This window comes from Pyrgilauda ruficollis, unplaced genomic scaffold (genome assembly GCF_017590135.1).
Source record: "Pyrgilauda ruficollis isolate IOZ18807 unplaced genomic scaffold, ASM1759013v1 scaffold43, whole genome shotgun sequence".
Taxonomy (NCBI): domain Eukaryota; kingdom Metazoa; phylum Chordata; class Aves; order Passeriformes; family Passeridae; genus Pyrgilauda; species Pyrgilauda ruficollis.
The window spans coordinates 1762098-1834186 of record NW_024525823.1 but is presented as its reverse complement, the minus strand read 5'-3'; the positions used below and the strand labels follow the sequence as shown (position 1 = coordinate 1834186).

Below are 72089 nucleotides of genomic sequence, written 5' to 3'. Positions count from 1 at the left end.
CTAAGACTGAAAAAATAGAGCTTAATGTCTCCCATAAATGTTAGCCTTAATGCTGCTTGTTTCTAGAGTTAGTAATTCTTTTGAAAGAACACTGGTGCTGTTTTTTGTAATATCTAATTTATGGGGTTTTTGTAATATCTAATTTGTATCTACTATTTCTTGCCCCCCTAGCAATCCATTTGTAAATACTCCTGCTAACAGTATAGAATTTTAAAGTGAGGCCATGAAAAGTCTTTCTACATTAAACTGAAAGATAGGAATTAAATCAGCCTCATTCAAAACTATTGATGTCGTTCTCAAGGCTACCCCTGCAGTTAAGATGATTCAGTTATTAAATCTGCTGTAAGATTTCTGCCCATAAAATATCAGGTAAAATTCTATCATACCGATTAATTGTTATTTTTTTTTCCTCTCAATTCACAGCACTGCAAAGCCAGACTGTTTTTAGAACTCCAATATTTAAAAGTGCATAAATGCACTTTTAAAACAATGATAAGTTTTAAATGCTGCTAAAGCAAAAATCATTCATGTTAGAAGCAGCTATAACTACTTCCTTTCAACCAAAAGAATTAAATAGGGATTATAGTATTATTTATTTTAATGTAGTTGGAATTATCTTTCCCCACATACAGTCTTTCCCTACTGATTACCTTTATTTTAAGTTAAAGACGAACAAGAAGAAAAAATGAAAGTCAAGTGTCCATCAGGCAGCTTTGCTTTGCATAGACTTCAGAGCACAGAGAATGAAATAGAAATCATCTCTGCAAGAGAAGTGCTTTATAATTTTAGACTGAAGTACACAAAAATCAACTGCTCTGTGTTTATTGCCTCATATGCCATATGAAGAATATTGCCACTCAAACTTTTTAAATAGCTCTTCAAAATGGGATTGTTCTGTATAGCTTGCAGCTGTCTGCAGTTTTATAAGTCTGGAGGAAATGTGCAAATTATGGACAGATTTGCAACCATTCAGTTTTGTATCTCAAAGATGTTTTAGAGATCAAACCAACGTTAAAAAAAATCAGCAAGGAAGAATAAACTTGGAAAGGCTTGACTTTGCCTTAACAAAAATGGTACAGTACATCAGCTAGGTTTCATTTTCATCATCATTAATTTATTTGGATGTAAATTCTGAAAACTCAGTGGTTTTTGGTAAGAATTTAAACACAGAACCTGGATAACAATGTTAGGTGACCTTTTATCACTGATTATATAGCAATGGCAAAAGTTAGTTCTCTAAAACTCAGTTCAGGTCCTGGAAAAGATACTTGAATGATTTCAGCCACCAGAAGTAGAGTTTTTGGTTATCACAATGTCTTCCTGCAGCTTTTCTAGTATCCCTAGTAATAGTACACATTAGCTTTCAAATCCCATGCTGTGTTTGTCTGAGCTCCAAAGCAAAACTCCAACCCCATTTCATTTAGAGTATGTGATTTAGTATCAAGGTGAAACACAAAAATGTTTCATTTTGTAATAACTTCTTTCAGCTTAGTCTGAAACTTTACAACTGTAATTGTGGTTTCTCCTAGTTTCCAAACAGCCCTGAGGTATAACTAGACATTTCATGTTTACCCTTCAAAACTAACAAGCAGAAAGCTGTTTGCATCTGGATTCTAGCCCTTGCTCCAGAAAATTAACATTCCCACAGAAAATCTTCCTCTACAATTTACTCTATGTTTTACACACACCATAATCCTTTCCCCTCCCTTTACACTCATTAATGCTCTCAGCACACTAAAATAGTTCTTTGATCACTCAAGACTGAAAAGTCTGTGCAAATCAAAATGATGTTATTTCATACTGGACTTCTAAGGTAGTATATGCTTCATCCAATATATCTGCCCAGGATTTAGATATTTATATAAATAAATTATTTATATGTTTATATTTTATACTTTCAGCCATTTACCTAAACTTCATTTACAGTTAGTGGAGAGAGACAGGCATCTTCAAGAATATATTGATCTTAAATATCTAAAATACATATCTTATTAGTCATTCCATGGAGATATTTGAAAGGAGAAAGCCTATGTATCAAGATTTAGGTGTTAAACTATACACCCAGCCTTAAGACAGCTGAATGCAGGTGATATAAAATGACTTTACCATAGATCTATTTTGTTCCTTTGTGCTCATTCCAGCAGTGACCCTACTGGTCCCTGTACATTACCAAATTATTTCCTGCTATTTATTTTTTCTTTTCTTCCAAGCTAAATCAGTTTGTGTAAACATATATCCAGTCAATCTTTGGCTGGATATTGAGATAGGAGGCAGTCAAATTCACATCAGATGATATAACTGAGGATGTGCTAGAATAGTTAACTTGCTGTGAAATAACATGGAAAAGTGGTAATGGTTTTAAAAAAGTGATCTCTTCAGGACTGCTTACATTTACCCGGCTGTTTCACATTGCTTATGAATTAGACTTTTTTTTTGATATCTTTGATTTCAGAAATAGTTGATGTCCCTAGTTGATACCCTTAGAAATTTTGTGTGCAAACCAAATGTGTGGAATATCATAACAGACACTGGACTGCCCCTCTATTATTTTTTCCTTGAAAATAAATGGAAATAGATTAATAAAAATGCAAGAGTGTGGACAGCACATACAAACCAGTAGAAGTATTCCTTTTTTTCCCCCCCTCTCTTGAAGTATTTCTTTCATTTACTTTTTTTTTTTTTTTCCCCCTAGTTGAATCCATAAATTGACCACAACCATTGTGGATTGTGAATTGTAATTTCTAAGAAATGTCTTATTTGCTTTACACTTCCCTGACAGTTGCTTCTTTTTGAACCTCTCAGGCTTTCAACCATTTTCACTCCCACCTTTAATGTAATAAAACTCAACTTCCCAGTGTTGCTTCCTTCTGCCAATCTTCTAGAACAGCAGTGAAATTCTGTCCCATTTCCTGCTTTTCTTTTATAACACTGAAATTGTTGTGTTTCCAGCCCAAAGCAATGCCTTTTTTTGCCATGCAAGCTACAGCCATGCACCACAACCCCACACATGTGCGGGAGGATGTGGCAGGTAGAAGTGCTCCCTCACCGCTTGGTGGGACATTAGGAGAGAAAATTCTATGTACCTTACATAGTTGCAGCCATTTCACCTTATCCACATTTCTGCTACAGGTACACTTTTGAAAAATTCCTGGGCTTTGAGTTTGGGCTCATGAGCTTTCCTGGAGCAAACTGATGGCGGGTGACAATTCTGTTTTGCTCCTCCCACCACACAATATTGGTCACCTCAATGGATAAATCCTTTGATCAATGCATGTGATGTACAGCAATCCAGTCCAGCTCACCATATTATCAGCCAAATAACTTCAAAGAGAAATTGGAAAGATCAGAATACAATGGTTCTTTGTAAATGGAAGAAATAATCTAAAATTAAAAAGGCAAAATTCGCTAAATACAGGTTCAGCAATCAGGAAGGCAAAATCAAAGGTGTAAGTACAAAATGAGTAATAACTGAGCTGTCAGAGATACTGCAGTGAAGGCTGTGAGAGTTACAGCAGACACAAATGAAATATGATTCCCTGCTGGGATATTATAATGAAAGAAAAAGTATCTCTCATTCTCTGTTGTATTAGCAAGAATGGTGTATAAAGGAACAAATTACTTCCTCTGTTAAGGACTGCTGAGAAACTAGAACTTGGGCAACAAATTTAAAGAAGAATCTATAAAAACCTAGAGAAAGACCACTGAAATTAAAAAAAAAAGCACTTGGGAAACAGTTTGGTTAATTTGATCTAGAAAACAGAACAGATGGGAAGATGGCAGCAGGCTGTGGCTACCAAAATGTAAGTATAAGGATATTCTCCTTAGTGATCAGAGGTAAGAGAAACGTTACTTTGCAGCAAGAATGATTCAAGGCAACTACTCAGAGGAAAAACACTTTTATTCCTCCTTTATAGTATGAGAAGGTCCTTCCTGGGAAGTTTCTGGCACTTCATTGGCCAGAGATATTGTAGTTAAAACCAGTTTACCTCCAGATACCGTGTTCAGTTCTTAAGTTCTCTATAACATAATCTCTGCAACCAGCCAGCCTTTAAGAACAGTGGCTGTTTTATTCATTTACTGTGAAAATGTTTTAAAAGAGATAAATATGAATTGTCCTAACTTGAGAAACAATGCAAGTGTAAACAGAAATACATGGAAGCTTATTTATTTCATTCATAATTTACTGTGGAATCTTGCCAAGGTGAATTACTTCCTTCCAAAATATTTAGTTGAAGGATGAAACAGATGGGCAGGGATTTTTTTCTTCGTATGTGTCTATTAAATTATAATTTATGCCTACCAGCCTATGAGCTTTGTCCAGCTGGGAACCCATACATATGCAGATTCAGTACTAGTAACAGATTATAGGCTTAGTAGGTAAGTCAGTGGGTATCAATTGAAAACCAACACAAAAGAACTTAGAAAACAGAGTAAAATCAAATGATATGCTGATATAATTTTAGAACAAATTCCAGTGAAATTAGTTTTATGTAATTTTGAAGCTAAAATAGATTTTTTTTCTCCACTAGACTCTTTGTGGAGCCTCATGGATCTAGCATTGCTGCAGAATAATCTAGTGTGTGTTAATTGTGTGCTCTATTTGTGATGTTCCTCAGTGAACAAACCAGACATTCACCTAAAAAGGCTGCTGGGCCACAATATTTTGATAAAGAATTCTGTTTGTAGGTATTACCAGTAAGTTCAGACACAAACTAAGCCTGGAAACTGAACATGGAAAAATACAAAAGAAGGATAGAGTATTTTCCTTGATAATTCAAGAGATATTAAAAAGTAAACAAGCTTTATTACAATAATCAGTCTTGCCTGCAGTTGCATGAGGGTTTAATATTGTGAAGAGGTATAATCCTGTTGCAGTCAATAAGGTCCACTCAGGGAAAAAGGTAAGTGAATGTATCCCTACAGTCAAAGTTTATGAGTAACATGGGAACAATTGAGTGTTGCCATCCCAAGAATGAAATAGAAGAGTCTTGTCATCTTATTGACATTTCTGCCAGAAACAGGAGGAAGAAAAAGAGGATCTGAGGCAGAAACAAAAAGAATAAATGACATTGCAAAGTATACACCTTTCATTCACATTCAGCCAAGATATCTGATGGTATCATCTTGCTGCCATGAGGTTACTTAAGAATAGCTTGGGATATTGGACATAAATTCAGCCTAGCATAACCTGATTTTTTTGTTTTGGTAACAAATGTTGTTCATTCAGCTAGTTCTAACCATCTCTCATGTTTATGTGTAAGCTGTGTGTTATGCAAATTTGTTTTACTGAGTTTTGATGATGAGGTCATAAACTATTGCTTTAGGGAAAAATGCTGTGCCAGTCAAGAGTTGTGGATGGAGAATGTTATTTTCTTGTATTGTGGTGAAAATTAGAACACAAGAAAATAGTGGCGGGGTTGTAAATAGGCTAGGACTGCTTTATCTTGTCTGTATGACTTTTAGATCTTAAATTTTAGATCTACTAGGTTCCACATTCCTTACTCAAAACCTCAAAAAACACAAACCAAAACAATGTATATAAATTTTTTATGCTTTGTGATTTTTATATGAACGGTATGGAATTTTTGAAGCATGTTGACCTAAGTAATAAATTAATATCCTAATTTCCTTTTGAAAAGTGAAATGCAATATGTGTGAAATAAGTGAATTTGGAACATCTATTTAGTTGTGTTTATAAACATACAAATACTCATTTGATTCATTAAAACTCTTCCATGCTGGGCATCTGATTTGCCATGGTGAATTTCTTTTACATTTCTACCAATATATTCAGTCCCAGTTTGGTAAAATATGTGTCCTGAAATTCAAGGAATTTCAGCAGATGCTTTTCAGAAGAGCCAAATTTCTTCTGCTTGCTTTGTTATTTCTCTTGGTCACCAGTTCCTGTTCTGTGCAGCTCGTATTTGGAAATATGTACAGAATCTTGCCTTCTATTTCAATTATATGGAAGGTATCCTTTTTGCCTGTGTGCTGTGGTTTAATGAATGGACTATTTAATCAAGAGCTATCAATTCTCCAAATACCTGAAAAAGATTGAGTTCACTCTTACACATTTGAACTCTGCAGGAGGGCTTTCATGGTAATTAAGGGGAGGGAGGTCATCAAAGATCACAAAATTTAGACATAGATTAGGTTCACATTTATGTCATACCAGTTGTAAAAAATTTTGATTTCATTAAGGAGAAATTTTCACTAAAAAGGGGTAAAATCATGTTAAATACAGGAGAGTAAATTGTTAGAACTCTGCCAAACTGATCATGCATTGAACTGTAACAGAAAAAGATTTTTCCTAAATTGAGTTTATGGCTCTTTTAGCATAATGTGATTACCATTCCCAGAGAATATGACAATGCCTGTTGCAGGTGGTGGGATGTGATACTGTTTTAGTTCATGAGAAAGACTGTTCATGAATTTAAATAGGTACCTAGTACTAAATGCTTAAATCTATACTTGAAATTTAGCTGCATTTTACTAGTGAAATATGTCTATGATCATTCTCTGGGACTAGCTACAGTAGCCACACGTGTCCACACCAGTCAAATCTATCCTCCAGAACAGAATAGTCACATATTAAGCGCTTCTTGGCATGAGATGACCCCTGAAATATGCTGGGGAGGTACTGGGAGGGCAGCAGGTGGTCTGAAGCATAAGTGGGAGCAGAGCTCACTCTAATAATGTAGATATCTAGATCCCTTTAGCAATGCAACATACCACATCAGATAACAAAACCTGGGATATGATGGAAAAAGTGACCTTGAATATCTGATTCCCGCTGTCTGTATCTGCATTTGAATATTTGGCCCATAGGTTCACCAAAAGCATATTTAAGAGAGAGTTGTGCATTCCTCAGTCACTTTAGGGACAGGTTGGGAAAGAAATTCTATGGGGTCAAAAGTTGTGGAAATCTGTAAAGCCAAGCAAGGATGAGCCTTCTGACAATAATGAGAGGACTGAGAGAATGGCATCTTTCACTTGTCTGTGACTCCAGGAGGCCAATGCTGCCTCTGGAATTAGTTAACAGAAACAGGTCTATATTTTGCAGAAAGAGAATAAGAATTCTGCTAGTGATTCCACCAACAATGTCATGGTGCTGACAGCAGTAGTAGAGACACTGCTGTCTCTAAGGTGTGCAGCTGGCTTGTCCCTGGCAGCACGTTGCTTACCACTCCAGGAGGTGCAGACAGGTAAGCTTTCAATTGACTCACTCAAGAGACATACTTTGAGATAAATGATGCTGTTACACAGGTCTGCCACCTGCTGCCATGTCTGAGGCTGACCAAAAGAGGTGCTGCTGGGATTGCCTGGGGAGTGCACACTGTTAAATATCTAAGACAGGGATTTTAGAAGTTGTCCAGTGAATGTGGTGCTGACATTGGTCTCCAGAATGAAAAGCACTGGCCACATGTGGGCAGTGCTTAGATGCTCTCACGGAAAGCACACCATGGCACTTTTATGTGAGGGCATAAGGAGGATCAAACTGGGTAGACTAGGAGTCTCTCCAGCCGGGTGGTCTGTCTCCAAGAACAGACACAAGCAGATGTCCAAATGTGCAATAGCGTAGGCTGCCGGAGAATAATTTTTTAATGGCTGTTTGGCTGAGTGCTTATTTGTGAGCAGCTTGTGTTTGAGTGAACAGTTGGGAAATGGCTGTCCTTTAGCAAAAATTCTTAGCTGTCATTCTCATGTTTAAAACATTTTATCTGGACATTTGAGAAACAGAGTTTTTGTATGTGAGGCGAGAAAAATATTGCATGAAAAGAGCTTTAAGCGAAACTTACAAATTCAAGACAGTCTGAAGAAGGAGGAAAAGGTTCGAAATTGGGTTAAAAGTGAAGCAGCAGTTGTTTCAGCACAGAGCCTGGCTTTGTCTTTCATATTGCATGGAAGGTGAATGATGGAACCTGCATTTCTCTAAGTGTGTGAAAATGGCACATATTTATACTGATGTATGGTAGAAGGAGATATGTCTCAGAATTAGACATATTAGATATCCCCTAAGGATATGAGGCTTAACTGATTAGTTTCTCTCCTTCTCTTATTTTATCTACCTGTTTCCCTTTCTGCACCCTCTTTCACACTTCCTAATCTATCAGCATATCAGCTGATTTCACAGTGTTAGTAGGTGCAAAGATAATATATTCACATGATGTTCATCAAAATGGACAATGGAATAGCCCAAGCAGACCTGTAAATTCCCCTTTCGAAAGAGAGCCTGATTTATGAATGCAACCCCCCAGAGACATGAGGGAATCCACAACTGAGAACTATTATGAGTGCCCTAATTGTGAGTAAAGCTTTAATCAGTTATTATGCCTAATTATATGCTAGAGAATCCAACTACAAGACTTGAATTCATAAACTAGGCTTCACTGCTTCCTCTGCTAGAGGATCTTAAAAGGAATATATGTCTGTTAAGAGAATGGGGCTGCTGATAAGCTTTGCTGAAAGACTGCTGTGGAGGTACATTGTTGTTTTTGGTAAACAGAGTGAGGAAGAGCACCATATTGTCTGGGTTAAAAAAATGATGGTGAAGTGGGATGTTTTGAGAAACTTTTAAAAGCCAGAACACATTGTGAATGAAAACCCACAGAAGCAATTAGCTTCAGAGGAGATAACAGAGCTTACTAAACATGTATTCTTCTGTCCATGGGGTGTAGTGTCATACAGTGGAGATATTAGAATAATGAAATCAACAATGCCCTGAAATTAATGTTTCTGGACTTCACAAGCAATTTCAATTATATTATGCTAATATGTTAAATTGGGGAAACAAAAGCTATATAAGACTTTTAGATAATGTTGGGGTGTTGAGCTGATAAATGAATGAAAGGAATTCTCCTGTAGTGGGAATAAGTGACTGAGAAACTCTTAAAGGAATGTAATTGGGAAATGCCCCCAAACTAGGCAATCAGCTACTGGGAGAACAATAAGAAACCACTACAAGACCCAAGACACCACCAATAAGGGTCTCTCTTGGGGAGGAAGATGGAGAAGTTATCAACTACTTTTGAAATTTTGAAGCTGGTATGACCAAGCATCTCAAGCACTGTGTAGATGTCTAGTCACTCAGATTCAGAAAGGATAAATTCCTCCTGGCAGCTAAGAATATCAGGGGATGCCAAACCCATGATGTGGAAAGCATATGGAGGAACCAACTAAAAATGGAGATGGGTTGCAACACTGTGGAAGCACATCATGAGCCTAAACTTAAGGGAGGAGAAAAGTATTTTCCTTCCTATGATAAAGGGCAGTGCTCTCACAATATGAGATGGACTTTCACCAGAAGGAATGTTCTGACTTAAGGAACTGAGATTTCAGAGCAGGAAAACACCTTCAAAAGTAATTTTTGCCTTAAGTATGAATTGTACACTCAGATTTGCTGATAGTTGCTAGTTCTGGGTATCCTTTCCAGTCAAGTCTTAAGTCTTCTTATCATGTTGCCAGCAACTGCATGAAAAAGACAAAAGGCTACTAGAAAACCGGAAATTGGTAGGAAATTGGTAGGAAAAAGACAGCTCTCTCTTCAGTAAGAGTTTTCCAAAACCTTAAATGTTTCACTGATGACAGGTTAGAGTTATCTTAAAAGGATTGTGCTGAGAGTTTAAGAGAAGAATTCTTGAAACATCTTTATTAAAGTTGTGGTGAACTGTAAAAGTATTCATTAATATCCACCCCAAGGAGGTGCTCCCAGATGACTTAGTCACACCTTTCACTATGGATTAAGAAATTTAGAAAAGTGCCTAAGGCCTGTTTTGTGACTAACTTTCCTGGAGGATTCTAGAGATTTTCTGAGTTGAAAGGTTTAGCAGATCCCCTGCAGAACTGCAATGGTTTGAAGTGAGCTTGCCCAGCTGCTGGGCCAGTGCAGACAGGGGTTTGTATTTTTGTACAGCCGTGCTGTACAACAGCTGAGCTCCTTCACCCTGCCCATGACTGCAGTGGGCTCTGCAGACAACCCAGCTAGCTCAAATGTAATGTCAGTCATCAAGTCTGCCTCAGTTCCTTAATGCAAGGGTGAAAACATGATATTTATATAACATTTTTTATATAAAAAAATATATATATATATTTATAAAATAAAATAAAATATTTATGCAAGGCACCAGTTTTTCTGGAAAGTAAAGGCCATAATTCTGAAAATGCTTGTGCAGATGCTTTACATAAGTGTGGAAAGAACCTGAAAATCATTTAAGCCTACAATTTGCAACATCAAAGGAAAACATTTTTATAGATGCTGAAAGATCAGATCTATTACACCAACTCTTTGATCTCCTTGGTTGAATGGGACTGGTGGCTGTGAGAATTATTATCATTTTGGTGCACATTCCTGAATATTTTTGCTGATAAGATAAAGCTCATAAGCTATATTTTGATTTACAAATGCATATTTGATCTTTAGAAAAAAGGTAAATGAGCTCTGCCTTGCTACACAATATGTTTATCTGTAGATGCATTCATCTTGAACACAAACTTAAATCTAATGCATCAGAGTCATGTAAAGATTAAGGGTTTGATTCTGTAATTTTTGTAAGAGGTTTTGAGTGTTCATATTAAGTGCCGCTGCTTACAGAGCTTTTATTAATATCAAACAAATAGAAGATAAAAGAATTTTTCAGACATACAACATGAAAGACTGAAAAATAATGGAAACAAAGAAAGCTGCACTTTTGAACACATTCTCTTGTGGACCTAGCTCTCATATGGCTAGTAGGTGGCCTACAGGATTAATCCTGCACACCAGGCAGTGCTATCCAGCTCATAGGAATGCTTGGAGATGCATCTGCACTTTATTATTTCTGGGAAGCTTGTCCAGGGTGCTGGAGAGTTCCATGGATTCAAAGAAGCCAGAAGTGCCAGACAGATCCTAGGCTGAGACTCAGGGGCTGTGCTGAGACAGAGCTGATAAACTCTGCTGTACACAAACTGAGCCTGTGCAGGATGATATGACTGTAGTTTGCTATGTCTAGATGTATTTTGGTTGCTTTTTCTTCTATTAACCAGGTACTATTGGATAACTGCCTAAATTATTCTCCTGTGGTATTGGTCTGTCCTCTCAGCATCGCTTGCTGTCTTTGAGCTCAGGACTGGGACTGGTGTGGTATAATCACATGACATCCTGGATTTACATTTCAGTAAAAGGCTTCAAGGGTAAAGTCACCACTCTGGATGTAATTGTTACATCCAGCAGATTGCAGTGCAATATATTTGTTTGACAAGCAGAACAGATTAAAAATCACCCGATTGCCCATGTACCTCATTACATTTCATTTCAGTGTGTTAAACTTTATGTGAATTAAATCTAATTCAGTGACAAGGAAGGGGCAGTGGCATGAGGGTGTTAGGCTCACTACTTCAAGGTTACAGAGCCTTGTATTTGTAGCTGGAAATAGATTTTTTTAAAATGTCAAAATGCAGACAGATAATGTAAAGATATACAGTCAGTGTAGAAGGACAGGGCATGATATGTCTAAGGAAACCACATGGATATAAGATGAACAGAATGTCAACAAATATCAGAAACTGTGGTAACAGGATTGGGCAGCTTAAAAAGCAGAGTGAAGTTCATAACTTGTCAGTGTGTATGTCTGAAAGCTGGAAATCAGCCATTAAATGATTGCTTCTGTTGCAGGAATAACATAATTGTGGTACGGCAACAGTCTGTGACTATATAGAAATTATTTTGAAACCATTTGCAACTCTTTCTTATTGATTAACCATCTCCCACTGAGTATGTGTTCTTCACACATGAGAGAATTCAGATGACAGAAGCCAAGAGAAGAAAGTGCAGTTAGTGACATTTTCCTCATTCAAGAATCATGTCATAGAAAAACAGACTCCTTTAGGAGAAAAGAACCATTTCAGAAAAAAGTGTTAAAATTAATGTGAAATTTCTCAAATTAATTTAATTTAGCAATTACTGAAATCTTAGGATTTGTTTAATGACAGGAATTTTGACAGTAATTTTGATCATTCATAAACCCATCAATCATAACATCATAAACAACTAATTTTGATTGGAAAATGAAACCTGATAATTTTTCACATTTCAACACAAGCAGTTTTATTTTCATTCCTTCTGATTCATTGTACATCAAAATCAATTGTAATAACAATTGTTATTGAACTGCAAGTCGTTAAATGGTTTTTTAATGTGATCTTAGATAGGATTAAAATGAAAACACTCTGAGTAGGTGAGCTGAGTTACTCTCAGACTCCATTTACTTTTTCAAACTTGTGACTACCTTACGTATACTGGAAATTTAGGAATTCAATGTTCCTCTGACCACTTGCCTGCAGAAACCTGTTCTGAAGTATCTTAAACTACCGCCAGGTTTTTGGTCTAAAGACTTGTTATTCCATCCAAAGGGTTTATCAGAATGAAAATATATGTTGAGATGATATATTTCTTGAAAGGAAGCTTCTGTTTTAGTCTGTGTGAGAATTGACATGGAGTATTTTGTATTTTGAGTGGTGGTAGCTCACTGGCAGCACACTTATTTCAATGAAGTGCTTAATATCAGCCTGTGTAGAGCTTATGAAGAGATTACTGCTTGTTTCACTGCATGAAGAAGTTGAGCCAACAGCAGCCTTATCACCCAGAGATGTGGTTTTGGCATCTGTAATAGCACACTATTGCTGGCAGGGTTAGAAACCTGCACACCTTCTGTGCCTGACCCGTTTCTCTTTCAGGTTTCACTTCAGTGCTGTGCTTTCAGAAGCATATCATTAAGCTGACTGCTTCTGACATTCAGGGCAGGGACCTGGCTTTCCAAACACACATGGCTTTGTTGGCATATCCAGGGGAAGTTTGTGAGAGGAAGTGGAAGTGGATAATTTAAGAAAAAGGCCTGTTTTAAAGACAGAAAATTGTATGTTCTGCCCTAGATTGAATTTTCAAAGTGGACTTTGAATGCAAGAGAGTGAAATAGTTGTAAGTGTGTGTGTGTGAGTGAAATGTGACAGGGACTACTGTCACACATACTATTGAAAAGTCAGTCTGTCTCTGTACTTGTCAAGAATGAGTTCAAGATGATGATAAGTTTGCTTTAAGTAAATGGCAAGAGTTAAATAAACTTTTAAATAATGTATCCAAATTAACAAAGGTTTGTTAGCTCAGAAGTAAATTTTCATGTCTGATAGAAAGGAAAAGGATCTTTGAACACCCCTACCTATTCTTCAAGCTGCACAGCAGTCGGACGTAATATTATGCCTTGGATAACCTGCAATTGCTGTGACCAGATGATCTTTTCTACTTGAAATATTTTCATTGTTTGCATACCTATTTAGAAATAAATATGACACCATTCTTTTAACCATTTGCTATTTTAGATACAGTTAATCTCTGCAAATGTAGGTTATTAGTACAGTAGATAGAACAATGAAATATGACCATGTAAATTACTATTCCACTCCTCGGAAAAAAATGTAAAGATCATTGTTAAAAACAAGGCAAAGTAACCTCAATTACAATATCATATTAATTCATCTGTGCTGGTTGCTGTACATAGTAAACTCATGTGACAGTCTGTATGAATTCAGTCTGACCTTGAGCACTTACAGGAATTTCATGTACAACAGCTTAAAAAGAACCAAAATTTTTTTTGTGAGATCTCTGCCAGAAGTTATGGTTATGAGTAGCAGCAATCTTCAGATTTGGCTCTTAATGAGAAGTATCACAAGAAGAAAAAGTGTGACATCAGACCTATAAAATAATGATCAGAGACTCTAGTAGACTTGGAATGTTCTCTTTTTATTTTAAATATACTTATTACAATATTTTGTTAGGCTTATATAGAGCACTATTATTTACATGATTCAGTGTTTATCCTTTAGGGAGAATTCCAGTGCTCAATAAATAAGAGTCAATGAGCTACACATTAACCATCTCGGAATCAGTGTTCTGAAATATTAATTTCACATAAATGGTGAAAGTCTTTGAAATAATTATGGTTACCTGTAGTTTCATTCAGTAGGTATCTTCAGCCTGCAGTTAAATTATGTTGAAAACTCTGAACATAGCTATAGGTAATCAGAAGAAAGTTCAACAACAACATCATACTAAAAAAATACCACAAAACATCAGTGGTTGACCTCTACATTTTCCAGATGCATCTCAGGGTGATGGTAGTGTTCAAAGGGAAGAAAAAAATGTTTTTTGGTAGACTCCCTGATATAAAATGTCTAGATCATGGGGCAAAATATACAATTACCAATAAATAAAAATTACAGCTTTTTACAAGGTCTTTCAACATGGCATCTTAAAATGTACCTGCAGGTAAGAATGGTTTCCATTATTTTTATTAAGATTCAATTTGCCGTGGTTACTATTTCTTACACATTAATTTATGCATTATATATATATATATATTACGTAAAACACATAAAAGTTGTCAGTACAAGGAATATCATTAGCTGAGAACATGAAGAAAGGGTTCCTGTCAGATCTCACTCAATGTTATTGCGTGGAAGTTCAAATATAAAAGAAAGGGACTTTGGTCCTGATCTTGCACCAGCACAATAAATGTAGTCCCCCACATGTCTCTATGCACAGAACTTACCCTCCCTGCTGAGATTGTCCCAGTCCTGCCTTGACAACCACCCCATTTTCATGTGACCCATCACAGAAACTGAGTTTGAATCAGGACAAACAGCTTGTTTTTTCCTCTTAATCCTCATTAATGTACCTCAGAGGTAAAATCCATGGCACATTTTTTAAGTGACTGAATATCTATGATGTTCAGCTATGGCACACAGTTTTGTTTCCTCAACATACACAAAGACAGCAGGGAAATGCAGCTCGTAACTACCAGGCATTTATCCTAGAAAATGTGACATTGTCATCATTATTGGACTAGAAACTTATGTTTATTGACAGTGTGCCTATTTTTCAACAAAACATCATTGATTTTAGTAGCATTACAGTTTGGCAAAGAATCATTTCTGAATTATCTCTGTTACAGATTTGAATCTCTGGCACATTTAAGACGCTCACCCACCTATTCAAATAATATTTTAAAGCAAAATTAATGTTTGATATAAAATAACAGTTGTGTTGCAAATGTGGAAAAATAGTCTACAAAAAATAAGTATAAAAGTGATCTCAGATTTATGAATATGTTTCATATAAACAAGTCCAGGTGAATAATCTGTGTTAGAAATGGCCCTTCGTGGGCTGTGTCACAACAGAACATCACATTTTTCACAGTTTACAATAACACAGTTAGATTCACAATGTAATGACACCTTATATCAGAAAAATAGTATTTTACAAACTATACATTTGGCATCTATTTTTAAATTTTTTCTGTTTCTTTTTCAGTTCCTTTTTTATTTTTTCCTTTTTTAAAATTTTCTTACAAAATAGTGCAAAATTACGGTGCGTTATTAGAAGATTTTGTAAATCCTAATAAAAAGACAGTATACTTAACTTTACTGATCATTCACTGGAAACAGTTTGGCACATTAGGATTTTGTAGAGATGGAAAAGCTTCTCACTTCTTTTCAGTGTGTCCACAAATTCTTTAAAACATTAAATTACACCAAGGGAGTTAACTTTCCAAACTTTTTAATCTCAGCTCTTATATGTATTACAAAGCAGCAAAGAAAATGTAGGTTTTGTAATTAACTTATTTGCCAAACATCATATATCAGGCTGGCTTTTCTTATGATGTTATAAAGAAATGGATTGATGGGAACATTTTCCGTCTGGTGACTGCTAAAGTGCTTATTTATAGTTTCAGGTTCTATAGCAAATTTACCCCAACTTTTATATATCTGTTGGTTTACCATATGTCTTTCAAATTTTGCTATCAAACATGTTTCTATATCTGGATCCAACCAAGCAGTATCAAGCCACGGGGATAAAGTTTCATCAAATCCTCCTTTCCACTGGACTAATTCATAATAAAGAATAACAAACAGTCACTTTTGCTGCCAATTTGCAATGATTAAATTATTTCCTGCTAATTAATTACTTAAGAATGCTAATGAGGAGTTCCCCCAAGTATCAATAATTCATTTGCACAGACTGGCACCACACCTCAAAAAAATGCTAATTCTCTTATTACTTGGAACAGCAAAGTCTTCTGCATTCCCATAAGCAGGCAGGGTAGAGGCTACAGGAGTGAGAGTGTCTTAAGCCCCCCTGTGAGTGTGCCATGAAATGCTCAGAGGGTGTCAGATGAGTCTCAGCTGCATTCTTTGCCTTCCTTAGATGAAAGCAGCAATGCAAAACCTGCAACTGCAGAACCACCTGCCAGGGGTTGCCCAACAGTGATCTGCACCAAACAATTCATAGTTCAGACTGTTAACTTGGGGGTGAAAGGCTCTCTGCCACATGAGCAAGCCTCTGAGCTATTCACTGCAGAAGGACTGCTGCTTTCAGTCTGTTGTGTAGAGAATATGGTGACACAAAAGATTGCCAATTAATTACATTTGCAAAAGAGTAATGAAGTGACTTCCCCCAGTATGAAAACTGCTGGATGATGTCTCTAGGCCAAGCTATTTCTCACAAGTTGATGGTTTTATCATCTGTATCACCCTGTGGCAATAGTGCCATGAATTAAAATTTCCACTGCGTTTATTTAATCAATTTATTGGTATTTCTGTACCTTTTATGAGCGTATCTAACCAGTATGCTTTTTACATTGATTCTCTGAATGCAGACTTGTCCATAGCACTGACTAGATATTCAAATATTAGAAGGGAAATATCCACGAATAAGACAGGGTTTTTCTACCCAAGTCATTTCACCCTCGGCTCAATCCTTTGTTGCCAGCATAGGAATCTCCCAAATCACCTGCTAACTCTGGTATATTTGCCTAAGCAAGAAGCAAAAGATAAAGGTGAAATAACTCTTATGTATGAATCATATTGATTGATTTCTAACATTTTCAAATCACTTTTATTAAAAACAAACAAAAAAGCTAAAACAGAACTGACAGCAAAAATTAATGAAAAAGCCCACCAGCTGGTAGGTAGGTATACAAATACTTCCCCTGGACTCTGTTTTCAATAACATCTAGTTTTGACCAAGGAAACACTTGAGTATTTGTTAAATTTTCATTGCTAGGTTTAAGTAGGTCAGAAGCTTCCTTGTCAGCCTACACAGAGACACCTCTTGTTCCCACTTTGCGCACACAGTGATTACTCACAGTCTCACCTAGAACGAACCAAATACTTTCCTCAAAGGAAAATCAGGTATGGCTGAGACTGACTCTGTAGGGCACAGCAAGTCCAGATTTTAGGACATGGCCAGGTTTTATGCATTCATCCTCGGACAGGCCTCAAAATACTGTCTCAGCATCCTCAGCCACTCTGCTTCTTTATGTCACATGGGAGTTCAGCAACCCTGCATAGCATGGGCAGGCTGCAAGCTGAGGTGCCGTGCTCAGGGGATGGCCTGAGGTGGTGGAGGAGCAGAAGAGCTGGGCCAAGATATATTGGTTAGACACCGAATCAGAATGAATCCAAGGTTTTTAGTGTGGACTACTCCCCTAGTACGCAGCCAGTCTTTTCTCACTACAGACATGATGCAAAAGAGGCTGCATGGGTTGGTCTCTGATGTCTATAGATTGCACTCTGGCACAATTCCTAAAGGCAATGAAAAGATATTCTCTGGAGCCCCAGTGCATTAAAGCATTTAAGATGCTCTTAAAATTAAGAACATGCTTAAGTCTCGTGGTCATCTGCATACTTTTAAGGTCTTTTTGTATCGTGTCCAGAAAGTGTTGTTGCATGAGGACTTATAAATCAAATAAGAAAATAAGTATAAAGATCATTGAATCTAGATAAGAAATAGAATTATCTTACTGACAGACTTCTCTGTTCTCCTGAATGTTATTCTGCATCTAATAAAAAAGATAATACAAGGCTAACATAAGTCCCATTCTTGAATAAAAAGGAGCAGTTATTGGTTACCTAACTGCTTGTTTAGAGATGGGAGAAAATGATGTGTTTTTTAAAGCCTATTTTGAGAAAAAAAAAAAACCATGAGTGTCCAGAGAGAGCAAGTAGTTCTTTATTATTCAGTGGTGTCCATTTCTCATGTCTTGCTCAGCCTGCATGAACCCTACAAAGCCCCACATTTATGTTCTCTCAGTCCAACTTTCATTTTATTTGATCTGCTTCTTAAAAGACAAATATGTTGCTGGATGTCTCACACTTTCAGTGGGCCTCGCTCAGGCTGCTTGCTCACTGTGGTATAGACATATGGAATGACGCATTCAAAGAAACTGGCAACAGGATTCACTAAGGAATGGGAATCTCATACTAAGGAAGATCTGCTGTGGACATTGCCTATGAAATGAAAGGAAAACTGCTTTAGAAGGATCTGCTGACAGTTTTGTCTTACACCTTTTCACATTCAGTGGGGTAGCAATGCATGTGCAGTTGGTATTTTATCTGGTTTGGGTCTTACTTTCCACTCTGAGAAGAGCAGTAATGTTGATAGCTCAGTGCATGAAGAGAGCCTAAAAACATTCATAGTAAGCCACTGTAAAACAAAGAATGGTGATTAACCTCTGTCTTCACTGACTGCTTAGTTAACTTGGGACGAGTGCAGCTCAAGATTGTTGTGGGCTAGCAAACAAAAGAAACTGAATGTCTGAAAGAAATTTCTTGAGAGAACAATTAGAACTGGTGTGATTTCCCAACTTCTAGTTACTTTTCTGGGATAATTATTTTCTTTTGCCAGTGGTACCAAAGCACAATTCCTATTTTGTCTGGTCCCTTCCACAGTTACTTAAGTTCGCTCATTTTCTTTCACAGTGATTTGTTATTTGAGTATCTATGCTTGCTGCTCATGTAGAGTAGATCACAAAAGAAGCACAGACCTCAAAAAGCTGAGTGTCAGATACAGACCGGAAGCAGCCTTAGGTGAGTTAAGTGTCTAGGTCTAGATAGGCAGCTTTTATGCATGCATGGAGCACAGATGTTTTGTATCCATTGCTTCACATCGTTTACTACATAGGCTGAACATGCCCAAAAATGCTTCATCTTCTGTCAACAAAGATATTTCTATCCAGAACTGCTTAATGTCTGATACTTGCAGATCACCTTAAAGTCTTCATAAAAAATTGGCTCAATTTTGTTCCAGCACTTACTCTTCAAGAATGCCAGCGAGGCACTAGGGTCACATATATTTTTTAGGATTTGGTAATGATTTTTATGCATAATTCTGGATTAGATTTCTCTCATGTTTTATTAATCTTTGAAGCAATTTTAGCAATGTTTCCTGAATGAAATGTACACAAGCCTTCTGTGGAGCTTCTCTTATTGTGAAGAGAACAACACTCTTTCCTGTTCCATCAAAAGACTTACATTTCTTAAAATTCAGCCTAAGATTAGCCATGCTGACTGGATCCTCTGATTACAGAGGTAAAGACATTACTTACAGGATTAAAATTCAGTGTATATTTCAAAACTTTCCTGTGTATACACTGACCAATATTTGTATTAACACTTCATATATCTTATATATGCTTGCTTGTTATTACTATAAGGACTTAGCTGAACTTGCTGCCAAGAAACCAGTCTGAATCCACCTAAGGTCTTTCAACACACAGAACAGCTCTCACAATCTGAAGTGAGGAATGGTTTTACCCATTCACCTTTCACTGAGGTCAGTGCAAAGGACTTCCAAATTCCAGCACTGAGGGAATCAGGTTATTGAGCCAAACCAGTGGTATGTTCAGTCACTGAGAATTTCACAGTCCTCCTGAGAACAAAATGTTATGATGTCCTGTAGGACAGACTATAAGCTATAGTAACTTGCCTTTAAAATTATAAGATACTACTCATATTACATGCACTTCAGAAGTTTGTTTTTAGAAGACTCAATTTCTCTGTATTGCATTAATTTTCAAGGTAAGCTTATCTTGCTGCATACTAGAATGCTGGTGAGTTTAGATGATTCACAGTATATTGAAAGCTAGCTAGATCAGTATACAGCTTTTGAAACCATAGGCAGAGCAGAAGTAATTCTATAACTTTTCCATGGGGTTTTGAGTTCTCTAAATTTAACTAATTACTCTTATAGCCTTTTGTGTTTCTATTCCAGCCTGTAATAAGTCCCACTGTCTTTTGCTAAATATTTATAATTTATCTCTCTTTTCCTACACTGCAGCAACTTTGTCATCTGCAAATTTAATCTCAGTTACTTGATGACTACTTTGCTTGATCAGGGTCTTATACATCTCATAAGCAGCAGACTTTCTAGTTTAACTTTTTTTTTTTTTTCCAGTAGCAGGTGTGATTTGCAGCACTTTGACCTGAAAATCCAAGCTGATTTGCTTTCATTTGATACCAAAACATACTCATACATTTATGTCATTAAACCAACCTTGTACATATGAATACATATGGCAATCAGAAATTTGTCTTAGCTGATAGAAAGAAGTAGTAAAATCAAATGATACATGTTTAAAGAAGACATTTTAAACAGTTATGACAATCATGGTAATTTTGTGTTTGCTATTAGAGCAAATGTAATCTTAAAAACCTACTTATATTATCAAATATTGATAGCAGTTGTTGCTCTGAAGAGTGCATTTTTCATATCTCTCATACAAAACATTTTCAACCCCCCAATTTCATTACCTTGGTAAGTTGAAAGGTTATATAACAGCCTGATAGCTTATTTACTGAATTTCTGCATATTTCTCTCAGAAAAAAGACTGCTTAGTAATTTTTTCCACACTAATGTGTCATAACATCAAGTTGTCCAGCTACAGTTAAAATTCAACAGATTTTACAGAATTGGGGGAAAAGTCACTATTATTCAAGAAATTATATGAGAGAGCTTTCTAAAATTTCTCAGCAAACGGCTTCTAAAAATCCATTATTACCAGCTGATTCAGTGCATAAGGCTGATGTCATCAAACACCTTTTTAAAATCTGTTTATCTCAGTGTAATACTACTTAAAGCCCTGGTTCAGATCAAAAAATCTTGAGATACATTGAAGGCTAAAGCTGTGCTGCATATGAATACACTCAAAAATTGGATGAATCTGGGTCACCAGGATTGGTAATTTTTTCGAAATCTGACTTCTCTTTTCTTCAGAGGGTAATACTCCTAAAGGAACATAATGGGACCATTTGTTAGGAAACCTTTTTAGAAACAAAGACTATCCACTTTCTAATACATTTAAAAAACTATAGTTCTAGATTCATTACCCTTAAAAAGGGAGCAATTAATCACACTTCCATAATGTTAGATATTATACTCTACTGTGCTTTTAAATGCAAGGTGAACATATGAAACTTTACTGTCTTTTGAAGTATTACACACATTTCTGTCTGGAACAACAAATTATGCTCTTAAAATTTTCTCTGGCATTTAAAAATTGTTTCCTCATTTTCCAAAAAGGTTAAACAACAAAGATAATGTTAAAAATAAAAAAAGTTAAAAATTACTACAAGTGTAATATTGGGACATGTTTCACAGAAAATGTGGACAATTTTGTTTTAAATTTATAATAAGCAATCAAAAACTCTTCAGTGCACATAATTAGTATCTCTATTATAATTTGAAACTGAGTACTGATGACTGCTGCTGCTGATCTTTTAAAATCTCTTACAAAATATAAATAGGATAGCCAAAAGAGAATAACTGATAAACCATGATGAGAGATTCTCTTTTCTTCCTTTTTTTTCCTCTTTTCTTTCCTCTCCACTTGGACTGAAGTCCTTTCTGTCTTCTTAAAAAAAATGCACACCCACACCCACACCCCCCCCCCAAAATTAATTCCAAAACCATTTTTCTAAATTTCCAATGGACTTATATTCCTGGTGTCTTTTCACGTGATCACAAGCAAGACATGCGTGTGATTCCCAGAACCTAGGAAGATGCACGGAAAAATCCTTCTTCCAGTTGAAATAACTGAGATACATCTTGTTATTTTTGTCAAGCATCAGAAGATATTCTGCCAGCTCTCTGGGGGAGAGAAAATCTTCCACATGTATGAAAGAGTCTGCTGGAATGTAATTCTCATAATTTTCTCTGGAAGGGCCCAGTACAACTGGTACTGATCCAGCCAGAAGAGCATTGTAGAGTTTCTCAGTAATGTAATCTTTGTGGATTGAATTTTCAAAGGAAAGGTAGAATTTGCACGTGGAGATAGTTGGAATCAAGTTTTTGTCATTGACGTAGTCTCCGAAGGCTTGTCCGTAGGTGTGGATTTCAATGTATTTGCTAAGCTCGTTGTAATACTTGACTCGAGCGTGCTCAGGGTTCCAGTTACTCACAACCCAACACACCAAGTTTTCCTTACTTGGCACTTCAAACGTGAAGGAACCTGTGCCAACCATCATGAAGCCATAAGGCACCTGGATATCTGAATCACGCCGGTAAGTCAGGGTCAGGTTAAAAAGGTGTTCAATGCCACTCTTTTGTGGAGTATGAGTTGGAGACTCCAAGTTCATCCAAATCCACTTCTGGAATGGTGGCCTGGCTTGCTGAGGTAAGTTAGCCAGATCCCAGCTAATGTCCCTGTGATGGATGAGGACAGCGTGGGATCTGTTATAGAGCGAGCGGTCAATAGTCAGATGGCACCCGGGGATGTTGAACATTGTTTGGCAGGATGTTAAATCAAATGTCTGACCAAATGGCCAAACCCAAATCAAAACAGTGGTTTCATTGAGATTATCAGTTTTGGAAGAAAAGAAGTTCTTCATTTTCAACACTGAACTGGCTGATTCTATAGGACCAGAAATCCAGCTATTTGTTGGTTTTATATAAATTAATATAAATGCCATGAAACAACCAAGGATAATGAAGATAATAAAAAATGGCCGGAAAATTCCTTTAGACGTCGATGTCATAATTTGCTCTGAGAAAAAAAGAGGAAGAGAAAGAGAGAAAATAATATCAGGTATTAAATTGCATATATACGTCTTGTTAAAATAATCAGACATCACAATAGTTAGAATTTCAATAACACTGAACTGCAACCTCAGAAATTTCTTTTGAATGGAGAGGTCATGGTCTCTTGCACTCTGTGACAAAGTGACAATATTTCTCTTCTTCACATTAAAAGCTCACTGAAAAATTAAAAGCAGGATTTTAATATGTCTCATACTTGGTGAATCAGTACATATTGAGAAGTTTTTTTGCTCAGAACTTAGGCCAAGCTTTTGGAACACCGAAGACAGACAAAATTACCCTTTAATTCTATCCCTGTGTCTGCATAGAGGATAACATGCTGCAGATTTTTTGCATTTGTATTTGTGTGAATGTGGAGGACATAGGATTAGAGGATTGAAAAAAGAAGGGACTAGAACTTTAATTGTGTAATCAATAAGAGTCTTATTAGAAAACAAGTTTATGTCTGCTGGCTACATAGGGATGAACAGTCATGCCTTCAGGGGACTCCTAAAATACCTAGGGGAGGAAGCAGCAATAGCGGGTTTCCCTGTGCAGCCACAGATCTCATATATTTCCCACATTAAAAAAAAAAAAAAAAAAAAAAAAAAAAAAAAAAAAAAAAAAAAAAAAAGAGAAGTTACTATAAAATATGTTCTTGTATATTTCATTATGTTTTTATGTGTTTAAAATTAGGAAAAGTAGAGATATGCTGCATTGTTATGAGGTATCCTTTTCTTCCTTGGGGAGATAGGGCTGAGAAGTTCATATAGCCTCCTTTGTCCTTGATCTAGTTGTTTCCTCCTGAGAGGAGTGATCAATCTCTTTCCAGAGCTACTCTTCCATATGGTTCTTGCAAAACCTAACAACCCTACTTAGGAGTTGTTAATTGCGAACCTTTGATCCTGAATGTAGCCCTAGAACTCACACATGTTCTAAAACTAAAAAAAAGTTAACCATGCAGCACCATGGCACACAAGGGAAAAGGGGGGAAGTCAGTTACCAAGAAAAAGTATTCTGAACATACTGGCATGCTGTAGATTCCACAATGTGTTACAATTACTGTAAATTTTTGTCTGACTTTCCTTTTCTGCACATCTTTCAATTATTTGTGTTTTGTTTTCTTGGCTAGATAGTGTCACAAAAAAAAAAAAAAATTATAAAATCCCCACCCCTATAAATAGGAAAATATATAATATTATATATATGTATATGTATATATTTATATACACACACAATCAAAGTAAAAAAAAAGCAGAAAGTGAATTTCAGGCCTTTAAAACCACTTCCACAGCTCATCTCTTCCTACTATGAAACAAATCATTAAATTCAGAATGAAGACATGGTAGAACATGATTCAGAGGTCCACTGATAGCACATAACTTTGCTGCCTTTGTGAGTGTAAAAACTGATGTGTGAGTGTAGCACTACAGTTACAACATAAATGTTTTCACATTCATTGTCGAGAAAAGGAAAATGGAGTGAACATCCTGCTTAGATTTACTGTAACACTGTATCTTGAAGAAAAGGAAATTTGTCACAATATCTCTTGGTTTTGGGAAGATGGATGGTCTTAATTCTGGTTTTAGTTATAGACATATAAGTATATAGTTTGTCTGACAGCCAGACAAGGTTAACCCACCTTGTCTGGCTGTCAGACCCACCCAGCCACTCTCTCACTATCTCTCCTCAAGAAAATATGGGAAGAAAATAAGATGAAAGTTGGGTTGAAGTAAGGACGGGAAGGTCACTTATCAGTTACTTTCATAGGCTAAACAGGTTCATCTTGGGGCAAAATAATGTAATTTATTGCCATTTAAAATAGATTTATATAGGGAGAAACAAAGACAAATATTAAAATAAATTTTCCCCCTCTTCTTCCCAGGTCCAGCTTCCTCCTTCATTCCCAACTCCTACCCACCCCTGAGCAGTGCAGGGGGATAGGAATGCAGGTTTGTGATCAGTCCACATCTATTCCTCTTAGCTGCTCCTTCCTCCTCATACATTTCCTTTCTTCCAAAATGAGTCCTTCCTATGGGATGCAATTCCTTCAAGGAAAAAAAAAATTCTTATCTACTAAGTAGATTGTCTATGGGATGCTGTTCCTTCAGGACACATCCTCCTGTGGGGTCCTCCCCAGGCCACCGTGGGCTGCAGGGGAATTTTTGCTCTAGTGCCTGGAGTACATCTTCCTGTCCTTCTTCTCTGGCTTTCCTGCTCACAAGGTTGTTTCTCACGTTTTCCCCCACATTCTCCACTGCTTGTACCTTTCTTAAATACACTTTCCCAGAGGTGCCAGTACCTTGGCTGCAGGGCTTAGCACCCTGCAGTGGATGTGTTGGGATATGCTGGAATTGGCAGATTGGAATTTGCAGAGGCTGTCTGGCAGTCCCTGCTGCCAGTGCCTGGGCACAAACACCTCCTACAATTATATAAAATATATGGTATGCCGAGTCTGGTGCTTTTGTCTAGGCCCTTTTTCTGAAAGACAAAATTTAGCAGGACCTCTCTGATTTTTGCAAAATGATCCTGAGGGGAGTAAAGGAGGGGAACAGCATGTCCATGGCTTTTCCACTTATCCTCATCAGTTTAAATCCCTCTGAAAGAAAAATGAGGCTTTACAGCAACATTACATTGGCTTTTTTTAGCCTGTGTTGATTGTTGCTTGAAATTATGTCTAGAAGGAAGGATATGACCTATGAGAGCCTAAGACTGCTTCCTTGCCTTACTACGGGGAAAGTGAGAATAGGACCTCTAGGGAAGAATGGATTTATGTTGAACAGCTCTAGGAGATGCAGCTCAAGGAAAAAGAAAGAGGCTGAGCTGAAATTCATGTAAAGCTGTTCTTTGTTTCTGTGCTTTTGAAAGCGATACACAGCATAGGTATAACTTATCACTGAACAGAGAGTGTGAGCTGAGTTTGAACAATAGATTGGGACACGTTTATTCACAGGAGCTGATAATTTTCTAGGGATTAAAAAGGATGATGAAAAATTAGAAAAGGATTTTAACATTGTGCCTTGTAACATAGTCACTCTCCAGTTAAAAGCCTTTTGACTGAAGTCTCTGACAGGGATTATTTTACCCTAAGCTTGTCTGCTAACTAACAACAAACCCCTGCATCATCACATGATGATTCTTACTACATAGGAAATGACCAGATATTATGTCTTCTGTGCTCTGCCTGAAATTCTAGTTTGTCCAGACTCTTGCATTTGTGTAGGAAGATTTTGAAATGTAGAGCTAATGTGAGGATAATCACTTGTGGTTTGTGCTACCCCAAGTATCAATATTAACATCTGACCATTCTAAACAGATGAGGTTACCTATTTTTGTCTCTTCTGGGTTGATTTCATCTCCTAGCTTTGCTGCCCTATGAATGCATGTCCCCCTTCTGATGTGGGATCATGGTTTTTAGTTTTAGTCTTTTACCAAAACACTAATCTACATCCAGAATATATAGTCCTTTATAGTCCTGTAACTTTTGGATTCAGAGAACTAACCATTCATTATGCAGTCTCACAGATCCATTAGATGTATTGGCATGCTTTGCTCTGAAACTACTGCTAATGGGCTGGTGGAAAAAGGTTCTAATAGCAAGACCCATTAAAAAATTGAATGAGAGTCTTGCAAGGAAGCAGAGGACCAGAGCAGACTCCTAAAAATACCACTTAGCCATACACTAAGGAGTTGTTCAGGATTTTTTCATGGAATTCTATTTTTGTATTCCATTTTGTGGAATACAGTAATAACTATTAAGATGTATACTGGGAATAGAGGGGATTTTTCGTGATGAAGTACTAACAGAATCAATAATTTCTGTGCTTCACAAGGCAGATTGAGGAACTCATGGAATGGACCAGCAAACTCTGCTTTCATGGGTTTTGGACTGAGTCCTGGGCACAGTCAGGCAGCAGCAAGTACAGTGAAGGTATGTGTTAAGCACTTGTTGACACATATTATTTGCATAGCATCATAAAATGGTTTGGGTTGGAAGGGATTGTTTTGAGAAGCAGCTTGTGTGTCCTACTAGGACTTAAAGGTTATGGTGCACTAGAATTCATAGACTATTTTTTCCATAATAAACTCCAAAATGGTGAGTATTTTCCATATTTATTTATGTCCTTTTTTTTTTTTTGTGCCCAAGATGACCATTAACATCTCACTGTAATGCTCACTGTAAAGGCGACACTGAGGAGACATTTGTTACAAGCTATCCAGGCAAGTCACCTTAGTTCACCCTTCCCCTTTCATGGCTTTTCTTCCACCACAGAATCACAAATTTCCTTTCTGTGGATTCCCTCCCCCATGCATGTCAGAGTCTGAAAGGAGAACTTTGTCAAAGAGATGTGTTTACTGAGATTTTTGCCAGCTGGAAGAATTCTGTACTTTTGATAGTTTTGTTATAAAGTACATTTCAGAGTGGTGTGGAGTAGCAAGTATTTTCTAGGTGCTTTTTTTCCCAAATTGAAAGTATAGCATTTTATCAGTACAAGACTGTTTTTCTCAGTACAAAACTTAGCAAGGCTTCTTTTTAAGTGCAAATCTTGGCATTCCATCAGCAAGCAACTGCATTTAGCAGTAACAGAAACAGGAAGATAGTAATGGAGTATCAACTCTGTTAACCTCAAGTTTACCAGGCAAGGCTTGCAAAAAAAGTCTGGTTTTGAATGTATTATGTTTATTAAGAAATAAAATTTAATTTTATGGAAACTGTTTTATCATATTTTACTTGCAACTGGGACTTCTCAGTCATTCCAGAAGGGAGAGATATGTTTTGGTTTTTTTCTGATTATGCAATACTGCAGGGGGGAGAAAATATAAACTTTCTCGTCAATAATATTGATGCCTATTTCTCTGGCCATTTTTGCACCAATTTCTCCAGTTTCTCAAGGTTTTTCCAGTAGCCCAAAATATATCATTACTTGCAGAGGTATAACTTTCATTACTAGTCTAGTACTGAGATTTTCCAAAGGGAAAGGACAGTATTTTAAAATAAAAATGAAGGAAAGATTCTTAAAAGCACTGACACTGAATAATGAAAAAAAATCCTGTTACTTTTCACACCTCAGAGTTCTTAAGTGTTTGGGGCTAACTCTTGTCTTCACCACCAGCTGGTCTCAGGATTCCTCAGGTAGAAATACTTAACCTCAGGATAGTTTCTGAGGATCACTCCTGGCATCAGAGTGGGTGAAGAGCAGAAGGACTTTGAAGTTAACAGAGGTGGCAGAAGTAGGTACCTCCAGAAGCAGACAATCTAGGTACATACTTCAGGGCTATAAAAGGACAGTTGAATGCAGTGGGAACTGATAGGAATCACAAGCAAACAATTGTTATTATTAGAAAGAAAGGTCATCTGAGATTGCTCTCCCTGTCCTCTGGCATGTTTTACCTGCCTTGTCCATGGCATATTTGCATTTATGATAACAGCTGGATTTTCTAAAAGCACACTTCCATTTAGCTGGAGCTTTTTCACCTGCAGTATTGAAGAAAACCTGATTGCCTCAGGATAGCCAGTGTGTAACTTCTTATCTCCAAGTCGCTGCTGTATGGACATGCCCCGGGGGCTTTTGCTTTAGCTCTCTGAAACTGAAGAGTGCTCCTTTTATTGGAATTAACTCTCACTGCTCCCTGTTAAGCTTCCTCTGTTGCAACCAGAACAGTGGATTTTTCCCTCCCAACATCCAAACACAGGCTTGTTTCCACACATTTCCATGCCTGTCCACAGATTTCTGAAAACAGCCCAGCATGAAAAGGCTCAACAAGCTGCACAGAGTTAAAAGGGTGAAAACAGAATAAGCTGCTGATCTCAGACTGCATATTTTTATTCTACTGTTTACAACATTCTTTTCCTTCCCCTCTCCACCCTCTCCTTTGTTTTCAAGTTCTTTGTTAATCCCACAGATTCCAGTTTTGTGCATTTGCACTCCGAGAGCAGTATAGAATCAGTCCATTCAGTGGTGGTAAATTTTACTTTGAACAGTTTTAGAAAAATGACCTAAAAGCACCCTGAGGACAGGTAGCCATTAAGATAGATGGCTTAGGAATGATGCAGAACCTATCACTGGAGACTGGTAAGAACAAGGTTAGACAAGCACCACTAAGTATTGAGAGATCAGATTGTGCCCCCAGGTCCTAGGGCTGGGCTAGAATGACCTCACTTAGTTCCTTCCAGCCTTGTGCTCCTGGCACTAAACACAGATTCTCATAAAATGGACCTTATAAGAACACAAACTGGCAGTCTAAAACTGCAAAGAATTGCAGAATAAATGAGTAAAAACACCCCCCATCCTCAAAGTTGTCTTGTAAACTACGAAGTAGCTACATGGCACAGAGTGAAAACATGAAGGAAAGGTAAAAAATTGTGTGGACAACAGCTACTACAAAGTCCCTGTTTTGAAAGGCTAAACCTAATTTTTCCTGTGAATTGCTAGATGGGGTACAGCTGGTTTTTTTTGTGAATGTCTGAATCTTGACCCCTTGCTGAAGAAAATCCTATTCTCAGCTTCCTTCTCCAAACTGCTGTGCAGAGCGCAGCATCCTGCTATGGCTCAGCACCCCCAGCCTTCCCCCGATTGTCATCTATCCTCTCCTTCTCTCCATGGCAGTCACACACTGTCACTCTCCAGCTGCTTATGCAACAGCTCAGTGGTTTCTTACTGTGATCCAACTGTACAGCAAAAGACATTAGCCAGGGACACAGAGTCTCTCAGAACAGCAGGGGAAAATGGCTAAAGCACTGCTGTCCATACCAGAGTGATTTTATGTCCACCAGCTTTACCACATATATATAAAAACATACAGTCTTATCAGCAAGAAACTTTTCCAGACAATCTAGATTTAGTGTCAGAACACTCCACATGGCAGCAGCGTTGCTTTCTTATAATGAGCTTATGAGTTTGTCTCAGAGGTTACAGGAGGTACCCTTTCCTTCTCTTGGCACAACTGGAAAATAAATGGCATGCAAAGTGATCAGAACCTCAGCAGCATTGCCAGCCTTGGTAGCATGCAGACAGAATCTTTTTTTACCTTAACTTCCACGTTTGCTTGTCCACATCACAGCTATGACCGACAGCAATCTGTGAAAGGGGTGATGGCTTTCCATATTGTGCTAGGTATAGAAAATGGAGTTCTTCACCACTGTAGCTTAGTAGCAAATTTTATCTGCCTTGCTAGAAAAGAGCTTTTTATCTTTCTGAATATAAAGCTCATCCTAGTTATGCAGCACAAGCCAGTCCCTGCCTCTTTCAAAAGCCCTGAAAAGGCTTTGCACAAAATGAAGCTGATCAAAGAAAAGCTCTCCAAAAGCAAGTGGTCTCTTCCTCCCCTCTTTCCATGTGGTTTGGGAACAGCAAACTGCTGTTCTCTCTGATTCTGCCAGAATTTCAGAAAGAGCTCTTCAGCAGCTTTGTGACTGGCTTGTAAAACTGCAGCCGGCCAGCTGAAATATGCATAACATACCTGCAAATGATGTGTTTATAATGGCCACCCGCCCACCAGAAAGCCCTGATTAACTCACAGTGGCTGTGAAAATGATGTGAGCAAAGGCAAACAGAGAGGGAGCATGAAATGGCAGGAGAAGAACCATAGGCATTCCTGTGCACATAAGTTAAACTCCCCATCAAAAAATCACGGTTGCTTCTGACTGATTTCCTAATATGTAGTTCCCTGTATAGTGGAAAAACACCTCCTCCTGTGAAGAAGATAAATTGGAATCAGGAAAAAGCAGAGGATGCCTACTTATAATACTGAACACTTACTCTAGGGTGTATTAGTTCTGTGGCAAAGCAAGGCTTTTGGAGCTCTGAGCACCAGCTGTTTGTGTAGATATGATTAGAGGCTAGGTGCAGTAGTTACACTGCCCTATCTTGCTGCATAAGCAAGCTCAAAAAATTTAATTGAGATTTAATGCTGCCTTTTTGCAGATAAGCCTTCATAGATCTGAGGATTTTGCCAGTGGCAACACAACTTGTGAGATAGCTCTGTAGCCAGGAAAGAAAGCCTGAGAGGCCTTTAAGAAATACCATAAATTCCCCATAATCTGATCTTTGCTTAACATTTCACTTCTCTGCTTGCCTAGCACCTTTTCCTTAAGAGACTTGTTATACCTCTAGGTTTGGGATCTGTGCTGATATAACAGGTTTTTTTAGGATGCAGGTCAATGTTCTTGCTTTAATTTGAAAAATCTTCTGTGCTGTGGATCCTAGTTGCCAGTGAGAAAACAACTGCCCTAGAGAGAAAAGAAAGCTACTGAAGTGTTCAAATCTGTTGCAATCTGCTCTGTGGCTGAATTGGAGAATGCTGTTTACTACTATGTTAACAGAGAACAGAGGTGATAATTTATAGGCTTACATTTTAAAATATGTCCATCCATATTCTTTGCAAATGAGACTTTTCCCCCTCATAGAATGGAAGGATGGGCATTTGTTTTACAAATACAATAAACAGAATTGGCTTTCTTGACTATTCTGAGCTAAGTAACTAAGTGTTCATCAAGAGGATTCAGGATAGCCAAGAGTCCTCATCCAGGTTTAGATGCCTTGAGCAGAACTCCTCACTGATCCAGCTTTCCTAAAAGCCCATTAGTGACTCGAAACTTCAGGTTAGATTCTGTGAATAGATAATACAAATCCTTCATATTGTAATATACTGAGTGCCAAAACAAATGGCTGCTTATTTTCCATCTGGGAGAAGTGCAATTCAAATAGTTGATGAACTGTAGAGCACTTGTGTGTGTAAGGACTCCAGCACTAATTGGAAGAAAAGAGAAACAGCATTTTTTTGGTGCACATTTTCCTTGTGCACCAACAGCTATGTTTTCAAGATTATTTGTGTTGGTAGTACCAAATATTTCCAAAGAATAAGCTGTCAAGTGTAAGATGGAAGGTGATTATAAAACAAGACCCTTGAATGAAATGCTTGTCTTGCTGGAGCAAGATTAGTAATTCACTATAAAGATTATACTATGCTGCAAAGTTTGGACACTGAAAACAAGAGCTGAAGAGATCTGATACAAGTGCCTTTTTACTCTAACACGGGAAAAAGAGCAAGATCCACAAAAAGTAAGTTCAGAAACTTTTCTATTAAGAAGTTTAAACACATGCATGCACACAAACTGAAACAAAAACTGAACCACCCAAAACCTAAAGCGTGATAAAACACGAATGAAAGCATATTTAAAAACAATATATATTTTAGATAGTGTATACTATAAAACTGGCAAAACTAACAATCCCTCAACCTCTCAAACTGCACACTCTTCTGAGAAAACAAAATTGCAGTTGAGAGAAAGTAGTTGTTAATTTCTTGGAGTGTGCATAAAATTTCTCTTTGTGTGCACAACAAAAGGAAGAGCAGATAGCTGGAACTACAAGTATAACAAGCTGAGAAATACAAAACTTAACAAAGTCACTGAAGAGACTTTTTCTGTAGAAAAGAAAAACCCTGAAGTTCTTCAGTGAAGAAATAGCAAATACACAAGAGGAATGGGATGAAGGAACAATTGTCTGAAAAAAATATCCTCCAGTAGCTGCAAACACTGACGTGTTCTAAGGTGATGTTTTCTTTTTACTACTTACTGTCCAGGTTAACATAGACACTGATGCCTCTGAGAGCAACTCGAGGTTAGAACATGTCAATGAAGAATATTCTGCCAAGGCTGCTGACAAAACACTGCACACAACAGGCCAGCAGTTAGTCCAGAGATCATATTTCTTTTGAAAAGGCTCGAGTTATTTGCTATTTCTTAGCTTATTATGTCCCTTTTAAGCATCTTAAAAAGAGAAGTTAAACGTTTGCAGTCGAAGTTTAATTCTAATATTCAATTTGCACTTGATTCTAACGTTCAATTACTGGATTTTAGTGTCATACATTATTCTACTCTTAACAGAGAAAAAAAAATTCCATAATGAATTAATGAATGTTTTGCCACTATATTAACAATTCAATGTAAAATTATTTACTGTATCTTAGAAATACAATTTGCCAAGTAGTCTTTTTCCTATCTTAAGGTTTGCAACCCATAGTCTTTCTCTGGCACAACTTGACTGCCTAAAACTAGGCATTTAAAAAGAGGAGAGTAAGAGATTTCCTTTGTTCCCACAATGTAAGGAAGACTTTATATAGCAATCTTACTCAGAAAGTAACTTTCTAAAGAAAGTCTGGAGAGGTAGGTAGGAGGAAACACAGAGAGAAAGAAAAAGAGTGAGGGAAATAAGCTCTAAAAATTAAAAAGGGGTCTAGATATGAGGTCAGCACTTAATGCTGGATTCCTTTGCTTTAAGGAAATTGGTGAAAAAAGAGCAATGGCAAGCAGTTGCCTTTTCAAACAGACTGAGAATCCATGCAGTTAATTCAGTTTAGCAAATGTGGGTAGGACTAATTTGATGACAAAAATGTTAAGAGGAACCTAAATCCCTAGCTGATTATCTATCCCAAGTCCTAAGAAGCCCCAAACCAGAAACAGGCTCTACTAGTAGAGATCAGGGGGACATGTTACAACCCTGCAACCCTGAAAACCTGGTCATGCTTAAACTCTCTCTGACCCTCTGCCTTTCAGACTCCTGTGCTCTTGGCTGCCTGGTGCCAGCACATCCCCAGAAGTGGCTCATTCTTCACCAGGAAGGGCCACTCAAAATCGATAAACCAGCTATTACCCCAGCTCTGAGCCCTAAGGAAATAGATGTGCCTACAAGAGCAGACTCTGTCTTAAATGCACTGTAACAGCTGCTTTTTGTTTGCTTGAATTTAAAGGAAACAGGCATAGGATGAAATCCCTTTATGGAGAAATTGAAGCTACGACCTATTAGATATGAATCTTTCTTCAACCTCAAAGGATTCAGACCTCGATATTTCAGTTTTCTTAAAGGCTTTCTACCTCCTAGACAACAATGTCTGTCGATTTTACAATGTGTGAAGAGCTTTAGGAATAGAGGTGAGCAATCCCTTTCCCCTCACTGGAGGCCTAGGTGCTAATCAAGAAAATACTATTTTCTTTTGACCTCTTTCTGTCTCCTGTCTATTGACTCCCTAATGATTTATGCCCAGGGGCATATCTGAAGCAGTAGAAGGTAGAGTCAGCTTCCTTTCCCATGCAGTTTACAACACTGTAACGAGAAAGTTAAAGAGAGGGTTTAAATCTCCATGTTGGAAAGACTACAAAAACTGGTCTTTATTTTGGGTGAATAATTTTCTGGCTGCGTTTCAAAAGGCATAATTTCCTAACTTCTTCATAAAAGGAAGGGACTAGATCCCTGCTCTTGAGGGAAGATTCCCAGCTCTGAATCCCAAGAAGGACCCAGTCCTTCAGAGCACTTGATGTATCTTGGGGAAGGATGGAGGAAGACACACCCCAGTTCTGTCCTGAGCAGCCTCTTTCACTCTTTGTGGCATGTTGCACTTGTAGGTGCCCAACAGATTGTCTGCATTAGGTAGGTGCTCCAGGAACCCTAAGGAAGCTTTTTGGAAGCTTTTTGCAGACCTGCTAATGGTCAGCAGGTGGTGGTTGTGGAGGACAGCCTTTGATCTCTGGTTAGTTGTGGTCAAATGTCATACAAAACAAAAGTTAAAGTACCACAAAGGCTTCTTCCCAGCCAAATTAAATGGAATTTCTGCTAGAATATATGCCTATTGTAAGTCCTCCTAAAGCAGGTTTAATCAAAAGCAATGATAATAATGTTAGGAAATCATTATTTCACTGACAAGCACATTGCTCTGCTGGACAGCACTGTTTTACCAGGGCAATTAGAGCCTGCTGATGCCCTGACAAGTCTCACACACAAGACATAGAACAAAGTGGTAGAGAACTTCCTGGCTCTTTTATCAGTTTAACCTGAGTTTAGTTGAGCAGAATTTAATTTGAGTTAGGCATTAATCACTTTCTGTCTCATAGATACCTAAAATGTAAGACTACTTTCCTTTAATAAAATATAAAATCTACCAATTAAGACTACCATAGAAACAAAATAAATGCTGCTCTAGTAAAAACAGTACATTCACTTTTGAAATGCCTTTACCTAAAGAATCTTTTGGACTTTTGCAAGCATAAAGTTTTAATCACAACACAGTCAGAAAATTATTACTGAAACTGCTCTGTATGGAGTAAAGAAGGGTAGAAATCAAGTTCAGAAAAGATAAGTAATTTTCACAATGTCATGAAAATTTGAACAAGTATTTCACAATTATGACTTAAATTTGCATCAAAATACTTGAATCTCCAGGATAGAATTTTTTACTTCAAACTTCATCTGAAGGTAGTCAAATCACATTTATTCAGATCAGATATCTTTTTTATGTGTCTTTGTGTCAAATCTCTGAAAACACATCCAAATTTTCTTGATTGAGGTAAATCAGTACAGAAAAATGGAAGACTTAATCAGATTAAAGTCAATGACCCCTTGATCTTTAAAACAAGAAAAACCCAGCCCTTTTGCAGAGCTATAGCTGAGGTTCTACCAGCAAAGTTGGATTTGCTGAAAGACAAGAGGTATCAGAGATGAAATCTTGCTCACAGAAACAGTGTAAAACCTGTTAATTTCAGTATGGTTAGGGTTTTGTTCTTTCAATGGATTGCAGCAACATGTAAGAAGAGAAAAAAAGAGAGCTCAAAAGCTATTCCTTTGTGTTCCTTAAAGTTAACTTAGAAATAAAAATCCTGAGGCAACTCAGGAGACAGCAAGACAGAGGTAAGTTAGAGCACAGGGAATCTAAAATTTGGAACAAGGTGCAAATAATAAACACCCTCCCTTATACACACACATACAGTGCCACCCACAGTCTGTAACTTCAGGAAAGATTTAATCACCTTTTTGCAGTGTTTCTGTTTTCACACCTGCAGTATTTTATAAATACATACTTCTGTGCAATAAACATTTACATATATATACACACACAGTGTTTATGTGGTATTTGTAGCACACTTAATTCCTTGGATTCCCTGAAATGTAATTTATCAGTGATGCTTTATATTTCTTTGTATCCATACCCTTACCTCTCTAGATATGTAGTATGCAAACAAACACACACAGGATGAACTCAGGAATGTTTGGGCACCGCTGCCCAAGCTGCTGGCCCTGGATGGAGGCTGTGTCCCAATGGGAAGTGCTACTGTTGTGCTGTCTTTGTGAGATGTGCTGCAATGTGGCAGCCAGTGGGTGCAGAAGGCAGTGGAGTCACTACTACTGCTGTGCTGGCAAAGAGGAAGGAGGGAAACAGAGCACTGAATTCACTGGGGCACTGAGCCAGGGAGGGGTGGATGGGAAAAGGAGGCAGCAAGTAGAGACAGATAATATTATTATAGGAGGAATAAAATATTTTTCATTCTTATGTGCCTTAACTCTTTTCTCAGACATGACATGAAAGAGCCTATTGCTCTGAAACAATTATTTCAGCAGGAAACACAGCAGCAGGCTGAATCCTGCAACCCTGAAGATTATTTACAGCATGCAGAGATGCATGAAACCTCTGTATAAATTACTGGAGATGAGAAATCTGTCTTTAGATTTCTGGAAAAAGTCTAGCAAGGAACAGAAGGTAGTTGCTTAGACTAGAATTCTGATGAAATATGCCATAGGGGAATCAGGTGAATTTACTCCCCATTAAGCAAACAAGCATGTTTATTGACACAGCTGATATGAATAGAAAGCTTTAAAGATAAACAATTCTTAAATTCCAATTTAAGTTTCTTTCATATGCTGTCCCTTTTTGCATTTTCAGCATCAGCAATTATTATCAGCTTCTTTTTTATTACCAGACAGTTTCTTTCAATGCTTCTGTTCTTTCAAGTTTTGAGTTATGAATAACACAAACACAATTGTTTTCAACAAGCTATTTTTAGTGGATTAATTTTAGGTGTCAATACAGATGTCTAAGATTTATGAGTATGTTTAAAAAAATAATAAAAAAATCGAAGAACATGTTAGAATAAAGCCTTTTAAAGGCTTTTTCTACATATCTCCCGTTTGTTTTTTGAGTTATTCAGGTTTCTATGTCATGTTCAACACCTTAGCATCTGGTTTTGTTATTTATTGTTCTGAAATTATGCTCTGCAATGCCAAAAGGGAAGATTAAAATGTAAGTAGAATTTGGTACAACAAATAAAGAGTAAGATATGAAGATCATAGGAGTATTTTTAAAAAATTGAGTTACTTTGGATTTTTTGAGGTGTAACTGCAGTGCAGAATACTTTTCTATGGATTCAAAATGATATAATATTAACTGGAAAATAGAGTTTTCAGATACCCATCAAATAGTTAGAAACTTCCATACAGTTTAAAGGCAGTTTTGCTGCTTTAAGCTGTTTGTTTGAATGCCAAGCAAGCATTTATTCAATGTTTATGGTGTAAGAATCTAAATAGAAAGTAAAAGATTACTTAACGGTACTTGTGTGCGATTGACAGATATTGGAATTTGACTGCACTCTGTGCTACTTAAAATGATAGCAAATGAAATGTGTGCATCCAGAAAAGCTGGTTTTGGATGGATGAACTTGACTTGCTGATGAAAGTAAAATGAAATAAATTACACTTCAACCTCTCTGAAACTGGCATATAATGCTGAACTGAAATGTAAGTATTTCACTAGGAGACTTCAAATAGGTTGTCTAAGATTTTTTTTTAACCTAAATAGAGAATAAAATACAATAATCTCCATGAGACTTCTGCAAAGGTACCTTAAATTGTCATTTTATGCAAGGAAGCATGACAGAGTTTTGCAAAGCTGATGTGTTGATAATATGATTATTCCAGCTAGATTTATGTTCCCTTTTGAATTTTAGATCACTGTTTTATTTATCTGCCATATATAAGGAAAATATGATAAAAATAACTACATGCAGGAAAATGTGGATCAGAATTTAGCTTTGGAATAGATTGACTTGCAATATTTAACAACAATAACAACATTTCCACTGCTATAATTATTTGAAGAGTAAATTTTTAAAATTTATCTTCCAAAATCCTGTAGTGTATAACCTGTTTTCTGCCAGTGAAGGACAAACTCAGATTTACTGGACAGAAGCCATAAACTATGGTGGAAATGAATTTCTTATTTTCATTGGACAAGATGAATTGTGTCCTTTGTTCCCTATTCTCTCTTCATAAACTGCTTCTAAAATGATTTTTTGATGCATTGTGCATAAAACTATATTTTGATCTATGAAAGTTCAAAGAGACTCAACCTTAAAATGTTTAATTTTTTTTTTCTGTTACAAGTTTGTCAACACAAAAATCTACCTTGGGAGAGTTGAGTTTGCTAACATTTTCTCAGGGATGCTTTTTTGTCCTATTTGAAACAAATTTTAAGGGAAGCACAAAGATGCTTTTATGTCAGTGTACCTCATTAGGGAGAGATTAGTTTGAAATATTTCAGTTTTGCTCTGAACAAAAAAGGGAACATTTCAATATCACAAAAATTTGCAGACAACAAAAAGTCATCCCAGGGATCATTAAGGTTCCCTTAATGGCTGGAAGATTTCTTCTGCTGTCAAGCTTGGGAGAGAGATGCACACGGTCAGGATGCTGTCGGGGTGGGATGTGACAACAGCATCACATCCCTCTCATGAGCTGTGAGACTGAATTACCTTCCAAAAAGAAAGAGGGGAAGAAATGTATCTCACCTTGATACAGACATAACCTGAGTAATTAGTAGTTTCTATCAGGAGACAATCCAGCAACTGTTGCTCTAGCAGCAAGCACCCACAGGAGTACCAGTGTCCCCTAAGCTTCCCAGTTCTCCCTAAGCTTTCAGGTAAGGGCACCCCAGAGGACCTGTGTTAAAGAGCTTGTACCCAAACATCACATGAACAATGCTTCTGCAATACAATGCTTCTCCTTATGGTCATAACCTCAGATATTATGGTCCTACTAACAGATTGACCTGCTCTCTAAACTGCCTCTCTATCACTTTTTTCCCTTCTACTGTTCCCTTTTCATAATTCCTCTGACCTTGTTTTCATCTTTACTTCTTTTTTTTTTTTTTTGGGGCAATGTCAGAACCTTTCAATTTCTCAGAATTAGAAACAACTAGGGAAATCTGTCAGCTCCAGCAACATACAAACCACTTCACTGAAGTATCCAAATAACACTGCCAATGCCTCTTTTCCTAGCCTTTGTCATCATTTAGAGTGCTTTTATTACTGAGCGTTTACATATTTTAAGACACATTAGCAGAACTTTGATTGTTCTCGATGGGGTCCAGCATGTTAATTCAACAATTATTTCATACATGAAAATTGGTGAAATAAAGATCCATGAAAAGACTGGGAGAAAAGCACTTGGAAGCACTGCATTTTATTTTCTTTGTGTACTGTTCATCTGAGAAAGGGAAAAGATTATCAGTGGTCAGACAAGGAACATTAAAGAACTGTAAGCCTTAAGACTTTAAGAGTGTGCAGGAAAGACAGGATTGCCAGACTCATCCAGAGTAAAGGTGGCAGAACAGAGGCAGTTTCTTGACAGTTATTTTTCGGTTAAAGACATAATACACATATGTCCTACTGTGCTATTTATTCTGTGTTATTGAATCAAAATTGAAGAATTGTGGCTTTGCTATGTTATTTATTATACAGAATTAATTTCCATGCCTATGCATGTTTATACTGAAGGTGCTACAGTTACTTTCATGGAGACAAGGTGCAGGGTGCATTACATCCCTGACATTTCATGTAGGCTCTTAATCTTACATGCATTTCACACCACTTCACTCTAGTAATTCATTATTAGAGTTGAACCTTGTTACCCCAGCAGCAGACACTCCAAATTAAAAACGACTGCAGGATCTAATCACTGATGCTTTCAGGTGTAATCGTTACCCAGTTAATGAGCATGAATTAAAAATCCCGTGAATTTGGTTATAACACTTTATTTTGCGCACACTTTCTGGACCTGTGATTGCAGGCTTTGTGTAGATTGCCATGCAAGTGACGCCTAAAGAGGCTGACCTGGAACAGAGGCTAGACAGAGTTAAAGGAATAAAGTAGGTATTTATTAAAAAGTCTTCAAGGGATACACCTTGGGCAGTACAAGAGCCCGGCCGTGGCTCTGCCCAGATGGACCCAAAATGGATGCAAGATGCACAATCGGTCATGAATTTTCACACTTTTGTAAGTTTTGGTCCATTTACATATTGGGGTCAATTGTCCAATTACAGCTTCACGGAGGAAGTCACATCCTCCCAGATTGCTCTCCTCAATTCACCGTTGTTTACACTTCTTGAGCCTAAACCTGCAATGGTGTCCTTGGTTCTCAAGCTGGAAAAGGATTATTTTGTCTAACTAAACTGGGAAGAGAACTTGCTAACACTTTATATGAAGTTCAGAGTCAAGCACTCAGGCAGTACAGAATCTAAAAAATATGAAAGCTAAAACTTAAAGCATCACAAATACCTCATTTGAAGTAAGAGGCATTATGTTCTGTCTGTGTCCAGCTTTGTCTGTTCCCAAACCCAGTTTCCTCACTGTCCTGCTTCTCAGGTCTTCTGGAAGACTCTGATTGCAGGCAGTGATGATGCTCTGAACCAAGCTGCTTTTTCCCATGTTCCTCAACATGCCTGATCCAGAGCCTGCATCTGGCCCAACATCTACCTTGTTCTGGTCTTTAGTGAGGTTCCATACTGGACCTCACTTTTAATATTCCTATAATACATTTGTAAGCTTTCGATATGTGTATGTAATTGGGAATCACTCAAACTTTCCCTTTTGATTTGCCACAGTATAAATATGACCACTAAACTATAAAGATATCTGTACACCAAACTTGTCAAGTTATGATGCCACAAAAAGCAGCATAATAAGCAGAGCCACAGAGTGATTTAGAGTATAACTATTATCAAACTGAGTACAACACACTAAAGTAATTCCTTCTGTAGCTGCCAGGGAAGAAAATCACTTAGACAAAGCAAAGCAAGGGAAGCTTAATAAATAAATGATACAGAGAAGGCAATTCCTGGCTCTATCCCTGTTAACTTTAATGGAAAAGTCTCCTAAGGAGAGTAATTTCAAACAGTTGCTTGGGATAGGGAAACGGATAGACTTTTTCTAAGGGCAAAAAAGATAGGGGAAGCACAAATATGGACTTTCCTTGTCTTCACTAATAATTACTTTGCCTTTTGCTTTGAAAGCTGCTGTTACTCCCTAAATAACCTCTCTGTTGCTACTCCATTTTCTCTGTAATAAGGGTGGCAGATGTTTTAATATCGTGCGTCATAAGTCTGAAGATATATTTTGGTTGTAAATACAGAGTATGAAACCCACTATTTGGATGTCATTCCCACAGCTCAACTAACATGCTGTCACTGTCATTTTAGCGTCTTAATTACATCAACACTGTCCTTTGTGACTCTCACTGCAGATTTCCAATCAAAACGTCTGTGATGAGGGAAGTAGCATTATTGCAATCAAACAGCTGAACAACATCTCTAATCCTAGCTTGTTCAACTTCCCAGACACACTATAGAGCATAGATCTGAACAGCTAAACATGGTAGGAAAGTACACTTATGCTGTGAACTGCCCTGGCTTAGACAGCTGCTGAGGGGCAGTTAAACATGGATGAGAATTGCCAGACTTCAGAGCACCTCACTCCTGGGACCCTATAACTGTGAAGGATGGTAAAGAAAGAGCATAACCAATATAATTTCTGCCTCATAGTATCATTCCTGCTTGCTTGCATACATGCATATGAATTCACACACACAAAAAAAATCTCATACCATAAAATTATTCGAAATATTTTCACCACTGGTTTTGATTCAATATCATGGTAGACCTAAATCCAGGTTCCTGCATTCTGCAGCACTGTAAATACACAGAGATTCCATTTTCCCGAGGAGATACATTTCCAGGAAACACAGCAGTACTGCAAAGCTTGAAAAAGTAATGTGCTCTACCCCAAAAAATAAGATGAAAAAATACAGTACTGATTGCTGAAAATCCTATTCGGAGACTGTAGGAAAACAGCTCCTGAGTTTCACTGCTATTTCCAATAGAGTATAAAGAACTTACTGCTTGTTCTCTCAAGGCAGAGAGCTCTTAATGTTGAAGGTTTGAAATAGTCTTGAACAAATGCTCTTTTTTACCTTTTCTGATTTTTTTTTTCTTCTTTTGATGCCACATGGATCTGAACCATGACTGCAAACTATTTTGTGTCAGGAGCAGAAGTTGTTCTGGATACACTTGGCTGTAATGCATCTTTAGGAACTGGTTTAGCAATTGCATAGACCCAGAGTAGAAAAATATTTGAGTGATGCTCTCAGTGATTTGGATCTCATCAGAGATGTGGAACGAATATGGTTTGAATAGCTCTAGCTCTATTACTGCTACAGAATAACTGCTCTAATTTGGAGAGATTTGCCACTGATTGGATGCCCCTGTCCTGTTTTACTGCATGGCAGATCTATGTTAGCATGCATGGTGAAGTATTTTCTGCAAATTGTGTTTTTTTTTTTTTTTTTTTTGCTTTTCCCCTAAAATGATCCATGAATTTTACACTCCTATCCTCTGTTGACATCTCTACCAGTGAGAGCACTAGTGAAACAAAAACTTCTTCCTCTTCCCCAATAATGGTATACACATTGCTGTCTGCACATTTGGGGAAGGAAGCAATGACTGTGGTTTGCCAGCATTGCCCTTGCTCCTAAAACGTGAAGAAATATGAGGAATACATTTATTTTGTGCAAAAAAACCATGAAGCTTTTATTCTGCCGGGGAAAGATATACTGAAGTCTAAAAAAAGCTTTCAGAGCTGCTTACGCTATAAATAACTAAAAGTGTCTCTTTCCTTATTCTGTTATTAAAGAAAAAAGGAAAAGGTTAGGATCCTTGCATCTCAGATGTAGAATCTGTTCTTGGGTGAAAACTTCATCCTGAGCCATCAAAGCTGTCTGATCTGCAGCAAGTCTTCCCAAATGCATGTGGAGTTCCCATTCACATTCTAGTCTCTGCCTCAGTTTTTTCCTCAGATTGTCAATCTTACTACTTAATCAAGGTACCAGTTTTCAGCATTGCACCCAAAGGATTGCTGAGTGTTACAGCAATTGCCTGGCTTTGGAAATCCTGGTATAGCCTGTATGTTACCTGTAAACAAACCTGTTTTTTTAAGAAACTGTGGAAAGCATAATTACTAGTCTGATATTTAATTTTGCTATAAATATTTTTATTACACAAATAAAATCTCCCTCTACACCAAAAGGAGCAGGTTTATTTCACTGAAAACGTCTTTCTTTACACTTTAAAAGTATCATTTAATTCCTTTACATATGCAACTATCGTTCAGACTGCCATAAAAGAGAAGTTGTGATGGCACTTCTGACAAAAATTAGAAATGAGAGCAACCTATTTATTATAAGTTTGAGTTTTGATGACATTTTACCTGGTCTGCTTGAATGTTGAAAGAACTGATGGGGACACTGGCAAGCCAGATCTTATGCCTTGATTTAGTTTCCTCAAAAAAAAAAAAATGGAGTTAAAGAGACTCACCTTCTTTGTACAGCATTCTGAAAGTAGGTACAGAAATTATCATGTAACTAAAATCGTGTAACTGTTTCTCTTGTACTGACTGAATCCTCTGTTAAGTGAGTAATTGGGATCTGTGACAGCTTTGGGCTTGCAAATCAGCGCAGATGAGATTCAGCAGACTGGAAAAGCAAAAATCAGAAAGTGATCTATCAGATTACTTCCTAATCTCAGTGTCATGTCAAGTGCACATAGTAGGTTGTAGTAATTCCAGAAGAAACTCTGATTTGCATTTCTGATAGGTCCAGATCACCAGATCATAGCCCTAATGTGTTTGCTTTCCAAATGAGACCAAAATAAATCATTTTAGCTCAGATATCATAGGAGCACCAGCTGTAATTTACCTGAGCTGATGTATCCAGCCTTTCAGCATGGCTTTGGAGGGGCTGACTGCACTGATGCCCTGCAAAACAACACGGGGCAGAGCTGGCTCACTTCTTGAGTATGGCCAGATCCTCTGTGCAGCAAAGATCTTACACAGCATAGACATTGTGGCAGTCCTGGTGAATCACAGTTCATTAGCACCCCTACTACTTTACACCAAAGGGCAGTGGGGTCAGAACTTTGCTCACAGGAGGCACGTACAGGTAATAGTAATGCACTGCATGGACCTTGTGTGTAAAGGATTTCCTGTTTGAAAGATTGCCATGCGCTTTCATTTATTGACACCAAGTTTTTTAAGTTGAGAAAATAGAGTTTCTATTCTAGCATGACTTCAAAGCCTGGAAAAAGCAGTTTTTAGCCTCAAGGTGATATGAAGAAAGATAACACAGAGGAAAAGCAGACTAGGCAAATATATCCCAAGCTGATATGCAGTACAGATATTACTATTATTATTACATTTTGTCTGCCTTTATATACTGTGTATTTAGAGGCTTGGTAGTAGAATAGAATTAGCAGTCTCTGTTAATCTATTAATTACTTTCAGAGGTATTTCAAATGCTTTTTTAGCTGGCATGGATCTAAACCCTAAGAAATCAATAAGAAGTAGTCTACAGCAGCTACACATTAGAAAAAAAGAAACAAAAGTATTTATAGAGTTCTGTCCCATGGTAACTTCTTTCTTACTGCATTATCAGTGTAGTTATGCCATCATAGCATGTTGCTACTATGCTAAATTAAAATTCATTAACAAAGGTTATTTTTGAGAAAGTTTAAAAGTTTTTGGTTGTGTCATTGTCTCTAAGGCAAAAGTTACCCCAAATTCCTTCTTCAGTTTTCTTCTCTCAGCTACTTCAGATTATTTCCCCAAAACATGATTTTCAATTTAGAGCTATCTTTTTAATGACATATGAACTACAGCAGTGATCACAGATATTTTTTTTCTGTATTATAACTTTAATACGCTCTTAGTAAGCTCACAGTATTGTTTTATAATTTTACTTATAAGAATAATGAGAATGAATGAAGACTCTTATTTCTATTTTCTTTCAGAATCCCTTGTCTGTGGGAGCTAAAGAAAAAAAGAGCTAGAAAAAGGTGTTGTGACAATAAGAAGATTAAATACTAAGTGTCAGCAAGTGTTTCCATTTCTCGCAAAGACATATATAAAATTAGGTTTTTAAAATTTCTTACAGAGTATTTTATAACTGTTTTACATGGAATATAAATAAATCACCTAATTTTGGACTAGCGATTTAATAAATATAAAGAATCTTAAAGAAATTTACTTTTTTACACAAAAAAAAATGTTAACTCTTACTATGCAAGCCTAGTAATGATGGCGGCACTAAATTCCTGATTTAGGACATACTAATGGTTTTGAGAATAAGTGTAATTTAAGTGTAATTGAGCTATATGTTGCAGAATTCTACAAAGTCCCAAGTCAAAACAGCAAGCTTGGTGAAATGCATCCTATTTGTGGAAGGAATAAGGCCCCACTTTTAAAAATCACCTGAAATCCATATATGTTAGAATTCCATCAATGATTTTAAAAATAACCTAGACATTTAAATTGGGGCTTCAATCTTCTAAAAGTTAGGCATATTTTCTAAATTGGGTGTTTAATCTTTTTTCATATTTGAGGAGAGAGACTACTAAGCAAGTAATTCACAAAATAGCTGTCTTTTAGGGAGACTAGATGCTTATTTCTTATTTCCTCTAAGGATGCAGTTATTAATCCTCTTTTGGAGTCAAGTGGATGAAGTAGGATCTGTTCTTTCTGGATTGGCGGGTGGGGAATGTAAGGAGCATGTCTTAAATACCATTCTAGAAAATAGGAAAATTCAATCCAAATACCTTCTGTGTTTGATTTGGGTTCTTGTCTTCCAGGAAAGAAGTCTAACAGCTAAGCTTTAAGGAGGAATTCAGAAATAAGGGTCTTTGTGCATCACAGGTGAGACTTAAATACTTGACTACTGTAACAGAATGTGATTCTCACCAGAACATTGTGGCTGTGGAGACAAAATCTTCCATCTGTGATGCATCCTAGAATACAGCAGCTTCATGTGACAGATTGCAGAATGGGCAAATATCTGTTTTAAAATGAAACAAAACACATTTTAAGGACATCTTGTGACATCATAAGTCAGTGCTTTCAGCTACATGTCAATTAGGTATCCATCCTCTCTCTCTCTCTCCATGCTGACTTATGTGAAGTTTAGTCATGTTCCAAAAATCATGTGGGAATGAGACATACTATAGGGGGAATACATTTTGGTTGAGAATCCTAGGACAGTAATGACATGTCCCCAGGCTTTTGGTAGCTCAGTCACATTAGAAAGGTCTGTGGCTTCCTCAGAGCCAAGCAGCCAGTCTGGATTTTCATGCTGGAGACCTCACCAACAATTTGAATGCAGAGGTCTCCAGAGACAGAAAGTCTACACGGCAGCTGAGAGCGTAGAATGTCCCACAGGTGCCTTAACACTTGAACTTAGCAACATGAAGCTAAGTCCTCTTCAATGAGACTGACTCTCTAGGCTTTATATGAAATATTTCCATAAATGCCTGTAGGTTAAATGTTTTACTTTTATGTAAAGACCTGAAAATTCAAATAATACACCTGGGGGAGTTTACTAAAGATTCTGGGTATTATATTAAGCAGGTAACATTTCTACTTTCAAATTCTGCCCTCTCCATGCCTTGTACTTGCTTTTGAAAATGAGACTTTAGAAATTCTTTCATAACATACTATGAAAAACTACCCTCCCATTTCACTAGAAAAATGCAGAAGTTTTGTTGGTTCAAACAGCGACTTAATTTTCATAACATTGGGTTTGCCTATAAAGAAGAAATAAAGGAGAGTGTAAACACTAGTCTTTTAGGGCTTTGATGTGTTTGAAAACAGAATCCAATTAAACCCCTATATTTGCTTATCTTTGTCTTAATAAAGTTGTTGTGGCTGTTGTTGGCTGTTTATATCATGAAAACATGGCAAAACAGCATGATTATTTTCATATTTGTGTTTAGATCTTTTACCATTATAAACACAGGAGCAAACCTTCTTGAATCTATTTAATACAGAAATCAGCAAATAGTTTTTAAAAGGAGAGAAGGTAATTAACTTCACTTCTTAATGATGCTCCTAATTTAAACTATGCAAGAGATGTTTAATGAGTGAGAGAAATGTTGCAGGAAAAAACTGTTCTTCAGTTAAAAAATCAAAATTAGAATCAGCAGAGTTTGAATCTATTTGCACATCTTCAGCAGACTTACTCTGTGACCTTAACCAAAGTTTTTCATTTTTGTGTCTTGCAGTTTTGCTATAAAACGGAAATAATAAGAGTCAACTTGCTGAGAGATTGTGGGACTTAATTGTTTAGTATTTATATCATCTGAGAGAATATAGATAGGATTGCAGAGTGTGATGAATGATTAACATTCTTTTGCTATTACCAAGCTCTGATATTTTTGCCCAGCTATTTCATCATAGAAAAATCTTTACTTTTTATAGCCCTGTATCCACCAACTACCCTGACTGAAATGTATTGAGCAACAAATGTGAAGTCCATCTCATGTCTCTTAAATGCAATTAATGCCCAAATCACTCTCAAAAGCAGTAGAGAACAATAATGTTCAAGTCTACCTCCACTGATTGTACCTGCCTGTTCCACAGGAAGATGAGTAAAAAGTGTCTTCCAGGTAAAATATATTTACCACAATTTAATGGTTTAAACACCCCCCCAAATCAGCATGGAACTCATTGTCTTCAGGCTTAGCGTGCAGGTCCTGGAGAACGGAAAAATCCCACAACTTTGTGCTTCTGATTGAGCTGGTGAATACATTCATAGGCAACAAGATTTGTTTTGCAGGGGATGAGTTCCTGAAGCACAGCTCTGGCCCACACAGCTGCTGGATCTGGGTACCCCAGAGAGAACATTAAGCAAACCCCTCCAGCAGCAGTTACAAGAAAAAAAGGCCACATAGGTACCAAATGGGCTCTAATGGCTGATGAATTGTTCAGAGAAATTACAGAGTAGTACTTCTGATGAACAAGTACTGCTACTTTGAAGCAACAAGTAATTGCCAACAAATATCTTCAAAAGCTTTCTAAATAGTTCAACAGAAAGAGGTTAATGGCCTTTTTATGAAAACATCTTCATATTGTTATTGGTCTTACTTTGTGTATTGTTGCTTGGGGTGTGTGGACAAAGGTCTTCAACTTCCTTAAATATCTGGTGCAGCTAAGCAAGTGGAACTTCCCACCTGATTTATTTGTCAGCATAAGCTAGGAGAGGGTGCATGTATCCTTTCTGGTTATAAACAATAATTTTATTTTGCATGGAGAAAATTCTAATGCTTTTACACAAAATATGCAGCAAGACAACAAAAACAGGGGATTAGTACACTTTCCTATCTACATTTAATCCTGCTCTGTGGAGTTTGCATAGATGCATTCTCATGAACAGTAATATGAAATGCAATGACATCAGAAACATTCTATACCTTCACTACAGACTAAGTTGAACTATAGATCTTGAACTGTTATAAACAGGGTGCAAAAGAGTTTATATAGAACTCTTGTCTGTTCATGTCTTCTCTACCTTCTTTTAAAATAAAAATCTAAAGGGCAGTGTCACTACCTAGGATGTTGCAGACTGTGAAGAGCTTTTTATTTGAAAACTGCAAGCAGCAGCTCAGGATATAAATTCCATCATGCCATTGCAAACATGAAATGAATCAAAAAACAAAACAAAAAAAAAACCGAAAAGAAAATAAAATCTGTCCACAATAAACACAGATCCAAAAATGGTTTATAAATGTGTTGTTTTAAAGAGAATAATATACTAAAATATTTAGAAAATAACACAATAAAATAATAAGAAAATATGGAATAAAGTTTTCTGTTTAATTATTTGCTTATTCATTTTATTATTTGAAATGATAATTTAATATTTTTAATTTAAAATGGTATTAATAACATGCAAAAATATAATAAGTTTTACTGTGATGAGGAAAACCAGCCTTTTCAGGACAGAATCATAGTCTCTTCTATCAGGATTGAAGAGAATTAACCATTTGTCAGTATGACAGGTCTTAAATTCACAGAAAATAATACAGGGATGAAAAAAGTACTACTTCATATTATTGAATGCTAAGGACATCAGAGCTACTGGGCATGACAAGTGAAAATGACAGATCTAAGCCGTGTAGCAAGTATGTTAAATAATGTTTGGAGCAAAGAAAGAGTGCAAACTTTATGACTTACTGGTAAAAAAATTTGAATGCCCTTAGAAGGACAAGATGCAGATATTTTTGACCAATATGATCATATTTTTAATGCGCCAAATACATTTACAACCTGGAATACATTTGAAATCTATCAGATTAATCTAACTATATAAGTGTCAGATGTGATTTGAAGAAGCAGAGGGCAGAAATGCAATTAGAATATCAAAAAGGAACAATATATTTTTTCTTTTTTGAATTACTGCTGTCCAACTTTCCCATGTGTTTGTCTCTCCAGTCTGACCTTCAGGGTAAAGAACCAAACATGCAAAACATAAGGTTTCTTATTTTGTACTCACAGCCTTTTTTATCCTTTCCTAGCTATTTCAAATCCATTAAATATTTTAGTTGTAGTTTGGGTATTTTCAGACCTAAATAGAAGAGTTTCTTGGTTTTTTAAAGGTAAAAAATGTGAAAAAAATTGATTTTTACCTGGTTCATACACTAAAAGATTTCTCTTATTTCACTATCATTGACTTTCTCAGTGAAATGCCTCTTGATTAGCCTCTGGTTTTCCCTGCAGTATGCCAAGTTCTCCTTCAAAGCTGGGTCAAAGCCTTTTGAATATTCCCAGCTTGCTGGTGTGTAGGGTAAGGATTTCAGCTGAGTGTTGGTAGCTTGCATTAAAACTGTCTGGTGTGCTAAGGATAAAACTAGGCTTGCACCAAACACACAGCAGGCCTTGGAGAACAGCTCCAGGGGATAACCACCGTGCTGCACGCCCTTACCTTCAAGCAGCTGAAGAACACTTGGCTTAAAGCATTCAGCAGATGTGTTCTTAAAAGGCCAAAGTTGTACTTCAGGAACATATACTAATTTAAAATGGAATTAGCAGCTCCTTGCTACAGTGAGATTTCCCAGTGAGAGACTCTTCAGGATGCTCTGAGCAGCTTTTTTGCACAAAATATTGAAAATGAATTGCAGCACAAAACCTCTTAACTCCCTACACTTACCAAAGGCATCTTTTCCCACTCCCTCTCTTCCAATAGACTTTTTTTTCAGTGTTTCTGTTTATCCCCTCAGAGAAATCAAAAGTGAGTGTGTGTCTTTGCTCTTTTTTTTGCTCCATCTGATATCGCATTAGCTCTGAGTCACCTGCATTCTCCTGAGTTCTCGGTCTGATCATGTCTAGGAATTGTACTCATTAGCTCAGCTGAAACAACAACTTACAAAGACATCACTAGCATAATGTACAGAGCACAGAGTCAAGGTCAGGCTGCTTAACATATGCATTTGTTCAGCTGTTTCTGAATTTCCTCCTGCAAATGTGAGCCTGGGGACTGAGTGAGCTTGCTCAACGCTCCTAGAGATTCTAAATGGAATAATTTGATGTAAAGTTCTTGCATCTACAAAACTGAGTTTTCAACTTTAGAATTTTTTTTTCTGTTGTTTTAAATGCTATTTTAAAATTTTAGCTACTACAAAAAAGAAAAGATAGTGTTAGAGTGTATTACGTTATCTGAAAAATAATGTAATACACATTTAAATACATGTAAATAGTAGCTATACTATAAAACTTGTGGAAAATAGTAAAGTTAAGACTGCAAAAGGAAGTTGTTATTTCCTGATGGCTTTAAACTATGATATATATGATGACAAAAATTGTCACTTTTGCTCAGACTGAAAATCTGAAATACTTTTTTTTTATACAATACACTTTATTATTCAGCGGAATTTGACTTGCGTTTTTGTGTTAGGAGTGATGTCTTGCTTAACAGATGATGGACGGAGCCTATCTCAAACTGAATTTATTTAGGTCATCAGGTAGCTCAAACTTTTTAAATATTTTGCAAAATTATATGACCACAGAACCTATTTCTTTATAAAGATGCAATTTAACTGGTTTATGAAACACTTAGTTGTAGTTTCTAAAATATTAGAGTAATGGCATATCTTTTGTCCAGCTCCTGGAGGGCTCCATCAAAACAAAAATTTCATTGTGTTTGTATTATGAACATTCCCTTGCAGGTGGAAAACTTGCCGCAAGAAATATTTTGCCTGAGCCAAGATACAGTAAATGATGGCAGCAAAAGAGGAGAATTGTGATAAGACAAAAATATAGGAAGGAAGATCATGCATTTAAGTATGCAGGTCTCAATGGCTTTAGAAAACTTAAAGTATCTGATGTATATCAGCCATCCTATTTGCTAGTGAATTCATACCAGAGTGCTCTCTTTTTTTTTTGGTGTTTTTTATCTTTTCTTTCCTTAGTTGTTAATGGCAAGATCAAGTTGAAGAGCCTATTGTAGCATTAAAGGGCAACCTAGAGGGCACTAGAAAGGTGTTTGCTACCACAGCAGCTAAATGTGTAAAGACAGACAGGTACCAAGGTGAGTACAATGGCAGAAACATAAAGGCTGACTGATGTAGTAGGAAACAGGAGAAGGAGAAAGAGCTTCAGAACAGAAGCAAGCCTGTCATATCAATTGACACGGCAATTTTGGCAGCTGTATTTCATACGAGCAGAGCAGTGCCGTGAGGAGCCTGGTCAAAAACTTAAGAGAGCAGAGGAGGCCTTTAGCAGCAGCAAAAGAAAATATGGTGTAAGCTCATCTGAAGGAGACACATGGCTTTATCACGTCAATAAAGGCAATGGAAAAGGAAGAACTGAAAATTTTCTCTTGCAAGTTAAGGCATCACTGTTTTTTTAATGTTGGATTATCTGAACAATCTGCAAGCTCTGCCTCATGGCAATCCAGTCTAATGGTGGGAAGAGATGGAACATTTGGTAAGAAAAATACAGAGTATTCCTATGTTCACACACTAAGTCAATGTTCTTATTGCTGATCCTCATTTTATTCCCTTTCTTTCCAGTGTACTTTACAAATATTCTATATAGTAAATATTTTCCAGCATGGTCTTCTGTCTCTCCAGGCTGATTTCTGTTTGTTCAGTGCTTGCTGAATACTCTGAATGAATAATCTGAAATCTTTAAATCTAATTGCATTATTTATTATCTTTTTGAGAAGACAACTAACTCTGCACTTAGCCTCAAAGATGTTAGAACTTGAGTGGATGCTGTCTTGGTTGCACAAAGGCCAGCATTGCCTTCTCTTTCTTCTTTTGCAGTGTGATTACCACAGTGATGGTGCTGTCCCCTTAATTGTTTTAAAGAAGAGGCCTTTTCTACAGGTTATGTCCTCTCAAAACACAGGTGAGGAGGGAGGTTTATAAAATGCATTTATACTTCACAAGTAGAAGCCAAAAGGCATTTATGGCCAATAAGAGGGATGCTGTTTGCATGAATTACGTCTCAAAAATTGCGTTGCTCCTGCGTTAAATAATTTCCTTATCCATTTTTCTATCATCTTTTCTCCATCAAATTACAAGTCTGATATCTGAGTGCAAAATAGCCCTAAGATTGCCCTGGCATTTACAATTCTTTGCCAAACGGAAAGATTCTATCCCAGATAACACTCACAAATCGTCATTCTATCCTGCAACCAATCACTTCCCTTTTAACATTAATCTCCGAAGTGAAATCATCCTAAACACTCTTTGAAATACATCCTTCACAGGTGTTAGGAATAATTTCCTCTGCTTTGAACCCATATGCATCTTCTATTCATTTATGCAGGCAGCAGAGTGGCCATTTTTCTGGTTTTTCTGCCTTTTCTTATAATCTAAATGTTGTGGCAATTTTTGTAACTTTTTTCTAATGAAAGGAAATTGAAGAAAGGGAGAATACTGTGCTCAGAGTCACTTGTCTTAAGAACTAGAAAAGGGTTCAAGCCAGATACATTTTAATGCTGCAATGCCTAAAACTTCACACTTAGAGCCAAATGTAATGTTTGCACTGAGGAGTGCACTGTGCTGCTGAGAAGGGGAGCACTTGGAGTTGGGTTTGCACTATAAAATCAGGTGTCCCTGTTCCCTTGAACAAGTGGAACATCTAGATGTGTACAAGAGGGATTTGCACTTATCAGCAGCTGAAACAATTTGATGCATAAACCAGTCCAGAGAAGGGTCAATCTACAACTCCTTTTTGCTCACAAGTAGGCACCTGCTGATGGTAGGCGTCATGTCTCTTAAACTGGAATATGGGTCCTGACCTTGGCTACCAAATAAGGTGTTAAGTGACCTTTCCTTCTTCAGAAGTGAAGGATACATGATTGTAGAGTACAGCACTCAGAATTGTTAAGGTTGGAAAAGACCTTTGAAACATCAAATCCAAGTAAGAGCAAGTACTTTCAGAAAGTGACCTAGCCAACAAACTCATTGCGGAAAGATGCTGGTGAAACAACTTCTATTTCTTCCCCTGTTGCATTTTTTCAGCCAATAATGTGAAAGAAATGGAGGCCAAAAGGCTTGTGTTTTTTTCCACATCTCACCAGTGCAGAACTTTGTTACAACACACCTAAGAAAGAGTGCTCTAAAGGTATCCTGCCAATATGCTCAGTTGTATGTCCTCAGTAAATATAATGTTTGACCTGGAGATAATTGAAAAGCTAAGAAGTAAATTCTTCCTGTGCTGAGGAGGCATAAAGCCAGAATAGTTATAATTGCCTTAAAACACTCATCTTCAAAACAGAAACTTCACCCGTGAAGTTTGTATGCTACCTTGAATTTAGACTTGGAAATTATTGTTTTTTCCATTTGAACCTCCTGAATATTCACACTTAAACTAAGCAGAATTACTCATGACCTCAACATTGATAAAGTATTTTGATGCTTATGGACGCAAAGTAGGATATATGATGCTTAATAATGGAAGTGGGATTTTCCAAGTTCCTGTCTGAGTTAGTACAAACTTGTCTCCCTTATCTGCCAACTCATATATACCACCAGCATGGCTACTTTGGTTCCAAATTACAAGGTCCCTACCTGCTTCTGATCTGATGGTAAAGCCCTCTTCTCTTTGGGAAAGAACTTTCAAATCTTGCAAGCCTTTTTAAACTTTATCCAGTTTCATCCAAGAAAGCCTATTTGTTACTGATGTTTGCACTAGGTAAGTCGTCCTCATGGGAATCAGGCAGCATGATACTTTCTAGAGTAGAGCTAGTCTCTTGAGACCTCAAAGCCTTCCTGTATTAAAGTGCTGCTTGTTGATAATTTCTTTCTTGGTTCACATATGCACAAAAATACCAGTATCTAAAGAGTATTGAAAAATGGATTGAGATTTACTGGTGTTCTATTACGAAAAGGTACAAAATACTACATAATTGTCTTTATTAAGAACTAAAATGTTTCACAACTATTTAACATTTTATCTCCTTTTGCTGACTGTAAATTCATCGCATATATAGAATTAAGTAATTAAAAAAATTATTAAAGTGAGTGTCTAGTCTTTTTATAATACAAATCTGCTGCTTCAGCCTCACGTAGTTTCTCTTCCTGCATCGTTAAGTTGATTGACAGTCAATCCACTTTGTTCATCATAAGATTTGAGAAAGCCATTTCCACCACAAGTTCTTCTCTGTTACTTTTAAAACATCAGATAACTACCTTTATCTTTCTAGATGAAATGGCATATACTGTATCTCAGGGGGTGGTTTTTTTTGCATGTTTGTTATCCATCGGTTATCTTAATTTGACTTTTTCTTTTTGTCAGTTTTCTGCCTCTTTTTCATTGTCCCAATTTAATCTGATCCTGTGATTTTTTTTTTCCTAGAAGTGATTTTTTTGCTATTTGTCTGTTATTTTCTCTTAGTTCTCTTGAACTATTTCTTATGCTCTTGCCTAACTAGCTATGATATAAATCTATTCCACTCACAAAAAGGGCAGTTTATACTTTCTTTAATTGACCTATTTCAAGACACAAAATAGATTTTAATATAATTTTCAAAATAAGCCAAACATTTTGTGTTAAAATAGAATCATTCTCTGTTTCTCCAAAGCCCAAAATATTCTAAGGATGTTGGTATTCCTTATTGTACTAACTTTGTAAAGGAGCTATAAAAGTAATTTTCATTAATGTGTGTTGATAATACTACTGAGCTGTTACTCACGTGCAAAGAGTAAAGCACATGCAAAAGCATTTCCCAGGAATAATTTTAAGATAATGATCATCTTGGGTAGTTATTTAAAGAATATTGTTCTGAAGCAATTTGGATTCAAGTGCCCTATTTTTGGTTTGAAAAAGGCAAGAATAAGACACATGCACATGATTCCTCACACCTACATATGAGTACAAAATTTCAGTACCTCAATCTAAAAAAAGTGAACCAATCAATTGAGTACCTCAATCTAAAAAAAGTGAACATTACCTTCGACAGCTGTAATGTGGGACAATAACATAGTAGCTTGGCCAATAGATTAAAAAAAAAACAAAACAAACAAACAAAAAAAGAAGTTATTTTTCTTCTGGAAGTTCCACTTGATTGAAAAGTTCACGATCAATTCCCAAATCGAGAGTTATATTTTCCCCAGCATATATGTCTGTATCCTGTGTCCTTTGGAGACACTGTAGCAATGTGTAGGTAAATATGAGAGAGAAGAACAGGCTTAATAAAAATCAACAGCAGATTTGTTTGAATAAGGATTTCATGATCAGGATTTTTACTAGCAGGCTGGAAAGTATCCAAGGTTACAAGTCCTTAGAGGGAAAGAATACACAAAGAGTGAAGACAAGCTGAAATTTAGGGTAAAAATATTTTACAATTTGAGAACTCTTGTCTTGGGAATATATAGCAACTTTATATTTTCACTGTATTTCTGCAGTGCTAGATTGTACAAGCCTGACCTGTGTTGGCCCTAGAATTTCCATCTGTATGTATTAGGGCAAACTATATACCTTGGAGCTATTTCCTGCTCACTTTTTCCAGTTATTATTCCTAAAACTGACACACATGAGTTGGCAATAGTTGAACTAGCACAAGATAAGTGACTTTTTGCTGTATTTCCCCCTCAACCACTTAAGAAAATTAAGTGATGCAGCATAGATTTTATATGCAGAAGACCTCTCTTTCAGAGAATTATAAAATATTTAAGTCCATTTGTATAGAATTTTTCTCTGAAGTGAAATGTCCTTAATGTTGCAAATGGGCAGTTCTAACCAGCTCATTTTTGTCCTTTTGTTGGTGTGTCCTTCACATAGGGGTGATTTATGCCACCAAAAGAGTGTTACAGCTAGTGTAGAATTGAGCATTTATCTAATCAAAATTGTTTCACTGCAAAAATGTTGTGGTGGTTTTTTTGTTGTTGTTGTTTTTTTGTGGTTTTTTTTTTTTTTTTCCCCCCCTCTACAGGGGAATTAGAATATCCAACCACTATGAAAACTGACAACGAACCTGTGCAGTTGTCCTACTGACACTACTGCACTACCAAAGAAGACACTATTGCCTTATAGAAGAATCCAAATTCAAATATAGGAATAAAATGGGTGAGGAAGATTAGCCACAATTAAAACAAAAACCAAACATCAAAGAAACTCCACACCAAAGGGTTCTTTGCCCAATCTTTTGGGCAAGGAACTACATTGGTATTTAATTTTTACCTGGTAGAAGAGGATGGGAAAAATAATAGTGAAATAAATCAAATGAATATATAAACCACTTTAAATTTAAGTTAAAATATTTTAAAAAATAATCAAATCACTTTTAAAATTGCAAAATAATGAAAACATCAGTTACAAGAACTAGCAGTAAACATCTCTATGATTCAGGTTTGCAATTCCACCAATAAAAAGCACTTCTCTGTGTCTACCAACTCATTTAGAGAGAGAATGCTTGGTTTAAAAAAAATAATGAAATACATTTTTTAAAAAATGTAGCTTGTTAGTTACAGATAATGTCTTCTGTTGTTTATAGGTAATACATTTTAAAAAAAAATGTAGCTTGTTAGTTACAGATAATGTCTTCTGTTGTTTATAGGTAATACATTTTTTAAAAAATGTAGTTTGTTAGTTACAGATAATGTCTTCTGTGGTTTATAGGTAATCTGTTAGTTTATAGATAATCTTTTAGATGATAGATAATCTCTTCATAGCTTCAAACTCACCAGTACTCATAGTGCACTATTAAGCTGTAAATTAACCATCTAAAGTGTTTGGCAGATACATGAAATGCTGGTTCGGACCTCTTTGTAACCACACCACCTGAGTCTCATTGTCTTCATAAACCAAGATTATCCCTTTACACTTGGGCCAGAAGTTGAGAGAAAGTTAAAAACCAAAACAAAGCCTAATTTCACTAGCATAAGTGTATTTTCCCACAGACTTGAGTGAGAAAAACTTTTATTTTATCTACTAAGCTATCTGCTACCATTAAGCTGCTGACAATTGATCAGATGGAAAAAATCAGTGCAGAGACTAAGCATGGTCAGAATCAGCCCTGTGACAATCATTGCCCTATTTTCACCAAAGTTCTTAACAATATAAAAGGCTCCTTTTCTTGGTAGTGGATCTGTTAATTTTTTCTCAGTGATCCGAAGTTTGCAAGAGTAAATAGTTTGCCTGACTTAAATTAGTTTTGCATGCATTTCTGTGTAACGACAACGGTTCAAAAAAAGAAAAAATCAAAAGTCATATTGTGGTGAGAAATTCTTGTCTGGAAGCACATCATGAAGGTGATTGTCTCTTTAGTATCATATTCCTTCTCTTTAGTACCATATTCTTTTCTTCTTCAGACCCAGTCTTTTTTTTTTTTAATCTTTAGCAAATACAATGTAAATCAAGAACAATTGGAGTTCAGATTAACATAATTTCCATTACTTTCTCTAAAAACTGTTAAACAGTGAGACTGTGGGCTTTCATGCACGCTTTTCATTACTGGCACATTTATGCTATGGTACTAGAAAGATGGATGCACCTGCTTGCTCTTTTGCATTGCAAAGAGCCCCCTTGATTTTAGTGAGCTAAAGCAAGCCTCTGAGCATGCCTTTGCAGGATCAAAGCTTAGCTGCTTCAAACTTCAAGCTTCAGTAAAAACATGACATACCTAGGTCAAGTTTCTTTTTTGTTTTAATAATCTGCTTCTGTAATTGCTTTTGTTAAGTGCTCTGTTCTTCATCCTACCTTCTGTAATTGAATTTGTAGTTCAAACCTATACTTATTTAGCAATTTATCAAAATAAGACTGAAGCTAGATATGCTGCTTTTGACAAAAAACCCCACAGAATAAATAAAGCAGGTAAAACTCTTTTCAGGAAAAATAAAGTCAAACCAACAGGTCAGGTAGAAATTCATATAAACTGAGACTTATTTAAACACACACACATAAGAAATCTTAGAATGAGACTGGAAAGGCAGAAATGAAATTGTTTTCTTGAAGATTAGGTGCTTAGGAATTGCACAAAAAATATTGCCAGATATTTCAATTTAAAGCATAAAATAGCTATTTGTTAAAGCCTGTAATAACTCCATAAGTGGACATTAAATAAGTAATGGAGTGACACACAGGGAAAAAGTTTCTGTGTTTCTCTGACAGAGTTTTAAAGTGCAGACAACCCAATGAGACTTATGCACTTTATATTTCAAATTATTTGCATGGATCTTACCACATGACTGTATTTCCTCTGAAGATTTTTCTTCCTTTCATTTAGATATACTTTGTGCATGCATGCCATACTGGTTTGCAAGGTGGAACAGTAATGTAAATGCCTTTAAAACTGACTTTCTGATTTGGGAGTTTGCTTTGTAGATAGAAGGCAAAGAAGTCAGATTTTGTGTCAGTCACTCCTGAATCAATTTGACCAAGCCTGTCTATGGTGGAGCTTAAACTGCTGATTAGCTACAGATAGACATGAGCTTAGCATCTAATAGCTTAGAATTCAGCAGTTTATGGAATGGATATAACAATAGAAAGTGGATTAATCTTGGCTTTGTTTACTCTCATCAGTCTTCAACTTGATTATTTACCTAGAAAACATGCACAAAAGAGAGTGTCTGTGCTTTTTACTCTGGCTATCATAAATAACATGGCCTTGAGCATTTGGAAGATGACTTTTAGGCCACTGCTTTACTTCTCTTTTTCTATCTTCAGAACATAGTCAGAAGTCCTGAGTGATGGTATTGATTGTTTTTGATTTATCTAACTTTTCCTCTGGAGTATGTGAGCCACGTGCTTGACATTCTTCCTCAGGTCTTGCCTCTTGTCTCCTGGTTTTGGTCAGCTAAAGACTCTTCCAGATGGTGAATAATCATAAGGAAAGACAATAAATTATAATCAGAGAAAAACACTGCAGGCTGAGGCTGAGTGGGAGCAGTGTGGTTTCCTGTTCTTAATGATCTTCCAACTATGCTCCACATGCTGGAACTACCTGATCATCCACAATATTCTCATCCTTCTGTTGCTATCTTCCTCGTACTGAAATTAGCATAACTTTTTTTTTTTTCTCCAGTAGCTCTTCTGACTAGCAATTAAATACAACTAAAGACATTTGCTTACTTTATAATTTATCTGTGCAACCGGGCTGTCTTATAATTTGTCTCAAACTGTGCATTATGATTTCTATTATAAAATGCAATACGGAGGAAAACTTCTGCTGCTGCTGAAGAATACAGCTGGGCAGCTACTAATAATGTAAGTAGAATTCAAACAGCTTGATCCTTTTAAAGTTTTTTGGCATTTAAATACTTAAATATTCCAAAAATTGTGTAAGGAAACAGGATACTTCCAATCGACTTCCATGTCAAAAACTCAATAGTATTAGGACACTTTGATGCCAACCCTATATATTGACCTGCTTCACCTCTATAAAGTGAAAGTAACTTCCATTTTAATCAGTTTTGGTCTATTGGCCAAAAAGTAGAAGTGTCTTTTGAATAGCTGAGCCCTTTTTTTACCATTCACTGAGAATTTTCAAACTTTTGTGACCAGTGAGGCACGGTGCTTTGGGAAAACCAGTATGGGATTGTGCAATTAAAGATATAACACACACATTCAGAGGAGGGTAGACTGACAGTGACAAACCTTGACTCTGACACTTTTCAGCTGTGGGTTTTGGCTTTCCAACCCAAGTAACATTCTTCAACCCTTTTTTTGTGGGTAGAGAATTTATTTATCTGAATTACCATTTGTAGGAAGTGTGATTCAAATAAAGAAAGGAATAGTCTGAACTAAATTCAAGTGTTACAGAACTTTCCAAAAAATGTGAATTCATTGTGCATAAAGTAGACTGAGTATCTTTTCCTGCTTTGCTTTCAGAAAGCATTGACTTGGCATCATCATGTTATTCTATATCTTTTCATGCCTCTGAGGCAACTCCTCTGCTCTTTATCATTGCATGTAATTATTTAACTTTTTCCCAGGTAAGTTTATCTACAGCTATCTATATCTTCAGTCTGCAGGTAAAGGAAAGAGACTTCATTGGATTTCCGAGTTGGTCTACAGTAGATCAGTATTTGAACATTGTAGTTTAAAAACAGGCCAACAGCAACTTTGGAGGAATTCTTGTATGCTTTCACTCGGCTACACTAGTTTTTTGTAGAAAAGAGACTGTCAGGTGAAACTTTTCTGAAGTAAAAAATATACTCCTAAAAATGTCTGCGGAAACAAGATCCTAGGAATCATATAATCTTCCATGTCTTTTCCAATTCTGCCATTGTATCTGTCCTGCCTTGAGGAAGATGAGATCCCAAGGTCTGAGTGGTGAGAACTCTTACTCAGTTCTCAGCACTTAGCCCAGCTTGATGGATATGAACTCAGTACGAGTTCATCAGCTAAGAAAAGAATGAATAGGATGGGATTTTTTTTTGATTTGCTACAATTCTGAGATTGCCCACAATTTGAGCCCACAATTTTCTTACTAAAATGAAGTAGGGAAACAAAGGCCCACAGGCAATTGCACATATAAACCCAAGTTACTGGGTCACAAAATGATGACATATTTACCATAATTTTAACACAGTGTGAAACAAGCAGCAGATATTGGTCTCACTGAACAAACCTCCATCTTTTTCTTAGCATCTGGACCTGTAAATTTCTAAAGCAACAATGCCATAATGAATACAAAGGTTTCTGCCATCTGTTCTGTTTTATGAGGATTATTTGTTGCCCTTGTGATTTTGAAAACTTTTCAATAAATATTCCGGCAAATTTGAGCATAGAAATAGCCAGGTATGAGGCATATGATCATCATTGTGTCTGATGTGCAATAAAACATGAAGCAGTGAGGAAACACAAAGGAGAAGATAAAAATAGAGCACCAAACATAAGGAAACAAACATTAACAGATATAAAGGATATTTGATTTTTTAAAAAATAATTCACTAAAATTTCACAATTCTGCTCATAAGAAAAAAAACAAATTAAGATTAAGGCTGTTATTTCACTCAAAAGCAGTAAATATGCTCTGGAACTCCTCATCAACCACATAGACATCCCTTTGGCTTTATGAGAAACTGTGCTGCCTGAGAGGAGCTCAGGTGACTGTGAGGCGTGGAACTTGTGACAAAGATGAAAAGATTTTGACAGCATATGAAAAATGGACAGCAGCAAACAGCTCTAAAACAGGAGTACAAAGACGACACTTTAAACTGGGAAGAAGTTATTGTAAAATCATTACCTTTGGTAGAAGAATTGACAACAAGTTAACACATGGCATTTCTATTTCATTTTGTGAGGCGCTGCGTAAAATTTAGCTTTACTGTATTCAAGTGCCTGAGAATGTCCTGTTGTCACTGTGAACTAATGAGGTACACTTTCTCTCATCTGCTCAAAGTTGCAGCAGGAATAGTCTCAGACTCTCCTATACTAATGTCTTCCAAACATAAGAAAAATTAACAAAGTGCAAGTAGAGTTAGAAAAACATTGCTGTGATCAGAAGATTATATTAAGATGAATGGTGTTTTGAACAAAATAGAGAACTAGCTGTTCTGATTTCTATTCAGATCCTTAACACAGTCTTCTTTTTGATCACAGAGAAGTGGGATCATCCAAAGATGATAGAGACCCTTGAAATTTTTAATTTGAGCTTTTTAATTTTTTTTTAATTCCATTTAATGAAAAAATTAATTGTAAATCTATGAAATGAAAAAAAAATTGGAAAATTCCAGCCACTCCTCCAAATCTGAATGGGAAAAAGTCTCAGGTTTCTTTTTCACTTTGTTTGAGTTTATGAGCAAGTGTTAGGTGTTTGTCTAGGGCCTCTAGAATCTGGTAGACACCTATTGCAAAATTCAGGTTAGAATGTTCATGGCAAAATCAACTCTGCTATCTCAGCTCTCAATCTGTATAACTTTGCTTATTGTTGCAATGTTCTCCTGAATTGTTATTAACATGTTTGACCAGTCAACAAACAAATAAAGTAGATAAAGTGTTTACTTTGAAAAGAAAATAACAAGCCTGCAATCCATGGTGAAGAGAACACAAGCTGCCAGGGTTACCAGAGGAATACGGAAATATGTTCCAGTTCAGTATTTGTTCAGAGTTTTCTCTCTTCAGACTAAGATAGTCATAAACAAACTAAATTAAAGTAAAATAACATGGACTGTGTTTGTAAAGGCATCATCAGATAGAAGAAAAAAATTACAATGCCTCTTTGTAGCAGTTGTGGGAGGACACAGTTCTGGACAGGAAGGCTTCAAAGGATATTGATGAAAAGAGAGCAAGACCATGAAATGGAAACAAAGTGATAAGGAGTCCTGGAGGCATTGATTTATGAGAAAGATCAAAAAGGTAAAAGAAATCTATCACTAATCAGTGACTGAGGGTGAAAGACAGCAATGGATGTGGGCATGCTTTATAGTCATGCAGGGAAATGTTCCTGGAATAATAGGGGTTTTTGGGGATTGGCAGCTCAGTGATCTCATTCCAAGATGATCTTAAAGACCTCAGTAGGTCCAACATTTGAAAGCAATGGAAATAGAAAAGGCAGCAATTGAATACAGGTGATAGAGGCAACACAATTAGATTTTAATTTCAAATTCAGTAGCATATTGATGTTAAACTGAAGTTGGGAGAAAGAATTGGCCATGCTAACTGCTATAGTGCCTGGCCTCAGCCTATATCCTCTTTTTTTTCCATGGTTAACCCTATCCCACTGGGCAAGGAAAATGTAAGGATCATGTACGTCTGTGGAGCTAAGTGGCTTATGGGGCAGGATATATACACAAGATATTCATTCAGCCTAAATTCAATGCATGGGGCTGTGTAAATTATTGAACCTTAATCACTCTTAACAGTGATTGACTCATCTGCCATTGTCTGAGGACAGATGAATGACTTCTCACCCTAATGACCACACACACTCTGACATCCAATTGGAAAGAAACTCTTTTGTTGACCCAAAATGAAATATATTCATATTTATGTACAAATATATAAATAAAATACTGAAGAAATTTTCTGGTGTGTGAGTTGATGAAGAGTTTTTGATACCTGCCTCCAAAAGGGCAGCCCTGAGTTTACCATATGAATTACAGAATTTGATTGGTACATCTGGAGGGGAAGAAAGCCAGAAATATGCTTACTTTTTTCTCTGGAAGACACGAAAATCCCTGTATGCTCTAGTGAAGAAAAAAAGCACAGCATGTCTATGAATGTACCTGTCTGCTAAAGATAATCCTGGCTCCAGGATTTCTGGGACTTAAAAAAACTGTGAGTGGGATTTAGTATATCAGGAAAGAGTGAAAAAGGTATTATTTGAAGATTCAAAGAAGCTTGGTACTGCTTTCAACAAAGGTGGTTTAGATCATGTGTTCTTCTCAAGAAGACCTATTCAGAAGCAAAGAAAATGCCAAAGTTGCACTAAATGAGCAGTGAAGGTCACATGACGGCACAAAAAAATGACCATTTCAATAAAAAATTATGTTAATTTGGACTAAGAATGACTTAGCTTTCATGAGCTCTCCCATTCTCACTGCTAGGTTGACTTGGGAATGACCATCTTACATGGGCTTTTGTGTTTAACTAAGATTTTTTTTGGTAAAAAGTGTTTTTGGTAAGCAAGTAGGTAAGGGCTAATGGCCAGGGCTATGATTCAGAGTGATTTAAGCAGGCTGGAGGAATGGGCCAGAAGAAAAGGTTGCAAATTTCCACAACAAATGCCAAGTCCTGCACCTGGGAAGAGGCCCCTTGTCATGACTGGGGAATAGGTCTGCTGTAAAGAAGCTGAAGATCTTGGCAGACAGGAAGCTGAATGTGAGCCAGCTCTGTGCCCTGGCAGGAAAGGACAGCAGCATCTGGGGTTCCAGCCAGTAGACCAAGGGAAATTATTAACCCCCACTCTTCAGAGCTCAGATGACACCCAGACCCCGTGGCAAGGTACCAGGTCCCCCAATACACGACTGATAAACTGGAGTCAATTCAGTGAAGGACAAGCAAGATGTTCAGGGGCTGGAGCATGCCCTGTGAGGAGAAGCTGAGGGACTAGTGCTTTTGAACCTGGAGAAGAGGTGGCTTTGGGGACACTTAACAGCTCTTCAAACCTGCAAGGTGGTCCCTGAGAAAACTAAGTCATGATCCTTTCTAGTGGTACATGGAGACAGACAAAGACATGATGGACCTAAACTTAAAGAAATAGAGAAAATTTTTCATTCTGAAGACAGCCAAGCTGGTCAGAAATGTCAAGTAGTCTCTGTCCTTGGAGATTTACAAGACTCAGCTGGACATAAACCTGAGCACCTGGTCTGATCTCAGGTCTGAGACTACTTTGAGCAGGACATTGGACTCGAAAGGTTCCAAGGTCCATTCCTGCCTCAGTTACTCTTGGATCAGTTACTCAATGACACTGCCAGCTCAGTTGGGTGGTCTTGCATGGTCTAGGCAACTGTAATCTACTGAAAGTTTTAAATGAGAGTACTACATTGAACTGAAATCAGAGGGGACTATAGCTATCAAATTTACTGGAGCCCTAGGTTTAATACCTAATATCACATCTGTTTAAATGTGTCACAGACTTCAGAAATACTTCACTACCACCTACTCAAAGGAAAAAAAAAAAAAGAGTAAGGCAGTTTCTGCTCACAGTTACAGTGACTTAAGTGTTTGCTTTTTCACATTTTTTCATGTGCAAAGATGAGTACATTGACTGATGTCCCATAACACTAACAAATAAAATATGATGATTCAGTGCTTAACCAAGGGAAAATGAACTGCACAAAGAATTCATATAGCTCTCTTCTTATTTACCTGTATAATTTACAAAACCTATAAAAATCTCCAAACAAAAAGTCCTAGCAAAAAGAAAAAAAAAAACACAAAAACTTTTTAATGGATCGAACCCTAGAGCAAGATTAATTCTAACAATGCAATTTATTATTTAATCAAGAAATACAGAATTCTGGATATGCTACCAAAACATTTTTAAAAGCAATTTAATAATGTTCAAGTGACTGACAATACAGTAGCACTATCCTTAGGCTTCATTTTGAGTCTAATTTATTTAATCCAAAAAGTCCAACAATGCAGCAAGCAAGGCAGTCTTTTCCAGTTTAAGTAAAGATTTAGAGGTAAAGAAGCTACATACTACAGAAACTATAAATGTTATGGATTTTTTGCTTGATTTGCCATTCAAAAATTATTTAAAATAGAAAGACATCAATTTTGTCTTATGATTATTTTTGTCAAGGTTACCAATTTTATACCTACCTGACTGATTTTTTGTCCTGGTTATATTCTCTGCTGAAAAAATATTATGTTTGAAATGAAAGACAGTTATGGTATATATGGAAAATTTCCTTTTAAAATCTGTACACACTATCTATATTAATATACATTATTATTATAACAAAGCTTATAAAGTTTTATGAACTGTATTAACTTGGAGTGGATGCATGTTTCCATTTATGTTTGTTGTGCTGGGTCACGAGTCACCATACCACTAATAAACATGGTTTAAATTATCTTGTCTATTAATTTTCCTTTTACATTGTGAATACTTCTCTTCTGTCTTCCTTCCTCCTTCTACCATTTGAAAGTTCTCCAAGTTGTCTGTATGTTTGAACTGCAAAATTATCTAATTATTCTCTAATTCCCTGCTTCCTTCTCTAATTATTCTCTAATTCCCTGCTTCCTTCTCCTTCCTTGTTACACATTTGTCTCCCTTTTTATTCCAATCCATGACTTGGCATTTGTTACTCCTAAAAGAGGACCTCATGGAATCTGTAATATCTCATGAGACATAATAGCATGGGGGAGAAGCACAAAACCTATTGAAAGAGGAATGGAAAAAATTCAGTATGGGAGGGTGGCCATACTGAATGGCTCTTCATCCAGTCACTGTCCCTTAGATATCAGGAGTCTAAGAGTGATAGATGAAAGAGCAGAGCAATTAAAATTCATCAGCAAAGAGCAGCTATTGTGGTGGCCAAGGAGGGAAAAGGCAGTGTCATCTTGTACCAAAAAAGTTACATATATATACTCATACATGCACTATCATTGCTGCTATATTTCCCTTCCTTGTGTTTCTGTTTTCAGAGCTGGAAAATCTCTACTATTCCTTTCAATGTATTGTAATATCAGAATTGATCTCTTTTAAACACAGTCTCCATTAACAACTGCATGCTTTCACCACAGTCTGCATAATTAAGAAACTACTGTGACTACCCTAAAGTAATGAGAAACGTGCAAATTAAATTGGCTGTGGAAGATGTTAAAAATTTCTAATTGGGGAATGCATCTCCTTGGAGTATGAAACCATAAAAGTACGCAAATCAGAGCACTGCTTAGTTTAATTCTAAGAACAAAGCTGTAATTCTTTACACAAAAAGCTTTGGATATCAAATTATCTTCAGAAGTCACACTAAAACTGTAGTTCTGGAACTATATTCAAATACAAGAATATATATGTGTTTTATCAGAAGAGTTTTATATATATATATATGTATGTGTGTATATATATATACACACACACACATACATATATATATATATATATAATTACAGCAGAAGAGTTATCTCCTGAACTGTAAAATGACAAAAAAATCATTTCTCTGAGACTGAAATTATTTTTGATTAATTTTGTATCACATTCAAGAATTAAAGATGGCAACATCTATTTTTAAGGTGAGAAGTTTCCCAACTATACAACTCGGGATTTAAAAAAAAAAATATCTATCAAGGAATCAAGGATAATGTGCATAAATATCACAAATAATGAAGATATTTTGACAGAAAAATATAAAAATTTACTAAAATTTAGTCAGTATAGGAAGAACTGATTTTTTTCTAGGGAGCGTAAAAAATATTTTTATGGGGACTTAAAGTCTTATATGTCACATATAAAATATTATAGAAATACTGTATGCTTTCTCTTGAAAACATTGAAATAAACTAAGTTATAGAAACACAGATTTTATTGGTCTGTGTAAATCACCATGTGTGATTTGTCTCAGACTGGTGGTTTCTAAAATAGTGACCTGCTGTAATTTTAAAACAAGATGTGTCTTCTTCCAAGTTTGATGTTCAGGCAAAAAGCTTTTAATTTTTGTGCCAATTTTTTAGGATAGGTGGTAATGCCCTACTACCATGGGTGTAATATAAACTCATATGTCTGATGGTCTTGTATTAGCCCAGCTCCCCAGGAGGATTTGGGATCATGCTTCAACAAAAATAAAGTGACAGGCACATATCTGAAGGAAAGAAATACTGCCCAAAACAGGTGCACTGTTTAGCCATATGATACTGAAATTTCACAGTAGGAATATAATCTGGTTTTAAAAAAGAACAACATGAGAGGGTTTGGGATAATATAACATGAACAGAAAGCTTTTAAAACATAAATTTCTCACAATAATGAGAAAGTTACAGCTCAGAATGGAGAAATACAATACAGCTCCACAGAGACACTTGCAAACAACTGCCCTGTGCAGAAGACCTTAATCATATATGCTGTTCAGCTCTTGTTTTTAAGACCTCTAACAGTCATCTTTTCCTTTTTTCACTCATTAATATTCTATGAACATCTTTAAAGAAGAGGAAGATGAGACATCAGTGTGTACTGTCATAAACAAATTATCCCAGACTCTCAATAGCTTCTTCGATTTCAGTTTGTGCAGGGGGTTTTGGTATTCTGACAGGGCTACTGCTGACGTGATGGTCCAAAATATCTCAGTTTCCCTTTCTTTCCATATGTTTCTTCTCTCAAAGTCACTGGGGATAACAGAGACTTTTGGCAATGCAGGGGAGGAGACGGAAGGTCCTGTCCTCCTGAATACAAGATTTTGGTAGAGACATTCCAGTGATGATCCACACTAATAAAAAACAGGCAAAGAGTAAGGAAACACACATTTGTTGTGTGACCCAGCACATACTTTACTAAAATGAAAATTACTCCTTGAAATTGTATTCCTAACACATTTTGGAGTATGTGCAGGCATATTGATTAGAATTTTGTGATCCTACAAGGGAAAATTCTCCATGAGATGAAGCAGTACTTCAAAAGTGGTTTTAGATTTTGAATTGTTTTCTTGGAGTTTGATGCTAAAATTCTCACTGTGGCCTCTGAAGTACCATAATTTGTGTCTTCTTTATAAGATCACATGCCATTTCCCAGATAAAATGCTACTATATCTGCAACTCTGGCAGTTGACCTTGTAATTATGTATTTTTCTTAGTTCCTTTTTCCCCCTACTTTTTAGGATGCTGCTATCTTTCATTATTGAAAGTACATTCAAAAGTACATTCAAAGTACATTCAAATCACATTTTTTGTGATTATATTGATCATGCTTTTATGCAATCATCCCTTTGTTCTCATGCCGGTGTTTCAGTGATTGTCAGTATGTACATTTATTACACCATTAGCAGAAAATATTTCTCTTTAGGAGTAAATCCATATCTAATTTTTAACCTATAAATATAATATTTGATAACTTTTTTTGTATAGTTCAAAGCCTCAATATAGTTGCTCTTTCTCTTTGCTGTCTATTCTCTAGACTGTAAATATTAGCTGCTACTTTCTCCAAGTACTCAATAAACGTTATTAAACTATTTAATGAGTGAGTATTTCAAAATACATCCTTACCATGATATTTATAATTAGAGGAATTCAAATAAGTGAAAATGCATTTTTGCCTTTGCAAGCTAAAATATGTTTTTGTTTTCAATTGCAAAAACTTAAATAATATTGTAATTTGATTCTCAATAATGATCAAATATTTGTGCTGAACCACAAAGATCCTTACCCAAAGAGAATATAACAAATTATACTACATGTAAAGTAATAAGACTGAGGAATGAAGGCAGAAGGACAATACAGTAAAAGCAGAGGAGTTCCCTGCATAACAGGATCATATTTTATCACAACTATGCTAATGTTTGGAGGGATAGATCCAAGTCTGGATTATTTATTATGCTATCTAGATAAATAGATAAGACATATCTAAGTAGATGAATGACTGATGAGATTCTTGCAGACATCACAGAAGAATATGCTGATCAGAAGGGTTTTAAAGAACAGAGTCACAGCCCTGCAGGTGTTTTAGAATTTGAGCAGAGATGTTTTAGAATGATGCAAAAGGAGATCATAAAGGAAAGAAGAGGTCATGGGAGAAAGGAGAAGAACTTGAGGGTACAGTATTCTTGAAGTATCTTGAAGTATCTTGAAGCAGTTGAGGTGCCTGCAGAGTGTGCCAGCAGAACCACCACTACAATCTGCACCTGAAGAATTGGCTGGTAGAATGGACGATGTGCAAATGTGCCTAATCCTAATAGCAGTGAGAAAGGGTACAAACCTTGGCAATGGCAAAGAGGAATTAGAACTGAAGGAGTAACAATAAATATAGTGACAAGCACTCATAGATTTTTAATCTGTATGACAAAAACAGAAAGAAATGATGCAAAGACACAGCATTATTTAATTTTTATTTTTAAGAAGACATCTGTGTCAAGGAAAATATCTCCTGGAGAAGACAGAGTTTATTTCCAAACATATTGCTCTCTGTAGTTAAAGTGTGCTGTCATATCAATACTCTGTACAGCCCTATGTATTGACTTGGAGCTGTGCTTCACTTTCAGACTGATTATTGAGTTTTTTCACAGAAATGGTTTACTGGGAATGGAATAAAATTGTCCCCTAAGAGCAGGCATCATAAATGACTGCCAATATGATGAAGACAAAATAGTGCCTGAAATAATGCTTGATTTGAGCATTCTTGTTCTAAAGCAACACATTACAAGAATACACAAGGCTTGCAATATATTTATTCTGTCATGGATATGCAGTTTTCAATATATGGAATCTTTACAACTGTAATATTTAATTTCAAATAATTTAGGTTTTTAACAGGACAGTAACCTAAAATGTACACAAAGAAAAGACTTTATCTAGGCCAGTCCTATTTCCTGTGTTCTTTCAGGTCAAAAGCCTGATCTTGTGAAGGCAAACAAGCATTTTCATACCTATCTGGACTCTGCAATCAACTCTGCTTTGCTGCTATAATGAGGATGAATTTATTCACCTGCTCAGTGAGCCCCAGGTGTGGAGTGAATGCCTGGTCTCTGCCCCAGCCCTTCTGTGTACCTGCCCCAAAATTTTGGTTCCAGCAAGTAAGACCTATTAATTTAAATAACACTGTTAAATAATTCAAGAGCAAATTTTAATTTTTTTTAAAGCTCCAAAATCCTATTTCCTCTTTAAGTCGAATTCTGGACCACAACATGTCACAGGGACTGAGCAATTTACTGAGCACTTAATTATCGAGTGTAAATTTTCTCAAGTGCCTCAAAAATAGGTAAAACAAGTAAAGGTTTATCCAGAAAGAGGTTCAATTTAACCTGTTAGGAATTTAATATTGGTCTCTTGGCCAATTTACATATGGGTAATTCCTGTCTATATTGCTTTTGCAATTCAACTGGAAAAGATAGGTTTCCTTTTTCCCCTTTTAACATCTCTACTTTGCTGCTACGTGTCATCAGTCTGTTGCTGCATTTTGACTCCAAAATGATCTTTTATTTTTTGTGGCTTCATTTAATTTAGTGCTCATTAAATAAGGGGCCAATCCGTCATCTTTAATTCACGCCTGTACTTTTATTCACATTTATGTTCTTTACTTATTCAGGCTATTCATTCATAAGTGTAAAGTTGCAAAAAAACCCTTTGTAATTTAAAGCACTTACAGATGAACCAGGAATTAATGTTCTATAGCAGATTTCTAGGAACTCTGCTAGGCAATCTCTTGCCTCTTTTTAAGCAGTGCTATAGGGCTTAGGGAAAGATCTTAGAAACACTCTGTTTTTTCTCTTATTATTATTTTTTTTAATAATATATGTGTTTTTCTCAGTTAGGTGTTTTGTCCAGATCCCACAGTTTGAGCCTCAAAACATGAAAACATGAAGCCTCAAGACTTTTCATGTTTCTAAGTAGCAATGGTAATAATGATGGTAGGTCTTTTTTATTTCCTTTTTATTTTATGACACAAGATATAATGCCAGTCTGGTAATCTCAGGATTGTCCTCACTATATTGTATCTCATGCAACCACTCACAAGTCTGCTAAGTAAGTATAAAAACATCAGAGCCTTACTGGTTTATGTCCTTTTTTTCTTTTTTTCTTCACTTTGCACTGGTAAAGACATGGTAATAAAGGTGAGGGGAGAAGAGGGGAGAAGAAGACCTTCCCTTTAGACTGTTTAATTTTGGATCAAAATTGAGGTTCTTTACATTAATCGCCTAATACCCAGTAAACCAAATGCCTACTAAATTCTGTGCATTGGATGAAATATCAGAAATTAATTCCATTTGGCTTAGAATACAAAATATGTGTTTCTAACTTAAAAGAAGTGTAGCGCCTTTATAATGTGCATTATTGGGAATTATTTTAGACTTGTTGTCAAACAGGCTCACTTAACTATTCAAAAAGCCTTGCAGTTTTCATTCTGCATCAGGAGAAAAAGCTTGAACAGCAAAAAGGTCAGGCAGAGAGGGAAGTGCATTAGTTGAACATGCCAAAGGGTAACCAACAGAGAGAGAAACCACTCATCCTTTAAAATTAAATTTCAGTGTGTGCGCTGTGTATTCTATATTCAGTGCTGTTCTTTTTACTCTTATTGAAGATCTTTTCCAGTTCAGAGCCAACAGCTATAAGTGTAACTGATCTGGATTAATTTACACTGCATTTTGTAACATTTATTTTGGCAAATAAATATCATTATCAGCCACAACTTTCTCCTGCAATATTATCAGTAAATTTCAAATAAACTAAATGCCTGAGAAATAA

The 72089-nt window shown here is 36.5% G+C and overlaps 1 protein-coding gene across 2 annotated transcripts; it reads right to left on the bottom strand.

Annotated features, from left to right (window-relative positions):
* Positions 1-21762: 21762 nt before the first annotated feature.
* Positions 21763-45865, bottom strand: FUT9 (fucosyltransferase 9). 2 transcript variants are annotated; one of them, XM_041478194.1, is made up of 3 exons: positions 45768-45865; positions 43352-43509; positions 21763-22850 (listed from the first exon to the last, which is right to left on the bottom strand). In XM_041478194.1, exons 2-3 carry the CDS (start codon positions 43392-43394, stop codon positions 21763-21765), a joined length of 1131 nt encoding a protein of 376 aa, XP_041334128.1. In that variant the 5' UTR covers positions 43395-43509; positions 45768-45865. The 2 variants fall into 2 exon arrangements, with proteins under 2 accessions (XP_041334128.1, XP_041334129.1); XM_041478195.1 differs by lacking the exons at positions 43352-43509; positions 45768-45865 and adding an exon at positions 29912-30028.
* Positions 45866-72089: the final 26224 nt, after the last annotated feature.

Coding starts and splice junctions, on each gene's coding strand:
- FUT9 (XM_041478194.1), bottom strand. CDS start 43,394: ATGATAATTTCTGTACCTACTTTCAGAATGCTGTACAAAGAAG. Junction 22,851..43,351: donor CAGAATGCTGTACAAAGAAG/GTGAGTCTCTTT, acceptor TTTTTTTCTCAG/AGCAAATTATGACATCGACG.